This window comes from Carex rostrata, chromosome 18, assembly GCF_964058835.1.
Source record: "Carex rostrata chromosome 18, lpCarRost1.2, whole genome shotgun sequence".
In the NCBI taxonomy this organism is placed as follows: Eukaryota; Viridiplantae; Streptophyta; class Magnoliopsida; order Poales; family Cyperaceae; genus Carex; species Carex rostrata.
This window is the reverse complement of record NC_135935.1, coordinates 1957987-2029517: the sequence shown is the minus strand read 5'-3', so window position 1 is coordinate 2029517 and position 71531 is coordinate 1957987. Positions and strand designations below refer to the sequence as shown.

The window sequence follows — 71531 nt, the reverse complement described above, 5'->3', positions numbered from 1 at the left end:
CTTCAAAATTCTCACACCGCATTTAGATAAATTATGTACTATAGTCCTCACTAATTATATAGTTCTCACTAATTATTATTTTAAAATCCCTGCAACACTCTTTTCTATTATCTTCACTAATTATATGGTTCTCCTTTCTCAGTCTCCATGCTCGTCCCCGCATCAACTTTCATAGATATAAATATTTGGAAGATAAAATATTAACATTTGAAAAATAAGATATTAAAATTTCGATATGTAACTTATTATGATCATCTCGTTTTTAGTCCCTCAATCATCCCCCCATCAACATTCTCTAATGAAGTAGTGGGGACTCCGTATCACTTGATCAATATTCTCCAATCGTCCCTGCATCAACCTTTCTCTAACAAAAATAGTTGACCATATAGTTTAGATACTTTAGTGCATATGTATCAATACTTGCAATACTTGATATTAATACTTTCAGATGTCATCCAGTATCATATGTAAAAAATACTTACAAGTATATGTATAAGTATTTGCACGACAAACTCGAAAGTACGTCATCATGGATCTCATTTGAAAGATAAAATTGCGTAGAAGACATTCCTCGTTTTAGATTCGCAAAATTCTTCATACATCGTCATTAATATAGACAAGATTGTATGGAGAAAAAATACACATCTCTAAAAAGGTATATGGTTCTCCCATGTAGTTTGAGTGGTTCTCCAGAGGTATTTATGATGCGGGGGATTTGGTTAGAGAGACAATTATTTACGTAAAAATGTTCACCTCATAGGCATAAATACTTTCATGCATAGTTATAAATACGTCCTTTCATAGATATTAATATTTTGAAAAGAAAATTCATTGCTGGAATTTTTGCAATTCCCCGGGTAGTTATGATAGCTATGGTGCGGGTACTGTAGTGTGGGTATTGTTATCAGCTTCCTAAATTAAAATCAGATGGCGTAATTATAATTAACAATAAATAATTAGAAAATAAAGTGACATCCTAATTACACACTTTAATCAATAAATTTTAGGGTTAAAATGCACCCTCTTTTTGTGCTCCTAACGTGCACCCTCCTCTTATATCTTCATTTTCAAAGTTCAAATAGTCGATTCGAACCTTCCAACGTAATCTTCATATTAAAATGTGCTTGGAGACCAAATTTTATATTTTTTGGAAATTTTTTACTCTTTTTTCAGAATTTTTGAAAATAATCACTTTGCTGAATTTTTTATTATTGTTTTGTTTAATAAAAATTTCTGAAAAAATAGTAAAAAATTTCCAAAAAATGTAAAATTTGGTCTCCAAGCACATTTTAATATGAAGAACACATTGGAAGGTTCGAATCGACTATTTGAACTTTGAAAATGAAGATATGAGAGGAGGGTGCACGTTAGGAGCACAAAAGGAAGGGTGCATTTTAACCCTCCTCTAGTTTAACAACATATTTTATAAATTACACAAAATTATAAAAAAAGTTAGAGAAAAATACAAAAGACAATAAATTTATAGTTTACAAATTGTAAACATTTGAATAAGCCTCCTTAGTCCTTGCTATATTGATCAAACTAATTAATTCTTAGTCCTTGCTATATTGATCAAACTAATTAATTCAATTCTTTTTTCTTTCTGTTCAAGTCTGACAAAGCATTATGCGGAATTTAAATTAAGTCCTTAATTCTCTACCTATATGCAGAATTGCCTCTGATTTCAAGATCAATACCCAAATATGATTTTTTTTCCAGTGATGCCATACCAGAAAATTGCAAAATCATAAAGATCCACTTCTAATCACAAAGATTGGTACCAGATCCTCGAGATCGTACTGACACAAGAATACTGAGAAATTCAAAAGGGATGCAGCAGTCTTGCGCTACTGGAAACGAGTGCAATCAGTGTGATGCTGATAACCACTACTCCAATTGTTGAATTTACTACTACTTATTATTATATTTTGCAAAATCAGTACCAGATCCATTTGAACAGTTCTGTAAAAACTGAGAAATTTGTAAATTTTACCAATTTTAACTTCTAAAAAAAAAATGAGATGTTTGCCCAAAGCCCCAACCATGCAATATCATCATTAATATAAAGAAAACTGGAACTCTTTGGAACAAATGTATTCTAAATCAAGCCCTACAGAAACATGACAGTTCAACTTATCACAAATTTGTACTGACATAATACGTCAATACATGTGCCGTGCAGTAATGTCCAAAGGAATGTACCGATGCAGACCAGAAAATACTCAAATTTGTAATGCTGGTATGCAGCACCAGTATCCCACTGGAGGGTATCATACTGAGGCAAAACCTTTTCGTGCAAGCATCAACAGATAAATAAAAACCTTGCATATCACACGACCAAACAGAAAAGGAAAGCAGCTGAAACTTACTAAACTCGAATACTATTTGATAGATGCTGCTTTTTAAAAAAATTAACTGAATCTAATAGCCAAAACAGATTACTAGTTCACAAACAGAAAATGATAACAGGCCTATTTTTTTAGCTTCTTTATTTTTTTATCTGAACCAAACTATCAATCATGTCTACATAGAACATACAGTTCTCTTCTCTCAAGGAAAGAGGGTAAGAAATTAACTAGCATCATATTTTTACATTTTAGCTTATCAAAAACCCTCTGAATTTAAACAACCTCACCACTTCTAACACCAAAATTGGATTTTTTTTTTCAAGAATGCACAAAACAACTAAGAATAAAATAATATAAAGCAGAACCAACCGCCTCTTCCAAAATTGGGAAATGCATCTAGTATTGGAGTCTTGGAGAACTTAGAACTTCATTGGAAATGTGCTAGCACCAGTAGGAACCATAAATGGTTGTACAGGCCGAAGAGTTGGTGCAATTGGCATAGGACCAGGTATGACCATTTGGGAGCCCATATTCATTATAGGAGGTGAAGTCATACATACTGGAGATACACCTGGAGTTTAAATAAAATGATCAATTTGCAAATACAACTTTCGATGCTGAAAAAAGACACTGTATGTTGTCTTAATTTAGCAGGGGGGTTTAATCATCTCTGTTGTATAACAAGTTCTGTTCATAGCAATATCTATGTAGGACCAGAAAAAGAAAAAAAGAAAAAGAAGAAGAGAAAAGTCTTCATATAGATATATTTGTTAAATTATTTCCTCTACTTACTACCGTTGCTAGACATGTATTTCTATCTATTGATAATTTGTTTTCCTTGACCTCGTCCCCATATCCCTACTTCCTCTTCCTTATAACTAGGCTTGAGTTAGCTTACTATTTTAGGAGAACATTTGCATTCATAATCTTGACCATACAATACATATAAAACAAGGGCTGATATTAAGAATGCATCTTTAAGGCTTTTTCCCAAATCGAGAAAATTCCAATAATCATTAAGGAACAAATGCAATGTTGTATATATAATCTTCGCAGGTAAGTGAGCACATTAATACCTTGGAATCTTGGGACATTAGGTGGGTATGGGTTGAACATGGTACGGGGCCAAGCTTGAGGAACAACAGGTGCTCCTTGGATTCCAACCTTCATTTTACAGCATATGAATTAACCAAGAGAAAGATGCTAAAAAAAGTTGCTAAAAGGGATGTTAAATTAGAGGATTACCTGTGGAATAGGATGCATACACATAGTTGGACCTGCTCTTGCAGCCATTACCTATGCAAACATAAAGTAGCATTATTTTCCTTGAAAGAATAAATAAGTAAAAAAAAAAAAACACTAAACATAAAGCCCGAATGCAGTTTCAAAAATATTTATTACAACAATACTAATGGTCATGATTTTGCTAATAATTATACTTGTAATCACTGGGTAACAATAGCAAATAAAATATTATACATGAAAATTAGTAGCAAATGTAATACTAATCAGTAAAGATTAAACTAACTTACAGCTGGAGCATTTGGATTCATAAAAGTGGGTGCAAATTGAACAGGACGGTATTGACTTGCAACTCCAACTGGGTAAACATTTGTTGCTTGACAACCCAGAATCTACATTAACGAAGAGAATTTGTCATAGTAACACGGCAAGCTTGGTAAAGTTTATTAAATTTAAAATCAAATAAGTACCTGCTGGGGATATGCAGGTGCAACACCAGCATTGGCAGGAGGGAAGTTATTATACAGAAAAGGTTTATCTGAGACAAAAGGATGGTGTGGAACAATGTTATATGCTCCATTAGGAGGGGTACCAGCAGTTTTTATATTTGGTACAGTGAATGAGTTTGCAATAGGAGGCACGACTGTAGTCATGGGTGTAGGTTTTGCAATTGATGGTGAGAAAGCTCTTGCACTTGGATTGAGCTTTGATTCCTGTAAAAAAGAAAAATCAATAAAAAAATAATAAAATACTTAAATGCCAATAATATGAAGAAAACAGGAAACCAAGCTTTTATTAGCTTTGCTAGTCTTATCAACAATTTTCATTCAGTGCCTTCAGTGCAGAATCGAGATAGTTCAGCAACAGTGGAAATTCAGTTACTGCCGGTCAATGAAATTATTTATTCTGTCCAGTCTTAAAATGCTACTTTACTGTTCTATGGCTTAATTGAATTTTTCTTGAGCCCCGTTGAGTTCCAACAAATTGTGATATGTCAATTAATATATAATTAAAGGATCAACTTACTTTGACAATAGTTTTGTTCTGTGCAGTTCCATTCATCGACGGTGCATCGTTGCATGAAGAGACTTTAACATCTGACCTGGAGACCTTCTCTTTAGAAATTCTAGATTTATTTTCAACTTGATTTGAATTTGCTAAGCTCTTATTTAGAGTTCCTTCTTTCATGTTGGTATTGTTCATTTGTCCTTCCGAAGTAAGTGCAAAATCCTTGAAAATAAACAAAACTGTATCATTAAAACCACAATATATCAAGAGGAATACACATACTTCAATATTGCAATTCGCTGTTTCCTTGGCTCACCAGGTTCTCAATTGCATGACAGCATACATCAAGGAAGCAGAACATCTTGTACCAGTACCATCTGGCTTTATGCCATCAGTCATATCCAAACCATTGTATTCCAGGGTAAAATCTTAGAGAGGAAGTTAAAATAAACCAAGCACTACTAAGCTACTATTCAGGTCCCTGTATATACCACACAATACAAATAAGGTACCATTTAGAAATTGCCAAATCTTGTTTATTCCCATTATTTCTTTTACTTTTGGGATTGATTAATATAAATTTCATTATCTTAAGTCGAAATGAGCCTCTCGAAACAGTTTACAAAAAAAAAAAAAAAAAAAAACACAAGAAGAAGATCTGAATTCAGAACTATAACTACTCATAAGTCATTCTTTATGGCATATAAATTTCAAACAGAAACTCCAAGGTGCGTACCTTTACAATTAGTTGAACAAAATCTTGAGAGAGAATCACAAGCGTATCCAGAAAAGATTCTAAAGGTACATTTGTGCCACGCTTCCCTTCGCCAATCTTCCGTGCTTTTTTCAACACCACACCTATTGATCACATATTCACAACCACACGAACCATCGTTACATTGTTTTTCTTATATTAGAATGGAAAAGAATAAAAAGACTCACACAAGGATAATTATAGCACATCATATATTTAGAGTTGTGCCAGTATAAATTCAAATTCACAAGTCTTTTGTGAATTCACTTTTATTTCGGATTTACAATTCACAGTCCAAATTCCAAATGACAAATTTAAACCACGAATCTTGTTCTATTTTGCAAACCATGGATCCAAATCACGAATCATAGAATTGGATTTTATTTTCATAGAAGAAAAAGATATTGAAAAATCAATGCACTGAACTTGTTGATTAAAATGCTGATCTTTTGGTTGATCTTGTGCAAAACAAGCACTTTTTACTTTTGGCATAGAACATTCCAATTTGTAGTTCGAGAAATTTTAAATTTTTTACACCAAAATAAAAAGTTAGTTCACAAATATCTTATAATCCTAGGTTGATACTACTCAAACTACATTAGCAATACCATAATTAATACATACGATGATTATCTATTTCATGTATTACAGTATTGTTAACAAGATATGCTAATGCTTAACAAATCAAGTTTGCCATTATGGTTAGTTTATTATTTCCCAGCTTGATTTGAAACTAATAATGAAATTGCACTCAGAAGTATTGAGTTTCCTTCAAACAACATCTTAGACCAGAAATGCATGATACCATAGCAGTTTTTACCGAACCAGAAAACATGATCCATGGCATGAATTTGCTATCATTTAAATTAGAACTATTAAGCACCATCGAATTGGTTCAAATCAAATCCCAAAATCTCCGAATTCATATGAAAAGATCAATTTCTCAGAGGCAAACCATCAAATCCATGCATTCCAAAAAAATTTCTCAGAGATTTTATGTCAACCGACCAAGTGAGTAGCTTTCCGGTCGGATCTACGTAAAAATAGTCAAAAACATGAATTAAGAAATAACACAAACCGTGAGAGAAATTAGCGGAGTGGAAGATGCCAGAGTAGACAGATCCATCCTTGACTTGTACTTCCACTTGAAGGCCCACGATACACAGCATCGTGAACACAAGCGCCTCGCCAAGTGTTTCTTGCACTTGTGTTTTAGTATCAGCCATTTGAAATTGGGTCGAGCTCTCTCTCTTAGACATGGCGGCTCGGGTACCCTTTTGTTCTTATTTTTTAGCACTAGTCGTGCGAGCCATTTGCGAGGAGGAAATAGAAGGGAAAAGGTGCCTGCTTTTTTCACAGGGTGGCGCCGTTTACTGTTTCTCCTGCGGTGTCCCAATCCATATCCTCTGAGGTAACAGAATATTGTTGTTTAGATCCATACCGTCTGATCAGAATTCGGGGCAATCCGGCCCTAGGTGAAATGCACAGTTCCTTTAATATTCGTGCGGATTCTGATCGGATGGTCTAGATATAAACAACAATATTCTGTTACCTTAGGTAATATCAATTCGTCCCGGTAAGTAGTAATCCATTAAAATTGATAGGTGCTTGATTGATCTGGATGGTCGCTTTTTCTTTCCAACTGTGTGCATGCTTGGATTGTATGGATCATCCATCAAGAAAGGATCACACAAGGTGGCGATTCATCGTGATAATGTTCTACTTTCGGGTATATTGAAAACTGAAAAAAAAAAAAATCGTCTATCTTGTTTTGCGATTTTATCACAAAATTTAAAAATTTATAGTTGGCTTGATTCAGAGATTAAAAAAGCGACATGCACATTGCAATTGCATTAGTTGCCCACCTATCAATTTTCTATAAAACGAATCTTAAATTTTGGTAGTATTTTTGTCGGAGATTCATGATCCGATTTGTTGTGTCAAACTTTGTTTTCTATAATCCTAATACCATGAGAGAAAAGCTCGTATTTGGTTTTCTTTTTCATTTAAAAAAATCAATTTAATATTCAAACCTCCATTTCATTAAAGAGGAGGGATCCACTTACAACATTTGTAAGTTATAGCATCTTACAACAATTCGTTGCAATTTTAAAAATCTAAACGGTCGGTTCAAATTGTTTAGCAGGATGTCTATATTAAAATGTACTTGAAGATAAAATTTTATATTTTTTTAATTTTTCTAGTATTTATTAAATATTTTACAAAACTATCCTTTTCAGCGGTCCATAATTGTCTAAAAACGATAGTTTTGTAAAATACTTAATAAATATTAAAAAAAATCAAAAAAATGTAAAATTTTATCTCCAAGCACATTTTAGTATAGATATCGTGTTGAACGGTTTGGATCGACTGTTTGGACTTCAAAAATCACAAAACCAAATTGTTGTGAGATGTTGTAACTTACAAATATTGTAAATGGATCCCTCCTCTTCATCAAATTGATTGTTATTTTTTTTTAATAAGTGGGTTTTTAAACTTATGAAAAGGGACTAAATTTATCTTAACATTATTTTGCATAATAATAATATGCATAGATTTTGAATAGAGAAAAATTAAATTTTTATCTTAAACATTTTCTCTTGCACTGCGTTTATTTTTTTGTAATTTTCAAAGAAACAAGTTGGTTTTTTTAATCAGAAAAAAAAATATCATCCCTCAACTTATATTTTCTGAAAATTGGTCATTACACTTTACAAAAAAAAATATCAGTCCGTCAACTTTTAAGGAAAAAGAAGTAAACTAGTTTTTTTATTTTTCTCGACAAAGTACTTAAAATTTACTTCAACTACCAACAAAGCGATGGCACCTCGCAGCGAGACTGCGAGGTCCTCGCTACTTAACGGAGATGGAATAAAATGTAGAAGCTCGTAATTCCGTTTTAAATTCCTCTGCTTTTCAAACACCAACAAAATGACTAATGTTATTATCTCAAATAGAAGTTTTAAGTACCATGGAATAAAATGTGGTTTGATTTAAATTCCATTTTATTACATTTTATTCCGTTTTAAATTACTCTGCTCGTATTTGGTTTGATGTAAATACAAATTCACGGACTAAATTTGTGTTATTCTTTTTCTCAAAGCTCAGCTGTTAAAGATCGACTTAATTAGAAATTCAAAAATTAATTCAGTACAAATATATGTTCAAAAAAGTTTATTTATTTTTGGAAAAATTTCAGTCAAAATGTACCGCGCAATAATTTCTGGGTCTAAGAATAGTCATGAAAATTTTTGTAGAACTTGAAAACAGAGTTGAATTCACTATTCTAATAGAAAACAAAAAAAGAGTTGAATTCACTATTTCAGCTATTTAACTCCATTCAAACAAAAAAACAAGCTGTTTCAAACACCTCATTTAAAAAATAACTTATTCTTACTTCAACCAAACATACTCTCAAGTACATTCTCCATCCAGAGCCATGAGAAATAACGCTGGGTTCATTTCTTAGGACGGTCCAAATTCAAATCTGTTTGCCATACCGGTGGCGTTGTGGATCCTCATCTTTGTTTTTTAGTGACTGTGCTGATGCGAGCATCATGATTATCGGAGGAACAGGAACAACACGTTGATGCTGAGCTGTAACAATGTGGAAATCATCTCAAATCGGCGTGCCTCCAACAAAAGATATTGCTCTTTGTTGAAAATTCGAGAATTCGAATTTAAGAATTTTAGATCGCGTCTTTCCTCACCAGAGCCCTCGATAACCCTTTTCGGGCTTATTTTAGTTGATCTGTAGACTGACTAACGCTTCCGATGGTATTTTCACTATTTTGCAATGTGCTCAAATTTTTGGGGCTTATTACAGTTTCTTCTCATCTGCCTCGTAAAAATAGTCAAAGCAGAGCAATCACGTTCAATCTAGCAACTTTAACCAAGCACATAGGAGTTGCTGCTTTTATTCTCCTTGGATGTTGGCATCTAATTACTCGGAAAAATCAAAATTACTACACAAACAATTGGAAAAAACATGAAGATTATGAAATCTAAATACTTTAAATAGAGTAATTAAAATAAGGACTGGAATTTAGAAATCATAGAAACATAAAACCACCACATCTGCTACACTTCTCACCATAAATGTCACAGAACGCCTAATGAATATCATTCAACTGACAGAACCATAAAAGTACAGGCTCCAGGTAATTGTAATGAACCACACTCAAACGATAACTGAAGTAAAAAAAAAAAAAAATCACTTCGCAAGGTAACCACAGCCCACAACACATCTAATCAATCTATAACAACACACTCTATATAGAGGGCCATGGAAGATTACAAGTGACATAGGATCACATCAATATATTTTGTAGCTCCATCCATACAGCTTCAGAGCAACAGAATAAAATCACTGTTGAAACAAAAACACAAGAATGAGAATGGAATTGTCCAAAAAACAGGTTGAACATGAAAAAATCATCCAGGCCTTGTTTGTAAACCCTGCAAACTATCAAATTTTCAGGCACACCCCGACAAGATAAACCATATACCATATATATGCATTGTACGTTGAAACCAACTTTGCTCTGTGACTTTGTAATAATTTACCCCCATAATTAAATTCTCTATTTGTGCATGCCCAGCACTTCACACTGTGTCACAGTTGGTTTCATTAAATTAAACTATGACCCAGGAAATTGGATTTTAACATCTTTGGATGGCATGGACATGAAATAATCTAACCATTTAAGCTGTACAAAAAAGTGATTACTATATATTAATATCTTATCGAGGATGCATGAATGTTCTTCCATTGGTGCATATTAAGGATTATTAACTATTTTACCTGCTGTGGTTGCTGCTGCTGCTGCTGTTGGCCATAGTTAGCATATCCAGGATATGCACCTCCACCATAAGCAGCATACATGTTTGGATCTTGCGGTGCTTGTGAGTAGCCATAGGCATCATAACCCTGGCCATAGCCTCCATAGTATCCCCCAGCCCATTGACTCGCATCATGTTGTGGCTGTCAGATTTCAAAAACAAATCAGTATACATTTCCCATTCGCTAGCTCACAATTTTTCAAGATAATTTACCAAAGGTAGATGACAGAATTGGCAGAAAATTCATGTTCAAAATGAAATATCCACAAGATAAGAAGATTTTAAGTTTATAAATAAATTATGTTACTTACTAATCGCATACAAATGCATGCATATGCCAAAACCAAATACCCAGATAAATTAACCGGAAAATTTATATCAATGTCATTCATCCAAAGACCGTATTTTTTCCATGGGGGGCATACAAGAATTTATGGTCCAATTTTATTTCCAAATTTATGTCAACTATACATACCTATGTATCAACAAAGTATCATTTTCCATGCACAAGCACACATAATTTTTAGATAATCAAACCCAAGTATCAAAAGATCACATGCATAGAAATACTGTGCATCTTAATAACATCATCAAAACCCAGCTAATTTCAGGATATATACAATACTACTACTGTCCTAGTTTACAAAAACCAGCTATCCCCTTCACTTCCCTCATTAGCAACAGAGGTGATAAATTTGGATGTGAAGCAAATGCAACTTTAATTGGAACCAAGGGACGGAACTAAAGATAGTACTGGGAATATGATGTTTCGTCAACTTTATTGGCATGGTGAAGTCTCTGCAGCAGGACATCGCATTACCCCAATAATACTTAAAAAAAAAATGCAAATACAGACCTGCTTGGTTGTGGGAGAGCGGCCCCAAGAAAGACGAATGCTCTGGCCTCCTATGCTTGTCCCTTGAAGCATCAGAAGGGCTTCCTCTGCACACGCCCTGAACCCAATCACAAAAAAAAAAATTGAGCATTTTTCTGTGAAGTATTACACTATATATTAACTAAGTTATTCAATAAAACAAACCTGTTGGAAAACTGGACGAAGGCGCATTTCTTTCCAGCAGGAATCTTAACACTGACGAGCTCACCATACGTGCTGAATACCTGCCTAAGATGCTCTTCATTTATATTCATGTCTATCCCGCCTACAAATAACTGCAATTACATAATAACATCATTTTCATCAGCAGCTGCATCGTTACCACCACATGGGCATATTAAAAAATTATACAAGGAAGTAATCACACACTGTTGTGTTTGTCGGATCAGTTGGAGTCTGAGGTGTAGCAGTACCATCTGAAAAGGATGATAAAATGCGATGAACAGATCAGCAATTGTCATAGTTGGACAAAAACATTTTTCAGGAATCAAAGCTGTGAAGTTAATAATATTTGTCTTATTTTCCGTGCAATAGTTGCAATGTATATTCCATCAAATAACATGTGTAAATAAGATTCTAGTTATCTCACATCAAACTTAATACCGCCTTACCACGAAACAGCGCATAGCATTCAAACCCTCTTTATGAACAGGTTGAGAATTGTCTTCAAGAGAAAAGGATCTCTGCCTTGTCAACTAACCGGGTAGAAAGGTTTGAATTATATTTATGTATCATTTCAGCAACAGCTTGAAGTATATTCATGCCATATCATTACAGTATAGACAAAGTTCTTTTATTGTAGTACTTACTAGTAATTTACCTGGCACGAAGGAGGGAAAGGACATGCAGTGTGTAATGATAAAGAAAAGTCACCCTATTTGTCAATCTTTTTCCTTATGTAAAGGGTCAAAAATTCAAACTTCCACTTAAATTATATTTATGCCATATCATTGCATCAAAAACAGTTCAAATTATGTATATAGTATATTGCTCCATCAACATCATAGAAGTTCTTTTATAGTAGTACTTACAGGGAAAAGACATGCAGTGTTAATGAAAAATAGAAGTCATTCCCTCGTTTGTGGATCTTGTAACTTGAAGGGTCAAAATTCAAACTTCCACTTAAATTATAGAGACATCTAGAACCTATCTAATTGCAGCGACTTTTAAAATTGGACTGTGGAGCCTAGATGGAATACTCTAAAATGCAGGAATGATAGACTTGCTAGAAAAAAGAAAGGAATATAACACAAACAAGAAAGATAAACTGGCAACTACCGACTAACATTTAGTCTACAAACCAACCCGGTAATAAACAAAAGTAACTCAACAAATAAAGGTTCACTAAAATATATACAACTAGCATTTGCTATGGAAATTTGGACATAACACAAGGAATGAAGAAATGACAATCTGAAAGTTAGGTTCCGGAAAAATAAATGAATGTGAAAGGTAAAGTAAAGAGAAAGGTACTTTTAAAATAAAAGGATACTTAAAAGTAAAAGAAATTAAGTGTGAAAGTACTGGAATCCAAAAGAAACTGAAAGGCCAAATGTTACAAACATAACAACTGACCTAACCGGGCCACGCATTACAAATGGTGATATGCATCTCAGCTGAAGTCAAGTTTCCTTAGAAGGCTCCTCATTCATTAAAAGAGAGCCTCTTGGCCTCCTGCTCCCATACAACATTATAATCCCTTATAAGTTTCACTTATTTCATTTATATATTCAAAACTAATCCAAACGAAGGAAATTGACTTGTACAGGAATTGAATGAATGAATGAATGAATGCCGCATATCTTCATATTGACCCGTAAATAAATGCTAACCAAGCAGAGAATACATTTCATGCTAACAAAATAGATAATCACATCAAAAAGTAAAATCAGTAAAAGAATCACATAACATTAATTTATACATACTAAAGGGTGTACATCATACCTTTAGAAAGGCCCAATGATTTCTTATTTGTGGCAGGCCCTATTCGCATAGGTCTAGTGGATAAGAACATGCCATTCATCTCGGTCATGGCCCGAGTCTGTTCAGTAGCGTCACCAAATCTGACAAACCCATAACCCTTTGACCGATTTGTTAACTTGTCGGTCACAACCTTGGCACCTTTAACAGAGGGATAGTTGTTTTTAAATGCCTCTTGTAGCATGTAATCGGTAACATCAGGTGCCAGATCCCCAACAAATACAGTGTAATCTGGCGAGTCATCCCGCTTTTCTCCAGCCGATGCCCAATTGAGTCTGAAGGGCAACTCAGTGTTGGGCATAATTTGACCATTATAAGATTGTAGGACCCGTTCTGCTGTTGCCTTGGTTGCGAATTCAATGAACCCATAACCCTGAAGCTGGCCAGTTGTCTTGTCACGAATTAGTTTAACAGATTGGAGCTGTAGTTTTATGGTAACAAAGCATTAGAAAGTAAAAAGAAATTCAAGAAATCTATCTTTCTTTCAAGAAATTAAAGTTCAAAATTTCCTCACGCCTCTTCAACAATTCAGTTTATTATGTGCTATTAGATATGATCTAAAGAATTGGAGGTCGGCTCTCAAGAAAATCCATAACACGATATAAGAAACCTTGAAAGAAAGAAAATGAGACACGGAAAAATAATAAATAACCCAACAAAAGTAAGATCGCCTTTCTTACCTCGCCGGTCTGAGCAAAACAGCTGTAGATGTAATTATCGTCCATCCAGTACTGGAGATCTCCAATCCAGAGGGTTCTAACCTCTTCGGGCCCGACAGATGGAGAAGCTGCAGCTTGTGGAGGCACTGCAACACCGTATTGCTGAGGAAGGGAAGGAGGGGGGATCTGAGAAGGTTGTTGGCCCCACATCGCCTGAGGATGTGGTTGTTGGTACTGAGTTGGTATGGGCGGAGGAATCGCGCCCCACTGCGGCGGCGCCACGCCCTGAGGCGGAGCCGAACCGGCGGAGGGCGCCTGTCCTCCAGCTCCTTGTTGCATCATCTTGATCCGAGAGGTGGAGAGGAAAGAGAGATATGGGAAACCCTAACCCTAGAAAACACAGGTAAGAAGTTTTGGAAGAGAGAGAAGAGGCGGCGACAGAATAGAGATATGGGATAGCGTATTTATTGAGGCGAGAAAATGATAAGGTTCAGCAGAGGATAAAAATGTAATTTAAAGTTTTGTCAGGGGGCCCTGCCAAACTTTTTTGAGTATGCCTTTCCTAACTTTAGAAAATAGTTCATGACTATTGACTAATCCAACTTCGATAGATATACTCCTGTGTTTTTTTTTTTTACTTGTAAATATCTCAATCATTCAAATTAGGGTTGAAATTATTTTAATAGAAAAATTGAATAAGGCCACGTATGGTTAATTAAGTAAAAAATAAGACTATAATTCAAAGACTCGTTTGGCAACTGTGAACTGTGAAGGTAGCTGAGAATAGCAGCATATCGCGTCATTCCAACAAAAAATTGTTGCCAAATGCCATATTAGAATGTTCGACAGAGCGTCAGAACAGACTAATCCGCTATTCTAAATAGATTTTTATAACGAGTTAGCGATATACGAAATAACGATTGTTATATTTTATATATTATGCCGTGCTATTATTGTTATTCTTAATACGTGTATTTTATTTTATTGTATTATATAGTAATATTATTAGATTGTGTCGTTCTCAGCTTTTCTTTCAAAAGAAGATATATATCATGCTGTTATAAATATTTATGACAATCATTGTTCAGTCGTAATAGTTATTATTAACATTACTATTAATAATTATCTTGTCATTTTTTTACTTGTTATATCATCGATATTATTATCTTATGTTTCGATTTTCAAGTATTTTATTTTCTACAATTTAGTTGTTTTATGTTTGTACGCGTAAGTAATTATTTGAACATCACATTGTCTGCGGTTTGCGCATATGTCACAAATTATTACTTTTATGGGGATATTATAGTCGAAATTTTTCAGCTACCACTCTCAAATTTCATAATTTTGGTTTTATCGTCATTTTTTGAAAATTTTCAATCTTACCATCCATGCAGATACTGTTGACTTTTGAAAATTTTCGATCTCACCATCCATGTAAACTGCACCACTAACTAAGGAGTTAATTCTAGAATCTTTTTTCCGAAAAATAGTTAATTATATAACAAAGTCGATACATAATATAAAACATCAGGATTGCATTCATATATTGAAACAAAACATCGATGCATCGCTAATTAATTGTACCATGGGTCCATGGCCCATTAATATCAAGTACTAATATTTGAAGAAAAAAAAATATTATTGTCATTGTGTACCATGGTCACTGATACCTCGCATATTTAGCCTATATTTGACTTGATTTCATACCAAATTCATGTTCCAAATTGTCAAAACCATGTGCATTTCATTGATATATTCTTAGAATTTGGTACTGCTGAGAGTTTGTTTGTTTTCTGCAGGATTGGAGCAGAATACACGAAGAAACGGCGTTTTTGGACACCTTGGTACGGCCCTTACCAAACTTGGTACGGCCTGTACCAAACTTAGCCGTTTCAGCCTTCTTCCCACCTTGTACGGCCTGGCCGTACCAAATTGGTACGGGCCGTACATAGGTGCCGCCTGACAGAATTCAAATCTTGGCAGAGGCTATATATAGCGGGGGATCTCTCCATTTTCGGGGATGCCACTTCATTCCAGATTGAGAGCTCAGTGAAAGAGAGAAAGAGAGCAAAGGAGCAAGAAGAGAAGATCAAGGAAGAGGAAGAGGCGAGAATCGACGGATCTACACCTTCTCCATTCCCGATCTTCAATCTAGTTCTTTCATGACTTTCTCTATCTCTTTTCTTGTATATCTGGACAGATCCATGACTTGTGAGTAGTAGACTTTCGTTTCTAGGGTTTGTAGATGGATTTTCTTGATTTGTGTTGCTTTTCTTGATTTGGATCTTGTATGAACTCTTGTGATTGATTTGATTGTGAATTTGCTTGTCTTGATTGCTTTGTGTTGCTGTGATTGCATGTGGTGTGCCTATAGTGGTAGATCAACCCTAACAAGGTCATGTGACCATTGCCTTCTCTCAACCAAACCAATCCCTTTAGGTAGACTTGATCGAATTGAAGCCGAAAGGTTGAATTCTCCTCTAATCGACAGATTAGAGGTTACCTTAGATCTCCAATCAATCAACTAGAGGATCTGGACCAAAACACGAGAGTTGAGGTTTAGAAACCCTAGAAGGTGAAGAATTGAATCCAAAACTTAGATCTTGAACCAACAAACGAGAGTTGAGGTTTAGGAACCTTAGGTATGGTCAATTGAACCTTTATCAAGAGTTTAATACGAGGTACCAGCAAGAAATGCATCAACTCGAACTTGTAAGCTCTGTTCTGGTAAACCAGTACGGCCCTTACAAGAGTGGTGCGGCCTACCCGTACCAAGCCCCATACGGCTTGGTCATACCAGGTTGGTGCGGCCTGGCCGTACCAAGTTTGGTAAGGGCCGTACCACTAGAGGCAAATCAGAGATGAAGTCTGAAACCCTTGAAACACCTTTTATCCCAAATCAAAACACAGTTTATACCTTTTCTTGCACATTTACTATTCTATATCATTGTGTGATTGCTTGAGTTGATTCCTTAGGAAAATTAAACACCAAAATCCCTTTTTCTCACTTCTAGTCTTTAGTCGAGATAAGTAAATATCTAGATAAAGGAACCGTCCCTGTGGATCGATACCCGATTATACTCCTCGATAGGGTTGTACACTTGCAACCCTAATCGGAAGGTGTAACCGCGGTTTTAAAAGGTACGCCCCCAAGCGTACCGAAACTTGCGTTGCGCTTTCACGCGATCAGTCACACATTCATGCATCATGGGGAGGCCACGTGGATGTCCTTGGTTATGCGCATTATGGGGTGATGGGTCAAAATCAAAACTAATAATATTTATAACACTAACTGTCTACTTTACAATCGATTCATAGGTGCATAAACCTATCATTTAGTATAGATCGGGATGTCAATCCACGGGGATAGTGTATTAAGATATCTAATATTAATTGAGTCTAGGCTTTTGGTTCTTTTTGGTTGTTTGATTTGGATTGTTTGGTTGTAGGAACAATTAAAACAGTAGAGTAAATATTTTATGTATAGAAAATGGACTTCTAGGGATAAGGTTATCTATCATTCTTACTCATTTAATATAGTTTTTGGTTGCAAAAGCAAGTATATGCGGTGTGTTAGTGTAATAATCTAAAAGTCAATAATACGATAATTTATCATAAAACTTTGTTTATGAATTGGATGTTTAATTATATATCATTTTGTTGCCTTGAGTATTATTGTATTATGGATCATTTCGAGTTCATGACTGGAATTGTGAAACTCCATAATTAAGATGATATATACTCTTAAGAAGTCACTAACCGAGGTAATTAACAGGAACACTAATTAACCGTTATTAGGTTAGTATGTGGATTAAGTGATGGTCAAGTTTTACAGACCATAAATAAGGAGTTGTCATTTTAATCACATAGATATATGTTCCAGGAACATGATATCTGACAGACCCCGAATGAAACATTATACGGAATTGTGTTCGTGTCATTAATGCTTTCATTCAGTGTTAAGTTCTAAAGTATGAGGTATTCATTTTTCCTACATAAGAGATGTATCTGTAACTGTTACCTGACGCTATCTGTAAAAAGTAGCTATAACGATAGCTCTTCGGCATACATAACTTATGCTGAGGAAGTAATGGTTTACCAAAAGTACTACTGTCCCTCGTATTTTGTACGAGCTATAGCATCACTGGGCCCCTTGGTAGAGTTAGATTATCTACATGCGGTATAATTACAAGAGTAATTATATTTGATAATCTGCTCAAGATCAAGAAAATATTAAGTTAGCAAGGATGACACACATCTACCTTGAAACTGATCTGATAGTTATGTGACAAAAGAACTGACATAAGTAAATTGTTTACTGGATCGTGATATTGTACTGTACATCATCATCTGTGTAATTGGATGGTCGTGATGCATTTTGCCATATGCCTCTCATGATTATAGAAGTTAAAACAGTTTTAATTCTATTTACCAACATAACATAGATCCTATTGGGTCACACCATATATGAGTTAATCGGAGAATCTTATTGTGATTGATTATAAATTGGTTATGATCAATAGTAAGATGGTTATAATTAAATTATAAATGTCATATAAGATGACAAGCAAAAACAACGGTTAATTTATAAACGTACACGGTACATTGTATAAAAGTTACCGAAACAACAACCGCAAGAAATATAATTGTTCAGATTAATTATATGGATATTGATTTCAGCCAAGGGCATTTTTTCTTTTCACATGTCATCCTTATCCGCATGACACGTTATCAGTCTTATCCGCATGACATGTCATCAGTCTTATCCGCATGACATGTCATCAGTCTTATCCAGATGACATGTCATCATCCTTATCCACCCGAGGGTATTTCGGTCTTTTGGCAACTGACCCTAAACCCTATAAATAGGGATGGAGGGGTAGAGAGAGAAACCACTAATTCACTCATATCATTTCGTGTCGAATTGAATCGGTATTTTATCTCTTTCTCGGTTTCTCTCCCAAATAGTGTTTCAGTTGAGAAAAGAAAATTATACGTAGTTGACGTATAATCCCGCGGGTTGTTGTGAAGTATATTTACGGAACGGTGAATAGTGTTTTCTCGAATTTTATGGTATTTCAGTTTTGCTTATTTATGAAACTGAGTAACCGAAAATTCGTGTTTACAGGTTTTCGTCTTTTCCCCATGAATAGTGTTTTTTGCAGAATTCCGCAGTTTATGGTATTTCTGGCAAAAAAAATAAACCGCTCTCCGGTTAGTCCTGATGGATAACCGATAGAGGCATCAGACGTCTGATGCTCCGAGGAGAATCATTCCCGTGATGTAGCTCTACTCGCTCGGTCTGCATTCCAACTGTAATTTGGAAACAAGGTATAAATATGTTATATTAATCTATTTAATTGGTAAGTAGATTAAAGTTTTAGAAATCAATCATGGAGTAGATCTGTAAAAAAGATTAAATTGGGTTTTGATGCCAAAGGAATACTGAAGGTGACCGCCTTGGAAAGTTTTCTGACATACCCCCGTTTAATCATGAGCTTAAGTTGGCCGTAGAAATTTTTGTTCTACGGTAATTCCGCAGCTTAAGCCTAAACGAGTTTTGGTTACCCCTAAACCCAACACGGTGTTGTTACCAATCGCACCAACTGCATGCAAGTGCTTAATTCTAACTCCAATTGGAATCGCATGTGGTTTGGCCTGAACAGTGTGCACCCTGTACTGGTATCAAATGCAAATCTAAGAGTTGCTAATCACTGGTACGCTATAACCCAAATCTCACCCTAATTAACTGCATAAAGATCAATGATAAGTCTCTATTACCAAGACAGGAGAATTTAAGTTCATACTTACGTCCTTCATTTATAGTTTCTGTAGTTGAAATAAAAAATATTATCCCACTATTAGTCTATAGAATGCGATATTCGTCTGCAAATTTATATTCCAATAGATTTCTAACTGAGATCGGATCACAAGGGATTCAACTGTTACGTCTATTTTCCTTATCGAAACTTGGATAATTGTACCAAATTCCTAACCGGCCAACCTTATACGCCTACTATGATATGTACACTACCATGGTCACGAGGATAGCACGCACTGAGTTAAGTAGTAATTGATACCTCGCATATTTAGCCTATATTTGACTTGATTTCATACCAAATTCATGTTCCAAATTGTCAAAACCATGTGCATTTCATTGATATATTCTTAGAATTTGGTACTGCTGAGAGTTTGTTTGTTTTCTGCAGGATTGGAGCAAAATACACGAAGAAACGGCGTTTTTGGACACCTTGGTACGGCCCTTACCAAACTTGGTACGGCCTGTACCAAACTTAGCCGTTTCAGCCTTCTTCCCACCTTGTACGGCCTGGCCGTACCAAATTGGTACGGGCCGTACATAGGTGCCGCCTGACAGAATTCAAATCTTGGCAGAGGCTATATATAGCGAGGGATCTCTCCATTTTCGAGAATTCCACTTCATTCCAGATTGAGAGCTCAGTGAAAGAGAGAAAGAGAGCAAAGGAGCAAGAAGAGAAGATCAAGGAAGAGGAAGAGGCGAGAATCGACGGATCTACACCTTCTCCATTCCCGATCTTCAATCTAGTTCTTTCATGACTTTCTCTATCTCTTTTCTTGTATATCTGGACAGATCCATGACTTGTGAGTAGTAGACTTTCGTTTCTAGGGTTTGTAGATGGATTTTCTTGATTTGTGTTGCTTTTCTTGATTTGGATCTTGTATGAACTCTTGTGATTGATTTGATTGTGAATTTGCTTGTCTTGATTGCTTTGTGTTGCTGTGATTGCATGTGGTGTGCCTATAGTGGTAGATCAACCCTAACAAGGTCATGTGACCATTGCCTTCTCTCAACCAAACCAATCCCTTTAGGTAGACTTGATCGAATTGAAGCCGAAAGGTTGAATTCTCCTCTAATCGACAGATTAGAGGTTACCTTAGATCTCCAATCAATCAACTAGAGGATCTGGACCAAAACACGAGAGTTGAGGTTTAGAAACCCTAGAAGGTGAAGAATTGAATCCAAAACTTAGATCTTGAACCAACAAACGAGAGTTGAGGTTTAGGAACCTTAGGTATGGTCAATTGAACCTTTATCAAGAGTTTAATACGAGGTACCAGCAAGAAATGCATCAACTCGAACTTGTAAGCTCTGTTCTGGTAAACCAGTACGGCCCTTACAAGAGTGGTGCGGCCTACCCGTACCAAGCCCCATACGGCTTGGTCATACCAGGTTGGTGCGGCCTGGCCGTACCAAGTTTGGTAAGGGCCGTACCACTAGAGGCAAATCAGAGATGAAGTCTGAAACCCTTGAAACACCTTTTATCCCAAATCAAAACACAGTTTATACCTTTTCTTGCACATTTACTATTCTATATCATTGTGTGATTGCTTGAGTTGATTCCTTAGGAAAATTAAACACCAAAACCCCTTTTTCTCACTTCTAGTCTTTAGTCGAGATAAGTAAAATTCTAGATAAAGAAACCGTCCCTGTGGATCGATACCCGATTATACTCCTCGATAGGGTTGTGCACTTGCAACCCTAATCGGAAGGTGTAACCGAGGTTTAAAAGGTACGCTCCCAAGCGTACCGAAACTTGTGTTGCGCTTTACGCCGATCAGTAATACAAAGAATAAAGTGCAGTAAGAATTCATATCAAACGCAAATGATAAATATAAATAAAACCTCTAGTTTAAACTTACAAGAATTCAAGATTATATACCTTCACCCTATAAAGGTGTTGCTTAGCAGTTCATGGCAAATTCAACAACAAAAGATACAAGAGACATGATTAAAGCAACAAAAGAAAGAGATAGGAGTACACCTAAAGAATCTCTCTTAATCTCATGCACACCGTCTTCACGTCTTATACTTCTCATTTTCTAATGGGCCTAGATCTATTATACTTCTTCACGTCTCTTGATCTCTTGAAGGTTATCGACAATTAAACTAAAATATCAAAGTTTGTGCAATAGTCAAACTCCGTAATATAAACCATGAATTATACTTCTTTAACAAATAAAATTTGATGAAACAGGAGGTAATCAGGTAGTAAAGTTGGCTAGAAGAAAATTTTGATTATTGATTATTCAAAAATTGAGAGTTCGATTCCCTCTCAAAATTTTGTTCTAAAAAAAAATCCACAACTTACCAAAAAGTTAAAAGTATATATTTTGTTTCAATCCGAAAAAATACTATCAAGACAACAATTTTTGTGAAAATTACAATTTATACGAGTTATTTTTGACAGATTCGTCTATATCATTCATATCATGATCAATATACTTTCTACAAACTTAATTCGCCGTTATTAATATAAACTCACACAATATTTAAAATTATATGGCATCTTTTAATATAAAATTTACTGACTGAAATATCTAATCACGTTAAGAATCAATGCTTAAACAGTTAATCATTCACACGTAATTATGTATAGGAAATTAGTACCAGTGATTATGGTACGTTTGGATGCACTCTAGAATAGCGAGAATAACTACTATTTGAGAATAGCAAATAAGAATAGTATGGTAAGAGAATAGTGCTAACTCAAGCTATTCATAATAGTGAAAAAAGTTGTTTGGATTGCATATTTGGAATAGAGTTTGGAGGAAATGAATAAAGTAATAATTTATGTGTTATTTTTTTCAGCTATATTAATATAGAGTTAGGCTAATATGACACTAGTGTTATATCAAACTAAATAACACCACATCTTAAACCCTTAGATCTGCTTTAAGATTCGTACAAAATGAAGTGCTTGAACAGTAAAAGCGGATAGTACGAATCTTAAAGCATATCTAAGGGTTTAAGATGTGGTGTTATTTAGTTTGATATAACACTAGTGTCATATTAGCCTAACTCATTAATATACATATAACAAGTATAGATGAACAATAGAAACTTGTAAACCAGTAGATTCTTGTACAACATAAATTGCAAACATACATAAATCCAAGCTTAAGCATCGAACTTTGGAGCATAATTAATCAATTCATAATTCTATCTAAAAATGCATCAGCTTATCCCAAAATAAAAAAACAGAAGAATTACAAATACAACCAGCACCCATAACAGACTCATTAATAAACCCGTTAACAATAAGGCTTCGACCTCCACTTGCAGAGGGCATGAAGTTGTTGATGCATGCACTCTCTATGCCAGCAACTCTTCTCCCTTTTGAAAATAAAACCCAACCCACTATCCCAGTTTTGGATCCAAGAAGCATCTGAAAAGCAAACAAAATCAAAATTACCAGGATCTGTTACTGTAGCAACAAAGGCCCTATTGCTTATTTTCTCATTCCTTGCCAACATAGACTCACAATCAATTTGACTGAAATAAGTCCTGAACTGCTCAGTACAGGGTCGCTAGCCCGATAGGTCATGTTGTTTTAAAACTGTTTAAAAACCAATACATGAAACTATTAGATGCCTTTTATATTTGTCATTCTTTAATAATTCCTTAATGAGGGCTCTGATGCAAACTTGCAATACCTTTGCTTGCCTAATCTGTATAAGGGCATAATTTGTGTCAGATGCAATCTAACTAGTTAAAAGCATGCTTACATTAATTAAAACATGAATTAAAAAACAACACCTAATTACTGGTACCTAAAAAATAATTGAAGTTTAATGGAAAATCTAAGATTAACCTACTACAATTCTAAAATTCGTGAGAAAGGTACATGCTAAATTATGTGAAAGTGCTCCGGACTTAGTACTGCTCCTAAATGTATGTTGCCTCTTATAAAAAAAAAAAGAGAAAAGAAAAGAAAAGAAAAAAAAAGAATTGAACTGCATTACCCAAACAAGCATGAAACGGTGCTAGTAAACTGTATATATACTTACCCAAACAAGCATGTATATTTGGCAAGCTCAACAATGAATGAAAATATGAAATTAACAATGAATGATTAAAATTGAAAGCTAATCGACTAATAATTTATGAATGAAAGAGTACTCAAATCATGATCTCCGTATATTACACACTTCCAAACATGAATTTCAAATTCTTACCTGAAATTGCTCAAATTAGCGAGTCGATTGGTACAAATCGCACAACGCCACCTAAAATCACGAACACAGGGAGGAGCGGCCAGAGAGAGGAGAGGAGAGGGGACTTTCGAAATGTCTAACTGTTCGTCGTAACGTGGAGAGATCAAAACCGGCAGCCTTTCTCTCAATCGGTAGCTATATCGACGGAGATCTGGGTTTCAATCTCATCTCCATCTTTCCTTTTCTCTCTCTCTCGTTTCAACGACAGTTAAGTGAAAATAATAAAAAATGGAAAGTATTATTTTCTCTCTCCTCGTGCTATGCTTGTTTTTTTTCCCCTGAAATCTATTCCATCTTTTGTTGGGTTAGCAGAACAGCGCCATTCAACGTTGTTCCGAATAGCACTTGACTTGTTTGATTTGATAAATATTCAGAATAGCGTTACTATTCTGAAAACAACGTTATTCTCAGTGCATCCAAACGTACCATGGGGCTGTTCGGCAACACCCCTTAATCCTAGTTAGGATTAAGTCCTAAGAAAGCTTAAGGAATCGGTGTTCGGTAAGCTAAAGGAAGGGTCAACGGATTAAGGAAGCTAAAGGAGGGGGGAAGGTGCCTTAAGGAATGAGCAACAGATTAAGATCTGGGCAAAAGGAGGCTAAACGAGGTAAGTTTAATCCGTGCTAAGGAACCGGTGTTCGGCATGATTAAGCAGCTAAGAAAGCTAAATGGGGCTCTTTTAGCCTTAAGGAGGCTTAATCCTGTCCAGCCGAACAGCCCCTATAAGATTTGTGGGGTCAAAATTTTAACAGAGAAGTTTTTGCTTCATGCAGCGCAAAAATCATATACAACGCTGTTTTGATTCCATAGTTCACATGCTGTATGAAGTCAAAACTGCTCTGCAAAAATCTTTACCTGATTTGTGCCACAGCCCAGGATGATCTCAAGCCACAGGGTGGTCCGTCTCTCGTATTTGTAGGAGTAGAAATGTAGAACACTTCCGATCGAGTTAATCAATTTAGGTTTCCACGAGTCCACATCTCCTAGAGTAATCTAAATTTTAGGTTTAGCATCTCCACCGTCCCTTTTGTCCGAAAGAGCATCCTCCCGCCAAATAAGTCTGATAGGTTTCTCCACTTAAATTCTCTTTTCAATATCACGATTCTACTTCAGCCGGACAACACGTTCTCCTGAATTGATTCTAAAAGGGGCGTGCTATTCTAAGGGCAGAAATTAAGCTTTTCAGCGCTGAGTTATTAAATTCCAATTTTACCCTTATTCTCTCTACCGTTCAATAGTAATGTTAAGATACAGAGCGCTTCCGTTAGTTCGTTCTCCTCTTTTCCATCGCTTCACCTGTCGCTCACACTCTCCCTTCCAATCTCAATGGTCTCTTTCTCTTTCACGCTCTCTCTTCCAATGATCCAATCCCAATCGTCTCTTCCTCTCTCATGCCCTGCCCCTCCTAATTCCAATCATCTCTTCCTCTCTCACTCCCTGCTCCTTTCAATCACAATTGCTTTACATGCTTGATGCTTTTGACCCTCCACAAGAATTTTGTGTTGCCGCATAATTGGTTTAGGTATTTAATTTGTTTACGTGACCCATTTTAATTAATTTATTGAACAAAATAATTTAATGACTTGTTATGTTTGTTACGATCCAATCTTATGTTTCCTACTGACATTCTATTTGTATTATTGGTAAATTCCCCTTAAATAATTTGATGACTTGTTATGTTTGTTATGATCCAATCTTATGCTCCCTACTGACATTCTAGTAATTATTTATGTTATTTTATGGTCTGAGAGCAACGAGCTCACAAACAATTTTTATTAAGAAAAATTAAAAAAGTTATGTACATCAGGATCCTAGTTTTTCCCCTATTTACACGTACCAGTATCTTATTTTCCCCCCCATTTGCATTTACCAGTAAGCTCCTTGGATTTTGTTTTGGTTCCTAAACACTTTAGCGACGTCTATAGTGATTAATTAGACTCTCCTATTACAATCCATTGTCTAATCATTTGGATTGTTTCCTGTACTAGCTGCTGCTCCAGCTTGCTCTCATTTGCAAAAATTGTCTTGTTCCTTTCAATTTCACCATTCTGTAATCTAGGTAACATTGATAGTATTCTTCATTTTGTTATCCTTTCTTGTTGATTTATTCCACTTCAAAATTATGTTAATTTTGGTTTTGAGTTCATCTAGTGGTAAATATTCTACTACTTCTTTGTAAAAGTTTAACTACTGACTCTTTGGAATTTATGTTGGTGTATCATGCATTATCTGGTACATATACTGTTTGTCGGTTGGAACAACTTTTTGATTGCTTCGCATTTTGAGATCATGCATTAAATTGCTCTTAATGTTGATGCTATGTACATTGTTACATGACGGTATTACCGTTGCTTCAGTGGAGGTGGCATCAGAGGAGCTGGCTGGCTCGCAATTGGCGGAAATGGAGCAGATGGAATTCATGAATATTCTTTGGGGGTGCACTATTTTTATTTTCAGATGCAAGCCAAGGTTGTGGTAATGATAGGAGATGGAATCAATGATTCACCGGCACTTGTTTTAGCTGACGTGGGAATGGCCATTGGTGTAGATTTAACTCTTTGAACATGATTTCTTATAGATAATTTAGGATCTAAAGTCTAAACTGTAAAAGACGTTGGGAGTTATAGATTTAAAGACGTTTAATCAAGCTTTGTTGATGAAATGGGATTGGGGCTCGATAAAATCAGAAATGAACCTTTGGAAGGCAATACTAAGCAGCACATGAGGAATATGATGCTCAACCATATTTTGTAGAACAAATTCTGAGGATGTTCGACACATCCTCGACGAATGCAACTTCACTTTGGTGATCTACAACCTCATCCCATCTTTCACTAGCATCAAACTGGTACTATCGTTGGTACGGCTATCACAAGCAATATTGCACAGTGCATACAAGGATAAGGAGGCAGCAATATTAATAGCGCAATTTGCAGTATGGAAGGAAAGATGCTCCAAGTTTTTTTGAAGAAAAAGCAAAGGAAGAAGAAGACCCAAGAGGTACTGAGATAATTGAAATACTGCTCAGCTTAGCAAAATCCTGAAGAGCAGCAAATGCTTCAATTTTTTACATTTACCAATCTGGATGATTTGTCCAGCCTTATTTTCTTTTATTTCAATTGTGTTTTAATTTCTCATATTTTTTTGGATTTAGCTCAAATGTCTTGAGCTCTGTTTTACTTTGTATTTGAACTGTTACTAAATCTTCTTGTGACTGAATCAATGAAATCAAATGTGGAGAAGACTCAACTTTTTTTCTCGAAACCAATTTAAAAAATATATATATATCATGTTAACATTAAATCAGAGATAATAATAGGTTATTGTCAAAACAAATTTTCAAGAGCTTAATTTTCTGAAGGTTACCATGGAATGATTCATCAATATCAATATCTTAAAACAAAAATGTAACATCTCCAAATTAAAAAAAAATAAAGGATCTAAAATTGAGAACTATTAGATTTAGTGATATCTTTGCTTAACATTAAGCAAGTTATAAATATTTGTTAACATTTGTTATTATCTTTGTTTAAGAGGTAATCTCATTACCAAGTTATATTTTGGATTACAGAAGTTTAATTCATCTAAGAGAGAACTTACTCAGAAGAAATAAGCAACTGAGAGCGGGAGAGAGAGAGCAGGTGGAGCGACGGCAGAGTGGAGAATTGGTTCCCTTCACATGCTGACGGTAAATTAACGGAAGCACTCCGTTAAGTGGTAAAATAGGAGAGCAAAACAAAGAATTCAACAGAAATAAAAAAAAGTAAGGGCAAAATAGGAATTAAAGTAAAAAAGTTTCTCTCAGCGCTGAAAAGCTTGCACCCTGATCGGAACACATCATTAATGGATTTCAAATGATTTCAATTCAATAGAATTCAATAGAGATGAATTGAAATTTAACTTTGCTGATCATAATTAAAATAGAAAAGAATTGAATTCTTCTCTATTTATTAATTGGATAGTATGCATAATAGAAGTGAAATGATTTCATTTAAATAAAATTGACACTTGTGCCCTTAAACTAAATGGATGTGATGATTAGTAACAATATGATTTTTCTCATTTTACCAGCAACGCCTCCTCTTTCTTACTTGATCATTTTTTACCAGTTTATTGCACATATCATTGCATACACCAAGCATTCTCTACCAGCAAAATATGAAGCTGAAATTATTAACAAGCTAAAATTACTACAAAAAAATGCCAAGCTAAAATCATTTTCTGATACTGTTGCTCCATCTCTTCAGCGGCTTTCTTTTTATCAAGGTACCTTTTTTATGAAACAAAAAAAAGAGAAGGCATTAAAAATGAAAAATGAAAATAAGAGATTTAGTAATTCTTTACTTTGTAAATAATTGGTGCTCCGAAGATAACCTAGATTTAGGTGGTTCGAAATCAAATGAAGCTTTTCCAATTATACTCAGGTTACTGAAATCAGCCTGAAGATACAATATAGTCAGGTAACTTGATTAGACACATACACTTGAAAATCAATCTGCCTTACTACGATATAGTCATTAAAGTATTTGATTAGACACACACACTTGAAAAGATCTTAAATTAGGTTTTCTCATTTTTTTATTTTGAAAATCAATTTGAATATAGTCAAGTACCTTTATGCATTTTCCAAGAATATAAACAAGATGTCTTTCCTAAGAACAGAAGCAAGAGAAACAACAGTAAAATAACCAATAAAAACATACTTCATGTGGTGATGAAGAAGAGCTTAATTGGAAGTCACAAAAGGCCTCCCACAAAAATCGATACCAATAAGTGCATGCCTCATTGCTTCTGATGACCACCTCTAATGGAAATAATGAACTCAATCGATCAAATAGAAATAATGGAAATAATGATTGCTAAAAAGTGTTCCTAACCTTGTATTTGCGTGATGAGGGCCAAGGACTGAATCGGAAGCGCATGAATCCTTTCTTTTCATCTTCTTCTCCCCTTTTCTTTGCTTTCGTAGACGGAGAGCAGTGGGGAAGAAAAGAATCAGCGATCGAAGGGGTATCGCTGGGAAAAAAAAATAGCACAGTTTTCTCTGAAATGAACTCTCGCCAAATCTCTTGATTTTTCATCGGAATTCGTCAGAGGAAAATTTTCTCCCCAAATCGCTCCAAACGAAATCATCTCCCACTGTAGTGTGCTATCCGATCAGAGAATTTTAACTTTCGTCAATTCTATTTCTCATTTTAAAGAGGAGGAGGTGGTTCCGATCAGACCCTTAATTCGTGCCCTTAGAATAGCACGCCCCATTCTAAAACCCTAAACCCCTTCTCTTCCGAGCTTCGGACAAAGCCGTAAGAGAGAGAGAGAGAGTGATAGCCAGAGAGCCTCACAAACACTCAGATGGAGGAGGGAGATTTTATTGAAATTGAAGAGAAAGAGGAGGTTCTTGAATTTTGTTCGCCTGATTCAATGGCAGAGGACCCGAACGGTACGTCACCTCTTTCATACAGCAACACTTATTTCTGTCTAGAGAGAAGATCTTGCATCCTATCTTTATTGAAATTTATGATATGGAAGGCCACTAGTGCAACTAAGAAATAAAATTACAAATAGTGGAAAAACACATTGCCCGTTCTTTTCTTTACCATTTTGCATGTTTTAAATAAAGAATAGGAAAAAGAAACATAATAGTTTGACTTGACTGTTGTTTCTCAGATGGCGGCATTTTCGAATTAGATGAAGGCCAAGAAGTGGAGGGAGGAAATGGAGAAGAAGAAAACGAACAATCAAACACACAAATGGAAGAATGGAAACTATCTATTGGCTTCTCAAACCCAGCCAAAATTATCGAAATTTTAAAAAATCTGCAATCTCCAGAAGTAAACATCTACTCTCATGCCTCAAAAGAATTTATCGGGCTTCTGAAGGGTGAAACAGGTAATGAGTTTCTAGTTGAGCTGATCCAACTGTCTCCTAACTGTGCCGAGTTAATGGATGCATGGCGGATACACCAGGGTAAATCTGGTATGTCCCACATTTTGGCTCTTCTATCAACCATCATTGACCACCCAGCTGGAAAATCCAAAAACGTTTCAATCAGAAAAAGAGTGGAAAATTTTGCCCGATTACTTGTTGAATTGAAGCTCGATGACATTTATTCTGAATTAAATGCTCGAGAATTGAGGCGTCAGAGTGCAGCGTTAAACCTATTAGCCTCAGTTGTCAAGCGTGGTGTTGGTTTAGCTTCAGAGGTGGCCAAGAATTTTGATTTTAAATTACCTGCTCTAGGAAAATTATCTGGGGTTGCAAAAAAAGGTTCAAGAGAGTCAAAAGTCCAGGTCCCAAAACAGTCAAGCAGACGTGCATTTGTTACTTTCACCATGTCATTTGTTGAATCGGCTAACCCTAGATTGCTGAGGTGGATTCTGCAACAAAAGGAGCTATTTTCTGGTGTCTTACGGGGTATATCTAACGATGATGCTGATACAGTAGTGCATATATTATCCTTATTTCGAGATAAGGTATTAAATGAAGAGTATTTGATCCCACCTGGATTGAGAAGTGTATTATTTGGCAGTGCAACTCTAGAGCAACTGAGTTATATCTCTGGCAACCCTGAGGGGGGAGTTGCTGCTGATGTGGCGCACCAGGTGTTGATGATGGTCTGTACTGATCATAGAAATGGGTTGATGCCGGGCCCGGGTTTGAGGGGCAATGAGAAGAGATTGTTTGATTTAATGAAGAAGCTTAAGGCAACTGAAATTGCATATCACAAGGAGTTGGTTTTGGGTATTGTTTGCTCGAGGCTTTCTCTTTGTTCGGCTTATTTCGATGAATTCCCATACCACCTCGAGCCCCGGCCTCTGCTTTCATGGTTAGTTATATATCTCACTTTTGGCTACTGGTTTGCAGTCAACTTGTGTCTGCGTGGTTTATGTTTGTGGGTTCTTTTCTCCTGTGTGATTGAATTAGCTTTTCTTGGGCAAAGAAATTTTGTTCATTATCAATGAGTAAAGTCAAAGCACCACAAGTGCCAATCCTTTCCATACCAACACTGGTTAGGAAATTGTACTGTTTTTCCATGAATGCACTCGTTACTTTTGTGGCATTTCTGTATTGTACTGGTGGTTAACCTGTTTTCCTCTTTTTTTGTTAAGTTGGCGCTGATTTACCAATAATCATTGCAGTTTTCACCATTTTCTACATCATGGTTTGCGAAATCAGTACAAGCAGGATATATAATCTAGAATCAACTGCACCTTTATAACTAGCGTTACGAACCTTCGTATGACCTATTAACCTAACTCTTTTTCTTGCCAGGGTTTCTGCCATTTCTCTTGTAGCCGACATAGTTTCATCACTTGATATAAATCTCCTCATTGCATCTCTTTCCTCCACTACTGAGGAAGAAGGGTCAGAACTAGTCTTAAAATGCATCACCCCTCAAGTATGCTCTCGACTGATTTTAAACAAGGGTTTGCTTCACTCTAACAATCTTGTTAGACATGGGTCTCTCAGACTCGTGCTTGAATCTTTGAAGATCCTCTGCAACCTCATCCATGCAATAGATGGTGTTGCATCTCGCGATAATAATAACAAGTGGGCCTCTATGAAGTGTTACATACAAGATGCGGTGAGAGCATCTCTACCCGACTCACAAGTTTTGGTCAAACTTCTTTCCACAAAGTGTCAGAAAGATTCGACAAACTTAAAAAAATCTGGGTTGTCATTGAAAAGGTGTGCAGAGTTGGTGCCACCTACTGAGGTGGCACTGAAGAAAAAGAAAACTGTTATGGGCAGAGATGGTGATGATGATATAATGATTGGAGGAGTAGTTGTTGATCCTGCTGAAAGTGCTAATATTGAAGAAAAGGAGTCTGAAAGCAAAGCTCAAAGTTCGGGGACAGTTAATGAGATATGGGGTATAGATGGAGAGACTTCAGTTTTGGACGAAGTGATAGAAGTAGAAGACATTTTCCGGTCAAAGCTTCTTGACGTTCTAACATTTTATTTGGTAAGGATGTCCAGATTTATAACTTTTTCCCTCTTTGTCTGAGATGCTGCATATCAGTTAGTATATTCTACCAGTTTATAATTTTCTGTGGAGTATCCTCTTTTGCACCATACTCCAGAATTTGTTGAGTGACAACAAAGTTACTGGTACAGGTCCACTTGCTGATTGGTGGAATCAATTTCTTGTAAAAAGATAATCAAGAAAAAAATTAAAGTGAAGGGAAGCACTCATGTTGTAGGACCAGTTCTCTCTATGCAAAATTAAATTATTTAGGCATATCAATGAAATGATGTCTTCCAGTAGGGCCAAATATCTATTTTGTTTCAAAATTTTAGGTGTAGAAAGCTAGAAATTCATTTTACTTGTTTTCAATGCTAAGTTGCTATCTATCTATGCAGAGGGCATTGCCGGCCTCCTTTGATGGAACTTTTGATTTCATAAGAATAATACCTTCCGACCCCTCAACTCTCTCTAATTGTGAAACAGCCTCTCTGTTACCTCTACTTACCGAGTATGTGCTACCTGGTGGCGACTTTGAGAGAGTTCCTGAATCAATGTACAAGCATTTGCAACCACTAATCAGTATCTTCCTATATTCAAAAGGGAAACATATCAGAGACCAAGCTTATCAACTGATACGTGCTGCAATGATCAGTACCGGTGCCTTCGAGGGGAATCTCTGGGAGGTTGATTGTTGGCTTGTTTTTGAACAATTTTTTGAGGTATCTTCAGTTGTGATACCCTTTTTGTGTGATGCAGTATCAACAGTTGGAAATAGCTTATACAAGTACATGGACCAGATGCGCAATTTGATATCAGGTACAATATAGTATAATGGTGGTATTAGACTTTACGGGTCACAGTCAGTTTGGGATTACTGGTGTTTTTCTTGTTCAGAAAGATAAAAGTACAGAAGCACTGGTATAGGACTATGCATCAGGCCGCACCTGTACAGCACCAGTCTGCACTAGATACACATATTTGTTTTGTTCTTTTTGTTGGTTGTAGTGATAAATCCAACTTCAGGGGGCTGGTGTAATTTATTTGCTTGTAGAACTGCCCCTACTATGGCGTTACTAGTAAAGAGTGTTTGGTACAGCAATTGTTGCTATTTATGTTTGTTAGTCTAGCATAAGCTTATGCATTTACTATATTATGCACTGTTCATTTGATTCTTTTGATGTAATTAAATGCAGATAATAAGCCTTGTTATAGCCCTTTGGTATTGTGTATTCTCCAAAAGTGTCTCAGGCTTCTTGATTCAGATTCTGGCAGTTTTAAGTTGCATGAGAGGTCCACTATTTCTTTATACGTCGGCAATACACTAAGCTTAATCTTGCAATCTCAGGTATCATGTATTCTTTTATCTTGTAGAAATTTATTATGGCTTTAATATAGCAGTGTACTTCATTTGATGATGCCATGCGTTTAGTGAAATAAATTGTTGAATTGAAACAAAAATCGAAAGGATAGACACAATTATCTAGTCGCCAATCACCAAACCCAAATGAATATAAATTAATTTTCCAAAAGTAGTGTTTACCACAACACTGGTTTGTGCCACATTGGTGTACTACAAGAAGTACCTTTACATCGTTCCAAAATATGGAGACTTGGTTGGTTTTGAATAAGCTTGTGTCTGATATGGTGAGTATATACCTGTAACAGACGAGTACATTGTTTAATTCAATATAATGGTTTACCAGTTGAGTTCTGATTGCAGGCAGATATGAGTCTGTTACCGGGTCTAATAAGCTCAGTATTGACCGAAAAACTGAAGGACTATTCATCCAAAGAAATAGATATAAAACTCTCTCTCTGTGAATGGAGGCCATTGAGGAATCTTTTTCATCTCTCCCAAAGTGTGAACAACAAACTATACTGCAGCATGTTCTCTTTACATGAGATCTCTTCTAACAAGCCGCCACTTAGCAACTCTTTCTCTCTCGTGCTCTCTAAAGTGGACGAGTTGACAAACTGCAGCCGAGCAAGTGCACTACCCAGTGTTGCAAATTCATTTTTATACTCAGTGATCTGTGCGAAACCTGAGGATCTGGTCAACAATTTTCCTGAAATTCTTAGCCTTGCAAAAGACCATTTCTCATCTCACTTATCATTTTTGGCCTCAGTACTCTTTCTAGAGAGAGATAATCTTGCCAGAATTGTCGACCGTTGGCCTGAATTACTTTCCCTTAGCCTCAAAATGACAAAGGGTGAAATCTTAACTAGTGAGAATGTTGCTGGTGCATTTGCCAAGTACTTACTGGAGGCCTCATTTTACACACTATTTGGTACACTAGTTGGATCTGGATATCATGTGGATTTGATTCAATCAGTTGATCTACTAGAATTGCTTAGAGAAAAATTATCTGACAGACCGGTGCATCAAATGGCATCTTACCTGAAATTTGTTCTGTTTTGGGGTTATCATACCCTCTCAGCCTATATTTCTGAACCTTCAGATCAAATGGGGGAGCTTTCAAACCTGTGCTTTTCTCTTGTTGAATTTATTTTTGACCGACTTACGCTTTCATATCATAGCCTGGAGTCCTATTCTTTTATGAGGTTTATGACTTGGGACTTGGTGGATTTACTCTTTGGGCACCCTTTAATCACTGAATTGTTACCATCCTCTTTGTCAACTGGAGATGTCCTCTCTGATGGTGGCCTGGATCAATTTAGGTATTTTTCGAAGGAAAATCTACCCCTTGTTAGCCGGTGTTTGTTGCGGCTTTTAACTAAGGTGTACATGTCTTTGGAAAAATTGGGAAGTAAACTGGATTTAAAAGCACCAAAACTACTGCTGAAGAAAATACAACTTCTGTTCAGAGAAATGTTCCAATGTTGCAATGAGAAGTCCACTTATGGGCATTTGTTACCTGTTTATTGCGTTTTACGTGAATTGGTGTCATTTATTTCTCCTTCTGAGCTTTTGGACCTTGCAAATTGGATGTTTTCTGTGTTAGAAAACAAATTTGCAGTTTCGGGGTTTGGATCTGAACCTGCTATTACTATGGCGTTTGTGTGCCTACAATTTGCTGATACTGCCATGGAGATGTCGTTTGGTTGTGGCCCAGTACATAATTCAACTCAGGACATGAAGGGGGAGGGCTTTGATGGTGCCGCCCTGCAAAATGTTTATTACCAGATTCTCAATTCAGTTTTGAACATGAATTTAGAATTCAGTGATTTCTTCTTGTATAAGGCAGTTGCACGCATGTATAGGTGCAGATACAGAGAATCCATTACCTCTTCTCACCTTTGTTTGGCTATGTTGTCTTCTAATATCCTCATTAACTCTCCTCTTAAATTGATAAATTACTGTATTCTCCCCTCAAGCAAGGTCAAAACTAAAATTCTTGAGTTAATTATTGAATCAAGCTCCATTCACTTGAAGCTTTTCGGAAAGCTGTTTATGGGATTGATGCTGAGGAACCCATCTATTTTGAATCTTTTCCTGGAGAATAGTGATTTGTCCGATGGTGATTTTGTCAATTTGTTGCCTGCAGCTTTGGTATATGTTAATAAGAGTGGTTTAGAACAGGCTCGAGAGATGCCGGCTTTTTATGCTGGAATATTGTTGAATGGTTTTTCTAATTGGAAAGATTTTGTTACTAGACACAGACTTACTGAAATGTGTGAGCAATTGCATGAACCCGAGATTATGTCACTTGATGATTTCCGGGGGCATTTTGAGAGAACTCTCTTGGGTAAGGCAGTTTCTATGCTAAGCCATTTTCTCTATTTGAATGCTGCTTCAATTACCAAAAAACAGAGGTTGGAAATACTGGATTCCATGTTCCCCAAAGTGGCTGAAGTAATAGTTTTTGATCTGACCAAAATTGACTCACACAGTTCAATTGAGGAAACTACAAGGATTACAGGTGAAATTCATGCCAAGGTTTCTCTTGCTAGGTTACTATTATCTGACAAAGCAGCACCAGAGATGGATTCCAAAAAGGTAAACAGTGTAAAGCAGAGGTTCATTTCAATTTTGGTTAATTCACTAGATTGGATTGTGAGAAACTTCCGACAGAATGAAAATTTGGAGCATTTTATTTTGCATAATATTGTTGAAATGTGTTTGGAAGCTCAGTCTCACCTGATTCAGTTAAAATTGCTGCCTTTCTTGAGTACATTTATCAGATCTTCACTTCTTCATAGATTCGATGACCCTGTTACACTGAAATCGCTTCGGGGCATTTGCATTTGTCTTTCAGAAGGAAGTTTCTCTGCCAATGAAATCCTTGAGCTGTTACTGGGTCATTCTCAGTTCGTAACTGCATTTACATGTGACTCTTTTGTTTCATACCCTTCTACTCTTCTTCAGCCAGTACCAAGTATCTTCAAGTCCCTTAATACTTCTTCTGATAGCAGCTGCAGCAAATTAACTCATGGTAGTTCCATCTCAGAGATGAGAAAACTCGAGCTTGTTAGGCTGTTGAGGGTACTATACCATTTAAAGATTAAACAAAACTGTGAGGGATTGCAAAATGAGTCAAAAGAACTGCTGTTCCTTCTTTTATCGGTGTATGGCGCAACTCTTAGGGGCATAGATCTGGAGATACTTAGCCTCATGCAGGATATCGAGTTGTCAGTGGGGTCAAACTGGGGAGGTATAGCTGAGATGGACTATCTGTGGGGAAGTGCAGTTACAAAAGTGAGGGAGGAGATGAAAATGGAGCTGCATGAATCTGACAATGGAGGGATTGAAGTTAGGAGAAAGTTTCTTTTCAGAGAGAATATTCCGGTTGATTCTAAACTGTGTGTTACAACTGCTTCAAACTTTTGTTATCAGAGAAGTTTGCACTCTGGAGCCTTTTCTATTGAAAAGCTTCTCCGTAACACTATTGAGGATTCTGAGGTAATGTTTAACATGAGCAGTACATAATCAGTTTTCTTTCATGGATATGGCCTTCAAAGTTGCCATTCATATTTAGGCAACTTATCATCTCTTTGTGATAGTGCATTGAGTTTTTAATATTTTTGTCTGTGCTTCCAACTTCTTTTTCTTGTTCATTTTTGTTAGAGATGGGTGCACATGGGGATTTGGGGGATTCTCCTAATCAAAATTGGTTTGGATATTTTTCAAAAAAAAAAAAATGTTGTTAGGATAGCCATTTTGTTTAGACCATCTCTGTGCATTGTATTGTAGCATAAATTGCATGTATCAGCTGATGTCAGTATTAGTAGGTCCAGCTTTCCAGGTAATATTTTACCACTTAAAACAAGAATCTGTATCCTCTCAGCTATTGCAGAGGATCACCTCACTTTACGGTTTGAGATTAAATCTCAACTGGTTTGGGATTCGGGTCACCATAGGGGGCTGTATTTTTGGGCTTTGAGATTCGCGCCAAGTTAAAAAGAACGTTCCAGATCTAGTAATTGTAAAAGATTCCCTTATCAGGTATTGGAGAGGATGTGAATTCTTAAAACAAACCCACAACATCCATGCAAAATTCAAAGCAATCTACATAACATTTTTTAACAGGTCTTCTCAGTAATTTTACTACAGAATTGTTTGTAGAAATGAGTTTTTATTTACTTTAACTGGTTGACTTCAATTTATACTTCATGTTTGTTGGCAGATACCATCTCATTTGGTGCACCAAGTACAGGGGTATGACCCGTCATTTATACTGCAATTTTCTATTCATAGTCTTCTAATGGGTTACATTGAGCCCATTGAGTTTTGCCGATTGGGTCTTCTTGCTATCACCTTGGTCAGCATCTCGTCACCTGATGATGAGCTTCGTAAGCTGGGTTATGAGTCTCTTGCTACATTCAAGACATCTTTGGAGGTAACAAAATTTCTCAAATATTTGTCCCTTATTTGTATTGCGTAATTTCAAGACTTCAGTACCAGTTACAGGTTATGGATGTATTTAACTTTTTGAACTCCTGTTCTTCTTTTTTTTTACTGTTTGCTGTTTATATTGGAGGTTCTTTTTTATTTGTGCAAGTGTCTTTTTTTTTTCTTTTTTTTTTTTTTTTTTTCTTTTAGAGTTTGGTGGTGTGATGTATCTTTTCAAGTTAGCTCAATCTGACCCCAAAACAATGAGAAAGGTGGCACTGCATAAGAGTAGTAACGTAGCTGTTTTATTAAGTCAAAAGGCCATGTTAGATCATAGTCCTCCTTGATCAAAACAAAGAATGTCGGTGCATTTTGATAATGCCTTTTTTGGTTGTGGGAAGAGGATCGTTTCTGTTGCTTTTTTTTTTTTAGTGATTTTCAAAATGTGTTTATGGCTGTAGACTCCTGTTCACTTCTAATACGTACTTGCCAGCACTACTTTCTGCATAAACTAATCAATGACCCTGAATACTATCAACTTAAGAGGACACTGAGTAAGCTTAGTAAGGATGTAGCATGCTTTGTAAGTATTATAATTTATGTTATTTTATAGCAGAATTCTGGAAAAAGCAAGGAAAAGTTGCAGATACAGCTGCTCTTGATGTATTTGCAAAACGGAATATCTGATCCATGGCAGAAGATACCTTCTGTTATAGCTATATTTGCTGCTGAAGCATCTCTCGCACTACTTGATGCATCGCAGCATCTTTTCTTCACAATCAGCAAATATTTAATGCGCACTTCAAGTGTCAACCTAAAGGTACCACATTACCCGTTCTTTTATTATTATTGACTTTCTCTAGGCTTACTGATTAAATATTTCTGATCAGAAGTATCACATCTCCATCTCTATCTAATATAATGTTTAGATTCTAAAGACTATGAATTCTAGCTTTGGAGTTCAATGCCATGAAAATTGTAATATGTCATTTATCTACGAACACGAATGCCTTGAGGTGTAAAACTAGGACCAGTAATATTACAGAGTGATTGGTATTGTAGAAATTTATCTATTTAAGTCTGATGTTTTAATTTTTTCTACAGAGTATACCTCTATTCCATGCCTTATTCCAAAGTAGCTCCATCCATTTTAGGAGTGACCGCCTCTGGATCCTTCAGCTACTTTATGCTGGTTTGAATTTACATGATGATGCCGAGATATACATGAAAAACAGCATCCTGGAGCATTTATTGAACTTTTATTCCTCTTCTGCTTCGGACCATGAATCAAGGTTTCTTATCCTTGAGGTAAATTTTACCAATTGTTGCTTACAATCTAGTTTCAAAATTATCGATACTAAAATGGTAGTTCGTCACTAATGTGTTACAAAAGTCTTTTTTTTTTTTTCCCTTTTATGGTTCATAGTAACTTATAGTACCATAGTACTTAATATAAAATTTGTTCATTTGGGAAGATTATAACATTCTCTTTTTGAATGTTTGGGGGCTATTTGCCCACTAACAATTTGTATTAATTAAAGAAAAGTTTAGAACTTGGGTGTATATTATAAGCTAGTCATAAAGTAAAAAAGTGTGTACTGCTGCTTGAATAAGTTTCGAGACTGAAGGAGTAAGTAGAGAAGTATGTGCAAACTTGTGACAATCATAGAACAGAAGTAACTTGCAATCCTCCCCCCGGACCTAATATTAGGTGTGGTAACTGTCCTTTAACAGTGCCTGTACCACTGGTGTATTGGAGCTGTTTCGTGGATCAGTATTGATGCGGTTCTATTCTTGTGGGAGAATAGTCTAGCATTCCTCTCTCTCCACATTTTTAAGATTATAATATTCTTAAAAACATATTGCAGATTGTGAAGAAATCGGTTAAATTACCAGCTTTATCTTGTCATTTGCTCAAGGAATGTGGTGTGCTGTCATTGCTGTCCACTGTGCTTTCTTTATATGGAGAAGGAATCAATAGTGATACTAAGGGACATGCAATAATAGAGTTGGTTTTGGAGGTAATTTGTAATTAATTTTTTGTTCTGTTATAATTTAAGTTGCTTGGGCCAAATGCCACTCAAATATATATTCTGCATACTTGTTGGCCCTTGCTTTTCTTTCTTCATTGGGCTAATTGCCATTCATATATATATATGTTGCATACTTTTTTTTTTTTCTTTTTGAGACTTTTATTTTGCTTAGTATTCATTTTGTTTCCGGTTTAGCTTTTGATGTAGTACTATCTCTCCTTGTATGCTTTTATGTTTGTTGATGATGACTTGATGTATGACTTTTCATATTTGATTTTGGTACCTATTTTAGGTACCATATCAGGTATGCTTTGATTTCTATGAAATCGGTGGTAATACCACTATTTTTCAAAAAAAAATATGTTGCATACTTTTTGAGTAATTCTAGCATACATCCAATTTTTATGATACATCCATTTGATATCTTGAAAAATATTGTTCAAATGAAAAAATAAAATTTTAGATGTTTCCTCAATTATTTAGATAGCGCATGTATCATACTTGACACAATTAGGAATTTGATTGGTCATCTATCTTAAAGCCATTAAAAGTCGACCGTTAAATTTTTTAAATTGTTTGATGGAAGGCTAAACGCCTTTCAAATCGACCCAAATTTGATGCACTTGCATGCTATATAAGATATGACAAACACATGTACAATTTTAGTTTTCTAATTTGAACAATATTTCTCAAGATATCAAATGAATGTGCATTTAAATTGGATGTATACTGAAACTATCCTTTTTATATTTTACTTTATTTCTTGGGAACGGAAAGTATCAGCCTTTTGGAGTACTTAGTCTTCGTATTTAAACAGGTAAAATGTGAAGTTGGTTGTGTAAGGTAACTTGGGTTAGATCAGTGCATGCTGGCCCAGAACTGATTTCCAGCGAAAATCTAGGCCAGGAACCAACCTGCTATCCTGGTGGGTCTTGTCCCAGTAACCACCTCTCATTTTATCCTGTTTCTTTTATCTTAAATTTATATGTTGGTTGTCCTTTTTTTGCAAAACTTTGTAGGTGGTAAATGACGTGTTATCCTCGAGAACTATTAGAGAATGGCTGCAGGATACTGCCCTAGAACAACTGTCGCAAATTTCATCATATTTATTTAAGCTTCTGACAAGAGACACATATTCACTGACAAAGAACATCCCTCTGGTCAATTCTATGTTACAAGTAATTGTCTCTACCCTGAGGTTGTCACAAAAGAGAAAGATTTATCAGTCACATTTCAGCTTCTCTCTTCATGCGTTAGTTAATTTATGCCGGAGTATAGATGCAGTGTCAAGTGATAGCGAGTCTGATCAGACAGTTTTTCTTGGGTTAGATGTGATTCTCATGAGCACACCTCTGCCAGTTTTCTCTCACGAGGTATTGATAGTCTTTTTTGTGAAAATTCGGCACTCTAATTTTTTTTCTATAGATTGACTCTCTGCATCATTTGCTGTTGTGAAAAGCAAACTTCCAATATGTCCTTTATTTTTTTTCATATTGGTTGCAGTCTTGTCATTTGATCGTATATTCGTAAAAATCTGTTTGCCTGTCAATAATCCTGATCGATTTGTCTAATGGCAGGATAAGTTCAAGTTCACTGAAGTAATCAAGTGGGCAGTTTTGTCTTCTTCAAGGTTAAATTTGTCAAAGAAGCAAGAAGGGAAGGAATGCCTTGTTTCTAAAATATTACGCTGGTTAACTGCTTCAATTATTATTGGAAGAATTTCAAGCCTCTCTCCCAGATCACGAGAAAGCTTCCATGAAAAAAGATTACAAATCAGGACCCTGGATTCCTTAATAAGATGTATGATTCAAGATGGAAGTAGTGGGGTAATAGAAGATTGTGAGGTGAATGAGACATTGGGAGCAATGATTTTGTACCTGCAACAAATTGCCAGAAGAAGTACAGGTTATAGTGCTTCTTCAGTTTTATTGTCTCTTACACTCTTACTCAACTCGGCCAGTGGACCAGGTACTAATGCCCTTTATCTTCCCTAAAAGATTCTTTTTTTTTCCTCTTACATGTTCTTTTTCTAAAGAGGGTAGGGGTACCATATATGATATAGCCAAATAAATTAATACTCCTTGCAGTAGTACATTTGTTTTTCCTGGTGATGTTTGCATCAGTGGTCCACTTAGTTCTTTCCTTTACCATTTAATTTTGCAAAGTGTACATTTGTTTTTCTTGGTGATGTTTGCATCAGTGGTCCAGTTAGTTCTTTCCTTCACCATTTGATTTTGCAAAGTGTACATGTGTTTTTCTTGCTATTTTTCTAGCATTATTTAATGAATCAAATGTTAATTTGAATACTTTTTGTTGCAGCAAGCGACAATCTGGGAAAGAATAGGGATGAAATAGCAGCGCTTGGCTCAAAGATACTTTTTCCAGCCGAGACTAATCCTTCTTGGAGATGGTATTATTTGTTTACTTGTGAATTAAAACTATAATAATATTTATCACTTGTTACTATTCGTCAAATTCTCCATCACTCAGGGCTGTAATTTCTCCTAGCAAACACAATGTCATTAAAAATAATAAGCAAGATGATTGATGTTAGAAAATACTTGTTTTGCTAAAATTTTGCAGCAATGTCAAATTGTTTTAGTATGCTATCATTGCTACAGGCACCCTTTTTATGAGGATAGAGGGCACCCTTTTTATGAGGATAGAGAATGATTAGGCACAAATATGAATCAGTACATTCTACTCATTATGTCAATGGCAATTATATAATCCTGAGATTGTTAGAATATAATAATTTCTTGTAATCTCAATTCTCGTGATTCATGTACTGATTGTGAACATTAGTCAGTCATGGAAGGATTTCCCTTCAAGCAGCTTGTTGATAGTTCTATGTTGGTGTATCTGTTAATAGGTCATATGATCAAGCTTGGAGAGATCTAACACTGGAGCAAACAGAAATGGAGAAACTCGAGGAACAGCAGGCTTGCCAGAGTCTTTTTCTTTTATTTTCAAATGCTTTTGGTCCTGGGCTCTTAGGGTTACCAGTGCTTTCATGCAACGACTTGAATCAGCTCGGTCTTTTTGAATGGGAGAGGTGCTCTCATGCCGGGCCCCGCCAAAGGACATGAACCATATTTGAGTGGACTTCTTTGTGCCTTAGTAAAATGGAACCTGAACTATATAGTGGTCTAGGATAGGCTCTGAATGTAGTTCTTGCCTGGCAACTATGCAGGCATTCGAATGGAAAATTTATTTATTTTTTATTTATGCTGCAAGTAATTGAAGAAATGTACAATGAATTAATGAACACAAGGATAAAAAAGAGAAGATAGATAATCTCTAGATTTTCTCAACAAGCCCCCTTGCCCGCCTCCCCCAACCCAAACCACAAAAAAAAAAAAAAAAAATAGAGGAAACAAACAATCCCATGAATATCATTTTTACACTGTTAGCGGAAGCGAAACACTAATATATATTACAATAAAGCATAACAAGCTATTGAATATGTACATTGAAAAAAAATATGTATAAACATTTCTTTTTACAAATCAGTTTTCTTTGCTACCTCTATTTTGTTCCATCAGAAACCAGTGCCTTCTGAGACTCGGGTAGGTTTTCCTCGTATATATTATGTACCATCTCTACATATTCACTAAGCCTATCTTCTACCCAGTCATCAGTTTTTATAGGTGGTAGAAATTTCACTGTGAGTGGGGCCGGCCTGACACGCAAGCTGTTCTTTCTCCATGCTAGATGAGTTCCAGTTAATACCATTGGTACGATTGGCAATTTCGATTGCAGGGCTATATGCACAAAACCCTGCACATGCATTGTATACTCTTATGTCAAAAGATATTTTAACTAAGAAATGGAAAAGGTGCAGTATAATCAAATAATTTCAAGACCGGTACGTGTATATTTATGTATTTTAACAAAAGTATGGCTTGCTCAAATTAAATGTTTACAACTAAATAAAGGTAAACAAGGTACAATTACAGACAAAAAATGTAAAAATAAATATTGTACTCAACAAAATAATCTGATTGATAATTTAATGCCTTTGGAGCACATCAAATTAAAATTATCATTCTTATTTTTCTTTTATTGCATGTAGTAACTTCTAATGATTATTCAGTTTATCTATTAACTTCTTATTGCTCGTAGAATTTGAAGGATTATTTACCTTTTTAAAAGGAAGTAACCTTCCTGATTTAGATCTGGTGCCTTCCGGAAAGATTATTAACGACAATTCCTTCCTGACTATTACATGAGCAACCTGGAAATCTCGTCGAGCATTTTAATTAGCTACAATTATAAAAATTACAACATACCAAAATTATTAGCTGTTAATATCAGATTACAATTCCTCTTTTATAGACTTGATGGTTTGCCAACACGTAAAGCTGACCGAAAAGCGGGTACCATATAATCTGAAAATTTACTGGTAGATATTTTCAGTTTGCCCAAATCCAAGTTGTTAAGTGTGCCTACTTGAGAAAAAAATGACTACAGTGCAAAAATTAACACTAAAAAGTAAAAACTAAAATCCAGATAAACTGTACCTGTAGTGTACCCAAAATGACTATGTTTGGCCTCATGTTTTTACTCTTCTTTGTTGTACCAGCTCACTGCACTAGTGTACCGGAACAAGTACATACCAGTTGTGAGTTACCGAAGTCGCAACTCCAGAATGGAAAGCAAACAACAAATGGAGATCAGGAGTTGTGGGGAGTTTTTCCAAAGAAGTGATATATACTATTATACTAACCTCCTTTTTAGCTATACCAACGGTACCAGTTGGATTAAATCACATGACAAGAAATATATCAAGGGGTGATGCATGGTTGCATATATAAATTCCTCTTGTTTTTGAAAATTCCATCCCTTCTATTTTTATCGGGTTACCTAGTATCCACATCTGCATCACAAAATAGATAAAAACATATTTCTATTGAGAGGAAATGAGATAGCAAGAATCTACTTGATTACACTAGAAGAGCTAATTTTATATATGCAAGTGTGTATGTGTTTTTGGAAAACAAAATAACTGTTCAAATTTCCAAGTAAAGAACCATGATTTCCAGAATTTACAAGATCATCTCACAACAAACATAAGCACTAGACCGGAGCCTGAAAATAAGGAAAATGACAACATTGCCCTTAATCTACATAAAAAAGTTCTTCCATGCAATTACCTACCTCTTGTCCCTTCTCTTATCTTCCTAAAGTGCTTTCTAAGGTAATTAAGTTGTCCAAGAAAAATGAGCAATTCTAGAATCAATATATAACTCAGGTATAACATCTCATTTAGGAACCGCAGATTTAGTGCATTGACACGATAAGTTGAATTTTTGAAAATAATATTTAAAAGATGTTGGATGTACCGGACCATTTTAATAAAAAAAATAGAACAATTATATTACTCCCCCCCATTCCATCCCCCCACCATCCCCCCACTCTATCTCTCTCCAAATTAGTTTGATCTCATTTCGATCTCGTTCGTATTTCTCACGATTTATGAAAAATTTTGCGAATCTAAAATCACGAACGTTTTCTACGTAATTTTCTCTTTCAAATGAGATCCATGATGACATACTTTCGGACAACTCGTTACAGAAGTATTTATCCCTCATCATACAAGTATTTATATCTATACAGACATATGAAAATATTACTATCAATTATTATAAGTATTTATACTGACATATGAAAGTATTAATATCATGTATTATAAGTATTTATACTGACATATGAAAGTATTAATATCATGTATTATAAGTATTTATACTGACATATGAAAGTATTACTATCAATTATTATAAGTATTTATACTGACATATGAAAGTATTAATATCAATTATTATAAGTATTTATACTGACATATGAAAGTATTAATATCATGTATTATAAGTTTTTATACTGATATATGAAAGTATTAATATCATGTATTATAAGTATTATATGCAAAAAAATACTTTCAAGTATAGATATAAATACTTACACGATGAGGGATAAATACTTCTGTAACGACTTGCTCGAAAGTATGTCATCATGGATCTCATTTGAAAGAGAAAATTACGTAGAAAACGTTCGTGGTTTTAGATTCGCAAAATTTTTCATAGATTGTGAGAAATGTGGACGAGATTGAAATGAGATAAAAAAACCCACCTCTAAAAACGTGCATGGTCCCCCCATGTGATTTGAGATTCCCCCCACCCTCCATGAAAAAAATGTGCATGGTCCCTTAAATACTTTCGTACTTAGAGATAAATACTTTCGTTCTTAGAGATAAATACTTCTGTACGTAAGTATTAATACCTTATGAAAAAAAAAATGACAGCTGGAGTTTTTTGGCATTTTGTGCGGGGTTAATTGCGGGATGGAAGGTGCGGGGTTAATTATCAGCCTCCAAAAAAATAACATCTCTAAATCATTTAGGATAGGAGCTAATTAATGAGTCTGAGTGCGGCCTTGTCGCAAATACAAATAACAGTGTAGGCTTTTGCACCAAAGAAATAAGTTTGTCCACTAAATTAAATTTCCTTCTTTGTTAAATCAAAACTTTTTTTTTTTTTTTTTGAGGAAAGGCCAGTGGGCTTGAATTTCATTACATAAAAGTGTTCCGAATTTTTTATTAATAGAAATAAAATAAAATAAATATCGAAATTTGAGAGCACTGTTGATTATTTTCGAAAAATAGGTAGGACGGATTTTGTTAACCCGTCCCACCGGACGGGTCTAATTAACCCGTCCTGATTCCCTCCTTAATCACTTAACTTAATCAAATTCATTCGCGCAAAAAAAGAAAAAAAAAAAACCCGGACGGTACTACACAACCCGTCCCGGGTAAAAAAAAAGAAAAAAAAAAAAAGAAAGAAAATCCGGACGGGTTAAGTAACCCCGTCCATAATTTCAAAAATTTCAAAGATTATATTATATTATATTATATTATTTTTTATTTTTTATATTAGATTAGATTATATTATGATTTTATATATATTATATTTTTTTGTTTTTTATATTATATTATTATATTAATATACTTATATATATATATATATTATATTATGAATAGAACTAGTTTAGTTGTGCTTAAGTTCACCAAAGTGTTTGGTGAGTTTAACTCCAAAACTTATTAAATCGGTTTCAAATGACGAATCCAAACCGTTAGAACCTGCCTATCTTGCGAGTGATGCGTCTACATGTGAAAATTTTAAACATTTGAATTAATTTAGTATAAAGTCAATCGGTCAAGATTAAAAGATTAATAAATTAATTTTAGTGCATTTATTTTTTGAACGTTTTTTTACCGCTTGACTTTATACTAAATTAATTCGAACGTTTAAAATTTTCACATGTAGATGCATCACTCGCAAGATGGGCAGGTTCTAACAGTTTGGATTCGTCATTTGAAACCGATTTAATAAGTTTTGGAGTTAAACTCACCAAACACTTTGGTAAACTTAAGCACAACTAAACTAGTTCTATTCATAATATAATATATATATATATATAAGTATATTAATATAATAATATATATATATAAGTATATTAATATAATAATATATATATATAAGTATATTAATATAATAATATATATATATAAGTATATTAATATAATAATATAATATAAAAAACAAAAAAATATAATATATATAAAATCATAATATAATCTAATCTAATATAAAAAATAAAAAATAATATAATATAATATAATAATATAATATAATATAATCTTTGAAATTTTTGAAATTCTGGACGGGCTTACTTAACCCGTCCGACAATTTTTTTTTTTTTTGACCCGGGACGGGTTGTGTAGTACCGTCCGGGTTTTTTTCTTTCTTTTTTTGCGCGAATGAATTTGATTAAGTTAAGTGATTAAGGAGGGAATCGGGACGGGTTAATTAGACCCGTCCGGTGGGACGGGTTAATTAGACCCGTCCGGTGGGACGGGTTGACACAACCCATCCTATCTATTTTTCGAAAATAATCAACAGTGCTCTCGAATTTCGATATTTTATTTATTTTATTTCTATTAATAAAAAATTCGGTAAAAGTGTTTGTTACAACAAGGCCTAGACGCCTAGTCATACAAAATTGGCTAAAAAAACTAATAGCATTGACTTGGTGAAAGCGACCAGTCAAGAGTCACGTGTAGAGAAGAGGAGGCACATTCTTTTTTAAATATATCTTTAAATTATACTTCCAAATATAAAAAATTGTAAAATATGTTTGAAGTTGAAAATAATTATGTTATGCTTCATTGCACAGAATTTTCTTTTTATCCCAGTTATGTTAATACACCTCTCTTCTCTCCAACTAACAAACAACTCAGTAGCTTCTCCATTTCTCAATTTCCTCCCACATCTTTCTCTTCTTCATTATTATTATTATTGTTATTGTTATTATTATTGTTATTATTTTTTAATAACAATAGAAAAATCCACCGATTTTTATTAAAAGCAAATATTATTAAATATCCGTACCTGAAAGTAGTACCTACATCTAGTACAGTACTACTATTATTAGTTTATTACTATTACAATTACTAATAAATTTCTTTATTACTTTAGACAGCCAGGTGTCCCAAATGAACCTTCTACTCAATATATGGGGTAGTTAGGTTATGATTGGTGACACGGTCAAATAAGTGATGATACCCTATCAAAATTCATCTTAAAAATAAAAGGATGAAATTCATTGAAAATATATATTAATTTGATAATTTAAAAGTAAAAAAATAATTTGTAATTTTTAAATCCGAATTTTTAAATAAATTTTATATGATGCACATGAAAATTTACAAGTCTTTTGTACAAATTTTTTTGTTCATGACTTGAAACTAACAACAATTTTTGTATAAAGATCTTTGATGAAATATTAATAAGACTCAAATTGTATGAAACTTTATACACAGGTTCTATAAGTAAGAAAATAAAAACACTAGAAACATTTGAGATACGGCTTTGGGAGGTGATGCTGCTCATTCATGACACGAGTCTGATTTTCTATTTGGATTTTTTTTTAATAAAAATTGAAAGTCAAGCTATTCAATTATTTATTATTTATAAAAGATTATTTATTTGAATTTTGAACTTGTAATCTCCAACAGAAAGTATTATTTTTGTCACTAAATTAAATATTAAATATTGATTCTTAACACATAACAAATGGGAATCGAATTCAGGACCTCTAGAATAGAGATCAACATTACAAATTTTGTGTACTAAATAGAAACATATTATATGTAGCAGTTACCTAGAGGCGATGTACAAACTTTTGTAATATACAATATAACCTTTATGCAAATGGTGCGTGAAAAAGTGGTTTAAAACAGAGTGTAGCTAAACTAATAGGTTGAATAGAGTAACACTAAACACCGCTTGTAAACAGAAAGTAAGAACCAAACATAAGCATAGAAAAACGAAGATATACCAGTTACATGGCCATATAAGTTCCCCTGTTTAATTCTCTCGTAAGGCCATGGAAGGAGGCAAGGAGCAAGATCATTATCACAGTCCAGATAAAAGTCGTTACCATCATACACAGGAAACAAACCACGATTCTGACTACACTCACTGCCACTGTGACCCACCTGTCATCACAGTCCTCAGATCCCACTATCTCACGGGATTCTCCACGTGGATAATCCTCATTGGCGCCTGTCCTCCTTTTTTCGTTGATCGGCACCTGAGAGCTGGTTTCTGATTGGTGTGATATAATTCCCCTTAAAAGGAATGTCGTGATAGGTGTAGCGAGCTAGCGGTTAAAAAATAATCTTTTGTATGAAAATGAACCCAAAATTATATTTTTGTGACTTTCGGTTGGATTTCATTTCTAGCCTATTCATATTTCATATTGTTATTGTTGTTGTTGCATGTTTCATATTGTTCAAGGCAAAGAAGATTTTTTTTTTTAGGGTTAGTGGAAAATTCGAAGAAATGGTTGTTGCAGTTATGGTTGTCAATGAAACTCTTTTAACTGTTTATCTGATCTATATTGTATTCAATAAGACAGGTATGAATAAGATTCTTTTTCATTAAGTTAATATATATGTATGAATAAGATTTTTTTTTTTTATTAACTTATCGGATAAGATATGAATAATTGATAAATATTAAAATAGATATGATATTTTTTAAGGTAAATTTTGATAGAGATTACTAAACTTCGTCCGTTGTCACAAATTGGCCATTGAAGTTTGATTTATCCCTCTAAAATCATTCAATATTTTATTTGTTTTAATGAAGTCACTCTATGACTTTTTCATTGAAAAATCAAAATACTAACTGAAATGTGTAGAAAAATAATTATGCTCTTCGGTAAATATTAAACATATCTGGGTCTTTACAACAACTACAATCGACTATACCTGACCATCTTGTGTATAATTTTTTTTTTTTTCTAAGAATGACCCGGGAATCATTTCTTATAAGCTACATTTAATGACACGCAGAGCTGATGATGATTTTGTATATCAATTTCTTTTTTCTAAGAATGAACTGTGCCTGTGAATCATTCCTTGTAAGTTACATTTAGGTTCTGTTCGGCACACTGATGGGAATGAGTATGGACATAGATAAAATGAAAATTTGAACTGTTTTTTACTGTTTACGTAGGAAAAAAAAATTCAATTGAAAATTCCGAAATTCAAGATGATGACGATCTGCTCTTTTCTGTAGAGAATAGCAGTACTTGTTAATTCTAAATCCTTTTTGTAAAACAAATGACCGTCCATTCAGTCTAATAAACCTAGCTGCAAATTTTTCTCTCGAGGGTATTGTTCTAAGATCGTTGCACGAAATCTTACAGAAAAAATCATTGTTTGCACCGTTAGGACAATCAAGTTTTTACTAACAATTCGGCAACCATTTCAAAGAAATGAAAAATAAGGTTTGGAAGGTAACACGAAAATTGAGAATTTAAATTCTAAATTGACCTATGTAACAATGCTTGACACAGTAGCCTACCCATTTCGTTTCTTCATAACTGGCCTCCACCTACGCAAACAAAAATTCAAAACAGAAGTTGGATAGCTTCTTCACCTAAGCAAACATATTTGCAATATATAGTACAACAGTTGCTGAGACCAAAAAAGAAAAAGAAACACACTGGCACGCGGTTCATTGAGAATTGAGCTCATACTTGCACTAGAATAGAGCATATGTTTCCTTTCCTTTTTTTATTACTCATGTAACTTTCTTCTAGTTTGCAATAATGATAGTTTTTTTTTTTTTGAAAGAGAAACATGAGGGTCAAGCCCTCAAATTCCATTAATACTCATACCAGTGGTATGATTAAGAGTTTTGTACACAATAATGATAGTTTTTGTAAAATACAGCACCACATTTAGCTAAGAACACTAGCATGGTAGATTGATTTGCACATGGGTAATTGATATGATGTTCTTAGCATAATACACCATGACATAACAAAAAATACTTTCAAATCAAGATTTTTCCAATTACCATTTTATCAATGACTATTATTGTTTCCCTTTCTTTCTGTTACCAGATCCTCGCTTCTTTGCCTTGCGGTACTTTGCCCCACTCTCCTAAAATAAGCACACCATGAGAATAGATTGAATATTTCACATAGTAGTACATTACTTTTATGTATAAAAATGCTTAAAATTAACATATGGTCTAAATTCATATATTACCCTTCGATATTGTCTATATGCAAGCTGGCCAGTCATCTCTTTCCCATCTTTTGTCACATAAATCTGAAGTAATAATTCAAAACACAAACTATAAGATAAGATATTGGCACAGTTTACCAGATGTTAATTCCAGCATAATTTTAATTAATTTCTGGTCTTTACAGCAAATTTCAGATGTTTGCACAACAATGACCATTTCAAGGGCCTTTTTAAAATAATGTCAATTGTTAAAACCAAGTAAAACGAAAGACAAAGGATTGATGACCCAAATGATTCATAATCAGCTCCTACAAGCATGCAAACCAAAATCTAAACTTATTCTTCTTGACATTAGCTTAATCTCGGCTTTACGGATAAAGAGGCAGGAAATGTATTTACAAACTCACCACAACCATATTTGGAAGTTACTTGGTATATATGAGACATTAAGTGCTATAACAGTACCTGGGCAACTAGCAAAGAATAATGCCATATAGATGCTTTCTTTTATTTACCTTTTTACCATCCTGTGTGACCCATTGACCAGCATTATTACCACAAGCTTGGACTCTTCTTTTACCAACATCTGTCGGAGAATCTTTCTGCCGTGCATTCTTTGACCTTCTGGATTTAGCACTCTCCTTTGGATCAGTTTGTCTCCTATCAAAGTACCAATAATTTCAGATTTTATAGACAAAAGTCACTAAATACTTTCTTCACATAAATTTGCACTCCAAACAGTCATTTTGACAAATTAACAACTAAATTAAATCTAACTTACATTGATCTAAAGCGGTTAGTTAGAAGCGTAAAATTCATTTATTCAAACAAATAACAGGTTATATAGTATTGGAAGGTATTACAAAGCACCCTTTGATAACTACAGATTACGTTATATTGAGGAACAAAAATTAGTAGTGAGTGGAGGAACGCTCACGTGTAATCAAAGTTTCCTCTTCCATTCTGTGCATCAGCCCTGCCATTTACGATTCCAATAGGTGTAAAATGAAGCAACCTTTCTTTCACTAGAGTGCTTATCCTTGCATCATTATGATAAAAGTACTTGTAACAAGGAAGCCCCTTATTAGAAAATTCACTGGATGAGCCCTCTTTAGGCAAAATATCTTCAAAGTCTTTGGTGAATTCAACCGGGTCAAAGACCCTAGAACTGCAAACACTAGTACCAGGCTCATCCATCTTCTGAGGGGCATTGAAGCCATTCTCCGACCTGAAATAGTCTTTGCAAAACTCATCCAAAGCTGGTGTGGTCATGTTTGTTTTTTCCTTCTGCTTCTTACCCATCTTTGCTTCATTTTTCTTTTGGTCAAAACCAAAATCAGAATAGTTATCGGAATCAGAATCAGTATCTAGTACGTGAATTTTTCTAAGCGGGCTGATGGTTAGTTTTGGCAACAGCTTTGTTCTGTCGCTTTTCTCTAGATTTGACAGGGTGGAAGAAACTGAATTCGGTGCCATATTTTTGGTTTTCATTTTGGTTGTTGATTGGCTTGTCAAAACACCTTGATTCCGTAGTGAAACTTTTGAGCTGCTGGAAGCATCTCTGGTTGCACTTCTCCTGTATCCATCTGATAGAAAAATAATTAATGTGATATGTGAACCAAAAAAAGAGCAAAAATTATCCCTTATCTATATACGGTACCCTCTGAGAGAACAATGTGGATGGTTCTATTATAGGACCAAAAAATTCAATATCAGAATCAGGTACCATTTCTTATTTAATGATTTCAGATTGCTTTATTTAAGCAGGGTCATTTTTATACTTTATAGCCTGAATTGGTGTTGGGGAATCAAATACTTCATGATTTTGTCATGAAATCCATATTTTGAAATTTTCTCTCTTTAGTTGTTTCCTTCAATGCTACATCAAAGTCTATTTTAGAGCCTAATTGAAACTAGAATTTCAACCAAGAAAAGACCTCAGAACTCATACAGTACCCCGCTGGTACCCTTTTCCATGACATCAGTGCAGGTAAGAGTCCAAATTGTAACTCATACCAAAAGGCAACGAAATACAATTTGCATTACCTATTTACTAATGCAAGTTCATTATACGGCAAAAGTCTACTCTAACGTTAAGATTTTCTGAAAAAACAAAGCAATTAATCCCAAATGGAAGCTGTAAAACCAGAGCGGACACTAACCTTGAATTTGGGGCTCCTCTTGAGAAGAAAACTCTTCTATCTCATCAACCGGACTAGAGAAAGTCCCTGATCCATCAACCCCTCCACCTGTCTGATTAGATTTGTTCTTCGGCAAATAAAACCTAGGAGGCGTCTCAATGTCAGTGGTAGAAGAAACAGTAGAGCTGCCTCTTCTCAAGCGTTTAAATGGTCGAGGTTCTTCAGGATCGAGATCCGGATCTGGTGCTCTTACCTGATCAAAATCGAGCCCCTCTTCCTCCAGAAACAGATCGAAAGAAGGAAAATTGGATTCTTGCTGTGGCACTGTAGGTAGTCGCTTGTCTATATGATTATCTTCGCGATTTGGTTCTTGTTCCTCATCGGAACTCAAACCGAGGCCCAGAGAGAAGGAAGGAAAATCATCCATTGCAGAGGGATGAGAGGGAAAGCGATTGGGAAGAACCGAAGAAGTGTTGTTTCGAATTGTGTTTTGTACTCACTTGGATCCCGCCATTTTCTTTTTTCGCGATTGCTCCCGCTTCTGTTCTTTTATTTCCGATAATGAGATGAGGGCTGGCCGGATGAGTGCGCATCCCCTGAGATATCTCATAGTCTGCGTGACCTACGTGTCCGGTGCCTATTCGGGGATAGCGCGGGGGCCAGTATTGTTTTAGCTATAAGATTCGTGCAGAACGTATTTGAACCGTTAAGATATTCCAAAAAGTCACGAAAAATATGAGATATCTCAGAGGATGCGAATTCTGGCCGGATGGGGTTGGCGAGTCCGCATTCTCTGAAGTAACTCAAAATTTTGAGTTTGTATCCGGACCGTACGATCAGAAATTCGGGTCAATCCGGCACGTGGTCAAATGCACGGCGGCTTTAATATTCGTATCAAATCAGATTGGACGCTCGAACCGAAACTCAAAATTTGGGTTACTCGAGGGATCCGAATTCGGGTTTTAGCATAGAACTTGCAACGCTCTAGCCTAATTGCAATCCTTTAGGGCGTGTTCGGTTGTCAGGCGGGAACGGAAATGAATTTGAATTCAGGTTCAATTTGAATGGTCAAAACACTATTTGCGTGGGAAAAAAAATTAATTCTGACACAGTAGCACGCAGAACAAATCCTCAGAAAACCGTGGAATGAGCCCAAATTTTATTCACGTTCGCTGCTAATTCAATTGCAGTAACAACGCTACTATAAAGGATAGAGAATCATTAGAGATACATTAGTAATAAAATTTAATTGAATAGGTTTTATAATACAATTAAAAATTAAGTTACAAGATTAAAAATAATAAAATAAATTACATAAAATATTTGAGATGGATTGTATATTGATTTACGTGCAATTAAGGCGGAGCCAGCATAAAACAGGGATACACAGTTGCTTACTTCTTGAAAAAAAAAATCAATAGAACTCAGTAGAAAAACAGACCTTGTGCATACTCCTGAAAACTGAATTTTTCTATTCCTGGCCAACCCATACTTCATTTCTTCTTCGCTTACCTTATTTATTTTTGCGATCCACATCAACTTTTTATCCACTCTTACTCAAAACCCGATCTAGTTCCCACCTTAATATCAATTCATAACCAATTGATTAACTTTTTAGTTTGAAAATGAAAAACCAATTGACAAGTTGAAAATGAGGAGCTTATAGATACGGGAGACCAAAAAAAGGCGAGTGTGTTTCGCAAGAGTTTGTCAATTCTAGCTTTCCCTTTTTATTTATTTAGGGTCGCAGTATTAGTTGCTGACAGTTAACCCTAGATTGATACCCATACAAATATGCTTGCGAGTTGGATATCAATTTATGTAATTGTTTTTTTGTCGTTGCTTCACTTCTTAGTTAAACCTCGACGTGAATTGCAGCTTAAATACACAAAGCTTCAGGATTTGAGTGTTGATAATGTTGGAATCCTGGTACCAGAAATTATGATAATCCTTGTTTATGTCTAGCTTAAATATGTACTTACAATGGTTCAAATTGAAACACAACAGTGGAAATTTACAATGGTTCAAATCGAATCAGGATGTAATGGTGTCATATTCATTCAAATGCAAAAGGCGAAGGGGAGCCCAGGTCCTGGAAAATAGTTCAACATATGATGAATTCGGGCTATACAACAAAAAAATACATGTCAAGGTTATATATCTATATATAGTCTGTCAATAAAGTTTTGGTACTTGAGTTTTTGGTGCTTTACCGAAAGTTCTCCTAAAATTTCAGCAGACTCAAAATAACATTTGTTGATTAGAAAGTTTGATAAATTGAGGTACTTCTCATCTTTTATTTTTGGCGATTTAAAGTTCAAGAAGATATGGAAGTTGCACTCAGAAAATGAGGTATATCACTGGTCAGATTATTTTGTATAATTTTATACCATATCATATGTTAGTAGTCTACTGGTTCAATTTTAATGCCAACTCTGTCTAGGAAGAACATTTTTTAGTGTTATTTTTCATTTTTTATTGGTTTTGGTTTGTGTTTATTTGAGGTTTTTAATTAAATAGACATACTTTTAAGCTCTAATTTTTTATACTATCTGGAGCTAATGTTAGGGCATTGGCATCTGGTACTGTGGTGTTGTTCTATTATAAAGTTGTTTCTTTGTTGTCGTAAATTACATTCATCCTGAGAGTGCTGCTAGTTGAGATTGTTTGTTATGCATCTGAAGAGGAAATTACAAAAGCATTTTTCAGAGGATTCGTTCTCTACCAAGAAGGTAATTCAACTTTTTACTGTTAAAACTTACATACAAAAATTTGTGTGGGGAAAAACGAAAAAGGTTTTGAAGAGCGAACAGAACAAAAATTTGGAAGAGGCGAAGAGACGAGAAGGAAAGAAGGGAAGAATGGAAGTAATATGAGGGAGGGAAAATTTTGATGTGGATGGGTTCTACAAGAACATTTTGTCAAGAAATTTAATGAGAGAGTATTTTATTTGAAATTTTTCAAAAGTGGGGCAATTTGTAAAATTCCCTCCATTTAGGGCATGTTCGGCAGACGGACGGAAATAGGAATAAAAATGAGATTGCAAAATTTTTTAACTAAATTTTATTGTTCACGTGGAAAAAAAAAATTCAGTCTGAATGGATTTTTTTTTTCCCACGTAAACAGTAAAATCCGAACATGACCTTAAAGTCTTTGAGGAATTGAGATACGATTTTTCACTCAAATTCCACCAAAAGAAATCTTGAGTGCTAAAAGTATCGCTTATAACCTTTAAAAAAAAAATCGCTAAAAGGTGCTGATTATTATCGGAGTGAGTCTATGGTACTATGCATATCACGGGTTGTTACCGTGCTACGGCTCTATATTCGAGTTTTCAAATCCTAACGGTCGATCCGAACCGTTCATCTTGTTCTCCATATTAATATGTGATTGGAGACCAAATTTTACATTTTTTGAAATTTTTTACTATTTTTTTAGATATTTAGAAAATCACTTGATCTGAAAATTCTGGACCATCCAAAAACAGTGATTTTCAATAAATCTAAAAAAACAGTAAAAAAATTTCAAAAAATGTAAAATTTGGTCTCCAAACACATATTAATATGGAGAACAAGATGAACGGTTCGGATCGACCGTTAGGATTTGAAAACTCGAATATAGAGCCGTAGCACGGTGCCAAATCGTAATATGCATAGTACCATAGACTCACTCTTATTATCGTTAGGTATCATTCACAAGCAAATATGCCGCATATATAATTTTTCAATTCACACCACACAATTTAAGTAATCAATTCATGGATAATCTAGACAAAATGTAACAAATCGTGTCATAGATTGAAAAATGTTCGGGCAAGATGAAATAAATGAAGTAGGCAAGGCCTGACTTGGTTCGGGCTTAGTTTGCTTAGACATACTGATAGTGTTGCTAGAAAACACTAGCCAGTTCCATACGGCCTAATTCGACCCGAATTTTTTATTAATATCCAAATTTTATATTAAATTTAAAAAAATATCCGAATCGGTTGGGTTTTTCGATATCTACCCATTCCGGAAAAAAAATTTCCGGAATTAAACTCTAAATCCGGAAAAAAAAATTCCGGAAACTCGGTTCTAACTCCGGAAATTTTTTTTCCGGATTTAGGATTTTTTTTTTTTGTGCTAAATCCGGAAAAAAAATTTCCGGATTAAGGATTTATTTTTTTTTTTTTGCTAAATTCATAAAAAATTTTTCCGGATTTAGGATTTCATTTTTTTTTTTTTAGGAAATTTTTTTTCCCGAAATTTTTTTTTTCAGTTTTTATTTATAATTTTTTTATTGAAGTGTTACAAATATTTAATATATTTTTAAAAAATAGATGGAATACTATATGATTTGATTTATTCGAAAGACTGCTACAAATAATCCGGATCAACATTTTTCATGCCGGATTTTTTATGGCCGTAAAAAAAAATAATATAATATAATATATGTATATGTATATGTATATATAATATAATATATATATATATATAATATAATATATGTATATATAATATAATATATATGAAAATGAAGATATAAAATATGAGGTATGATGAGGTATAAAAAATATGAGGTATTGGAACCCTCGTTTAGTGCCTCAAAAATTCAGTTTAAGTTTTCGTTCAACGGTAGGCATTCAACGATCGGTATTTTCAATGTTTTCAAAGTCCAAACATATCATTGAACGATCTGTTATTATTATATTATATAATAATATAATATTTTTTATACCTCATCATACCTCATATTTTATATCTTCATTTTCATATATATTATATTATATATACATATACATATATTATATTATATATACATATACATATATTATATTATATATACATATACATATACATATATTATATATACATATACATATATTATATTATATTATTTTTTTTTACGACCATAAAAAATCCAGCATGAAAAATGTTGATCCGGATTATTTGTAGCAGTCTTTCGAATAAATCAAATTATATAGTATTCCATCTATTTTTTAAAAAATATATTAAATATTTGTAATACTTCAATACAAAAAATTAATAAATTATAAATAAAAACTGAAAAAAAAATTTCCAAAAAAAAAGATTTTCGGAAAAAAAAATTTCCTCAAAAAAAAAAATCCTAAATCCGGAAAAAAATTTCCGGAGTTAGAACCGAGTTTCCGGAAATTTTTTTTCCGGATTTAGAGTTTAATTCCGGAAAATTTTTTTCCGGAATGGGTAGATTTCGAAAAAACCAACCGATTCGGATATTTTTTTAAATTTAATATAAAATTTGGATATTAATAAAAAATTCGGTAATTCGACTGTACTCCAAACTTATCCAGGTTTTTTTTTTTTTTTTGATGAAAAATAGGAATCAAGTCCCTATTTATATATTGATAAGAGCACGGTTACATCGGTTATGTAACTTCAGAAAAAGAAAATAAAACTCAATGAAGACTTATCCAGGTTTTGTACCCTATTGCATAATTCTCAACCCAAAGATGTTTTATTTGGCAAAAAAAAAAAAAAAAAAAATTGGAGATTTGCTCTACTAGTATTTACGAGACAATATTTTTATAATCTTTGAGGCTTCAAGCGGATAAATTAAAATTACGAAGTCACACACTGACGCACATACGATGTTGTACAAAAATAATTACTACCTCCAGTAATACTCCATATGTTATGTACAAGCTAAATTCTCAGAGCGCTACTCAGGAAGGGGAGAAATCCAGAACAAGAAAAAGGTATTAAATAATAAAACAAAATGACAAGTCCACAAAATTATCATTAAATTCATCCCGGCGCACTACTCTGCTGCCTCTGGAATGGTCAGCAAAGCCGGTCGCCAATGCCGATTCCCGTCCCGTGCCGACACGTCACACCCTCTGTTCATGGCATGTTTAAGGAGCAACTCAATTGGCACTTTATGATCCGTATTGAGCCCAGCTTTTCCTAACATCTCTTCCAACTGCTTCTTTGTCATCTTAATCTTTACAATTGTAGAACCGCCATCAACCCTTGGAGGTACCCCTTTCAGATGCGGTGTTGCGTCGCAACTTACTGATTCGACGTGGTCCCATCCATCGTCGACAGCCCATGTTTTTACACCTTGAGCGAGACAGTTCCCCATGTATATCTCTATATCTTATTTCGTGTGATTCTGTGGGCAATTTGTGTGAGTGTGTTGCGGGCTTGGGATGAGTAACTGAGGATGCGCAGTGTTTTATAAAGGACGGAAGGTACAAAGGGAGGGAGAGCCTACTAGGTAGGTTTTTTGTATTCTTTTGTATGTGATATTTCCTGTGGCGAGTCATTTGATTATTGCATGAAATTACAACCAAGTACAACAAATTGATAAATTACTCTATTTAAAGTATTCCTTTGTATATATTTATTTTTCTACGAAAGAAAATCAGAAGGGAAAAATTGAAACTATAAAGATATTATTTCTGAAAACCAAATTAACAGGTTGCATTTTAAAATGGAAAATATTTTCCTAGATAACTCGTTACAACTTATGTTTCGAAATGGGTAAGTGGTCAATATCCGGAGTGAACGCTACGTACGGTTCCGACCAGTCAAGCACGCACTAGAAATTTTGTGGACACTTCGTTTCAAAATAATATTTTCCTCAGCTATGTATTTTAATCCAAATTTTGAGTTTGAATTTCAATCAAAAATCTACACCAATGTTAAAGAGGACTTCCAAATTTCTAACTTGGATCGGATTCTGATCTGACAGTATCAACAGTGAATTTGTGGATACTGTATTTAAAGTAATATTTTTCTCAGCTATGTAATTCAATCCAAATTTTTGTTTGGATTTCAATCAAAAATCTACACTAACGTTAAAGAGGACTTGTAAATTTCTAATTGTATCGGATTCTGATCTGACAGTATCAACTGTGGATTTATGCATTATTTTACTATACATATCCAGAACAAATATTTCTGCATGCATCTTACACCTTCACACCTCGGTATCAACTGTAAATTTGTGACAACAATTTATTTATTTATTTTCTAAATGAATGTTCGGTAAAGTTAAGATGGTTAATACAGAAAAGAACATGCATGATTTCTTTACTCAAATTATTACAATAAATATCCGCATGAAATTATGCAAAGTCTTTAATGTTGCGTGGGATACTGAAAATTTTCAACCAGCATATTCTTACTTTACGAAAAGATAATATAGATATAATCGCAAGGGTAAAATATTTAGACGGTGATATGCCTTAATTAAAAATTATCACTTATCGAACTTTCCAAATTTCCTCGCACGGGATTTAGACGACAATCGCAAGTGACCAATTATTATTATTTTTTTTATTTCGAGATGGACAGCTTAGACGTCCAGGAGTAGAACCATAGTGTTTACAAGTTTAGCAAGTATTTTAGCGAGATTAACTTTAAAATTTATTAGATTTAACGATGAATTCAAATTGTTGAAATTGATGTACTTTAAGAGTGACGCGTTTATATATAAATTTATAAAATTTTGAATTAATTTTAATAGAAGTCAAATGACAAAAAAATGTTTGTTAGTTATTTTATTTTATTAATTTTTGTTATTTTCTGACTGTTTGATTTATTTTTAAATTAAATCAATTTTACATATAAACGTATCAAATTTTCAAGTTAAAAAACAAGAAGGTTAGTATGTAGCAGTGTTGTAAATAACGGTATGTGGTCGTTAGACGGACGGAGTACTGCCAAGCGATTAATCGGTATGCGGCCGATTAATCGAAATTATGCGGACAATTTAACATTTTTATTAAATTTATGTATATATATCATAATCTATTAAAAAAAATTATTTAACTCATTAAACTTATCAAATAAACTTAATTTAACTTAATTTCATTATTATAACATGACACTACACTTATTTTTTCTTAATGCATAAGCACTTTACATGTGTCAGTAACACATTTATTTAATGAAAAAATAAATTCAAGAGTTAAACTTTTTTCAAATACTAATAACATATTATGTGAAAAAAATGAAACATTCCAACATAAAATCACTAAATTTAGTTTATAATAACAACTTAGTTTCATAAATGAATATGTCGTACTAATTAAAAAAATTACATCAGTAATTAGTAAGAAAAATATATGATAAGTAAATAGAAGAATAATTAATCAATTTTAAAGTGAGTAGGAAGAAAAAACATATATAAAAAATATTGAATGTATGTCAAAACACAAATAAAACTGTAATACATGATTTATAAAACTTATTATCACACACTATCACATAAAAAAAGCCAATGTGAAAAAAATATTCACAAAAATAAATTGGAATAAACAGAAATAAACGGACAATTAAACGGTAAAATGGTCGATTAATCGAAAAAATCTGCCAAAAGTCATCCGTTAAATGTATTCGTAACGGTTTGACTGCCGTTAATGATTAAACGGTCGTTAAGACCTTTTTTTACAACACTGGTATGTAGATCGATTTCAACAATTTAGATATGTTGTTTAAAATTAATTTGTAGTGATATTGTAAACATTGAAGGGAACTCATAAAAGAAACTGAATCTTCTGCCCCCCGAGGTGCAGAAAATTCCTGTCTCCAGAGTCACTGCGGGGTGGAACCAGTTACTGTTAAAAGATTTAATTATTGTTATTGTTTTTAAATTTGAGCTCACCCGTAGTGACTCTGGAGGTAGAAATTTTCTGCCCCGGGAGCAGACGATTCGGTCCCCTCGTAAAAACAGGTACGAAGTAAACGACCAAGTCAAAAGTTCTCCTCGGACCAAGTCTTGTGAGTGTGAAATCCGAATCCTCTGTGGCAGAGCAAATTGCGCACCTTGGTGTGTGATATATAATATGCACAATACACTGTCATAGTGTATGATGTATAAAAGAGTTCGGTTAGTATGAAACTAGCATCATATAATACAAAATTTGGAACTTATTAAATAGATTTTAAACGACTAATTTAAACCGATTTATTTTATGAGTGAAATATTTACATTTAATTTCTTTTTCAAATTAGTTTAATACCATATTAAGCGGTCAAATATATTAAAAATGAATGCATTAACATTAACCTAAAAACTCTCACATTTAACCGCTTGACTCAATACTAAATAAATTTGAAAAATTATATATTTTGTATGTAAACGTATAACTAATAAAGTAGATCAATTTGAACGGTATGGATTCACTGTTTAAAGTTGATTCGATAGATTATGAAATTTGTGTTATATAGACTAAAATGATACTTATGTCATAGCTAGATTTGTATAAAAATATACAAGTCTTCGGAATGCCTTTTTTTATTGTTTATCTGTAATAGGAGATGCTCAATTTGCTTTATTTTGTTCTCAAATTTATAATAATCACTGGTGTCTCATCTCGGAGCATAGTTTATCAAAAATAGAGGTTTGTTTGTAGTATGAGATGGTTATGGTTTACAAGCTATGACGAGTAAATTTATGGCTGCAATTTTTTTTTTCTTTTTTTTCTCATTTGAAATTTGGAATTTGAGTTATATCACAAAAGAAGTGCCTGAAAGAACTTTTAGATTTTCGTCTATGAGGCATGGATTTACTACATCCCTGGGCATGGATTTACAGAATAACCACTTTCTAGGCAAAGAACAAGTCTAGTTTGGGATGAGAACGTGACCAGGTCAAAGATACCTTGCCCTTCTATTCATTTTGTGTTTAGATTAGGTTCGATGTCCGTCGGACCTACCTTGGTTCAATGGGTGTATACACCATTCGATTACATCAGGATTCGTGTGCTATGTATTAAAATCCGTGCGTGTCTGTATCAGTTTTCGTGTGCACAGATCATAATGCTAATCGTATGGTGTTAGAGCTAATTGAATCTAAATGTAGGTCCAATGCTTATCGGACCTATTCCTATCTCATTTATTTTATCCATGACTTTAATGAGAGAGAAAGAGAGAGCGCGTGGCGCTTCGGCCTCTGATTTGATTTCAACTTTCAAGTTCTAATTGCAGTCACTGGGATCCAAAAAAATAAAATAGAATGGAACGAGTCAAGAGGGCAAAAAAGCGGTCTCCGTCTCTTTTAATCCGTCCAATGTAACATTTGTTGTGACGTGCATCGGTGCATGACTACATCTACGGAGACTTGAATCCCAAGTCTTCAATCTCATCTTTCAAACATAAAGTTGTCGACCGAAACATAAATAATTATTAAATAAACTAACTTCTGGAAACAATACGTTTCAATCAGTAAATTTTGAACATTTTTTTTAAAGACTAAAAACTTGTACATAAAATATATAATAATTTGTGGAGAGAAATCCAACAGTGGGTCAAATAGTAAACTATCAGATTGATCGCTGTTATGGACTTATGGGTATGCTTCGGAAAGAATACACGAGGATGAATGAAAAGAAAAAGAAAAATGTACTTTATCTGTGGGTAAGAAAGAGTGGTGCCGCTTAAATTTTTTTTTTCTCACGTAAATAATAAATTTTAATTCAAAATTTTGTATTCCTATTTCTATTCTCATTTTCTTTGTTCTATCAAATACGCCCTAAGTCTCTTCTGAGGCGATCTAAAGTTCGTCTATGACAATTTTCTCTATCCATCTCATTCCACCTCTCATCTACACCTCTATCTCTATTTTTTTTCTATAATATGTGCTTCTGTTTAATTAATGAATTTGGCTACTGCTCTCTATGTTTCTATCTAATAAATCTCACTGTCGCTCGTTGTTCTTTCTTCGTTCAAGTCGGTACTTTGGTCTAGCGGATATTGCTATCATTTTTTAGAGCTTTCGTCTAATAGATCTGATCACCGCTCTTCTCTTTGACTTTTGGGGAGGTTTTAATTAACAAGCGGTTTGATTTTTCTTTTCTTCTTTGACAATGGAATAGTGGGTGAAACATGCTGTACATATAGATACTTAGTTTATATGTTGTTGTCTGTTTTGATTTGTATTGATGTTTTTTATGGCTCTCTTTTTTCTCCTCTTTTTCCTTCTTTCTAGCTCCTATATCGGAGGCTATTTATTGGGACCTCCAAGTGGTGACTGTCCTGGTTCGGTTGATTCAGATCCTGGTCCGATCTGATTCAATGTCTTTATTATAATTTCTGAGTGGTGACTGTACCGGTATGGTTGATTCAGTTTATAGTCCAGTTTGATTCAATACCTTCTACGATTAAGTCTACCGGCAGAACAAACTTTGCGTACAAAGAAAACAATCAGTAGGCTCCTATAATTTTCATCAAATAGGGATGACCAAATTTGTGTTCAGATGATGCATATAAAAAACAATTTCCCTTGTTGTGATTGTTTACCGTCATTGAGCTTCGTGTGTAGAGTGTTAACTGTCTTGAAAGTGTCAAAGTGTATTTTTAGTTTGTTTACAGCTATATACTTTCTAAGACACTTGTTGTAACTTTTTAAATAAATAAAATCACCTACAAATTTTACATTAGAAAAAAAAGGGAAGAAGCATCTTTTATTTTGATCTCGAGTTTTAATTTCAGAAGATGAATAAAGGATTAAAGGTGAATGAATAAAAATGAGGAGAACACTTTTATTTATTTCTTTAAAATAAAATTCTTCTAATTTTAAGTGTAATACAATTTAGATCTTCGGTCATTTTATTTCTTTTATAAATTTAGATTAGTCCAACAATTTTATCGATTGAAGGGTGAAGTCAAGACAATAAGATAAATCTAAGTCCAATATCTTTGATACACCTGACTTTCATGATTGAGTAACTACGAATTAGTCTAATATCTTTGATACACCTGACTATAATTAATTATTGCAAGCCTATGGGCTTGTACTAAAAAAAACATCCATACTGTAGAAGATTATAATACCTTATATTTTTCATATTTTATCATAACTTATATTTTATATCTTCAATTTCAAACTATCGATTTGAACTGCTCAACATGATATTCATACTAAAATATGCTGGAGATGATTTTTTTTTTTGAACTTTTTTACTAATTTTTTAGACAGGTAAAAAATCACTGTTTTTTAACAATCAGGAAACAGTCGTTTTGTACCCATCTTCATCCCATGCATATTTTAGTAGATATCATGTTAAGCAATTCGGATCAACAGTTTGAACTTTGAAAAAAATAATATAAAAATATAAAATATGATGAGGTATGAAATGTTTGAGGTATTGGAACCTCTTCCAAAATATATTTCTATTTCAATATTTTTCTTAAAAAATTATAAGAATATACTTAATTTACAAAACAATTATAAAATCGGGTCACCCAAAATATACTATCCCACGAGTAGAACTTGGATGTTTCAAAGTTCACAAAGCTTCTTTGTGAACTCGTCTCCAAAATTTATCTAATTAGCTTCAAATGATGGATTCGAACCGTTGAAAACTGTCTACTTACGAGTGATGCGTCTACACATGAAAATTCAAAATTTTCAAATTAATTATGTATAGAGTCAAATGGTTAATAAACGTTAAAAAAATGAATGCATTAAAAAAAATTGTAAACCTTCTAATTTTCACCACTTTACTTAAATAATAAATTAATTCGAAAGTTTAATTTTTTTTTTTTATATAGACACACCACTCGTAAAATACCTGAATTTGAACGGTTTGGAATCAATTGAAGTCGATCCAATAAATTTTAGAGTTGAATTTACAAAAGAATTCGATAAAATTGAAAAAAAAAACACACATATTCTACTCTTATCCCACATTTAAAGTATGGCTCCGCCCAGCCAGGAGAGAAGTTCAGTTTTAACTTTAACTATTCGTGTGGACTACCAAGGTTTGCATATTTTGGCGTTGGAGCGGAGACTGCATAGAGTGGGAAGAAGCGAGTAGCGAGATGTATTGAGTGAGTCTATGGTACTATGCATATCACGGGTTGTTACCGTGCTACGGCTCTATATTCGAGTTTTCAAATTCTAACGGTCGATTCGAACTGTTCATCTTGTTCTCCATATTAATATGTGTTTGGAGACCAAATTTTACATTTTTTGAAAAAAAAATTACTATTTTTTTAGATATTTAGAAAATCACTTGATCTGAAAATTCTGGACCATCCAAAAACAGTGATTTTCAATAAATCTAAAAAAATAGTAAAAAATTTCAAAAAATGTAAAATTTGGTCTCCAAACACATATTAATATGGAGAACAGGATGAACGGTTCGGATCGACCGTTAGGATTTAAAAACTTGAATATAAAGCCGTAGCACGGTAACAAATCGTAATATGCATAGTACCATAGACTCACTCAGATGGATTTACTTTTTTTCGTGTATGTATGATGTTGGTATTTATAGTTGAAATATATCAGTCGAATTATCGAATCAGCCCTCCAAATGATAAATTACTAATAAAACCTTGCTATCATGCTATTAACAAATGCTTGCTTTCATTTGAGATTACAATGGTCATTTTGATTTTATAAAAAAAAATGTTAGAATTTATAAAAACCCGCATCTGTGACAAATAGGGGTGGCCTACGGGCTGTGAAAGATTAAAATAAATGGGCCTGCACTATGTGTGTGTATGGGTTTGGGCCTTGGGACGGAGAGGTGGCCCAACAGGTCTAGCAGGCTTCTAGAAAGAGGCCAGGGTGGAGAGCGAAGAATGTGTTTTTAGAAGTAATATTTTGAAGAACGGGTTGCGAATAGGAGCGTAAACGGAGCGAATTCGGAGCGGAGCGGAAAATACTAGTATTAAATTCATATTCACATTTATTGAGTGGATACGATTATAATAAACAGATGTCAAAATACAAAAAGAACATGAATACAAAACGGAAATAACAGATAATTCATGAATACGAATACGAAATAAATAATTGAGTCATAGTAAGTTGGGAGTGAAAAATTTGAGACAAGTTCAAAATTAAATTTGTTCTTATTTTATTAACCTCTAAATTAATTTATTTTTAAATTTTTATAGCCAATTTCAATAAAACACGCAATATCTAAATTATATGTCAAAATTAGAAGACATACTTATCAGACTCAAATCTAATTTTCTTTAAGATCAGTATATGTTGCTTTAACACATGTGTGTTCACTTTAAGATTTATGATGATTTTTTTTTTTTTTTTTTGAAAACCGGATAGAAACTATCTGGTGAGGTTTATGCTGATTTAAAGTGCGCTGATCTTATATTTGATTGAATGTTAGAGTAACCTGTTGGATGCAAATTTCTGCCAATATTTTGAACCGTCTAGGTCTAATCGAACTGTTGAGATTCTAAATTACAATCTTTGACTTAAGCGGGACCAATCAATCAATGCCACGTGGCATTTTTTTTTTTTTTTTTTCAAGGTGTGTTGATATTTCTTTTTGTCATGTCAACAATTTGTCAATTTGCTCAAACGAGACGTACCACATACGGTTTAAGACGTACTTTAATTAACATGTGTTGTGGCTGTATGTGTTTCGGCACAATATCTGTCGGTTCCACTTTTAGTACAATATTCACATATCGAATTGGAAAATAAATTTTGCTAACATGAATCTATTTATTACAGTCTCAACTGTTTAAATATTTTGATACGTAAATTTTAACGAATAATTTAAAAAAAAAAATACTTAGTAGAGATTGCTAAGTTTACATTAAGTAAATATGTTTGCAATACTTTCCTACACAAACTTATATATGATGCTATTCTTCTAATTGTCTAGGATCCAAAAATCCTCTATACCTGGTTGGACCATGTTCCTTGCAAAACTGCACCCATAACTTCATCTCCTTGATAATTTTAATTGCTAGTAGTGCTGGTGGCATTGCCAAACCTCCAAAGATGGCTATAATTAATATTTTGCAAGGTGAGGAGGCTTAAATCCTATATCATATAAAGAATGTTGGCATTTCCATCAAAAGTTATTTAAAAAAAAAAAGCAAAAAAGAAATATAGTATCCTCTTGCTAGCAATTTGGTTGTAGGCAATATTTTTGGTGACCAGTCCACCTGGTACTGTACCAATTTCTGAAATTGAAAACTTTTCAATCTCTTTGGCCTAACAGAAATTGTGGAACTAATTTACCTCAAAATTGAGAACATCGTATGAATTATATGCAATTGGTACTGTGAATTGAGCTGGAAATATATTCTTCAAGGAGCGAGACAGCAGTTAAAATTATAATAATAAGTTCCTGTTACTCCTTTAAAATAATAATAGCATATCTTTTTCCACTGAATTGGTCAAAATCTAAGCATCACACGTCTGCGTTACTGCCTGAGATGACACGAGACATTTCATGTGTGCAATGTCCAAATCCGTGACATATCGTGTCTTTTTTTTTTTTTTTTGATTGAAAAGTGACATATCATGTCGATGCAAGTAGAGAAGAAGCTTCCGAGTTTTTTATTAATAGAAAATAAATAAATAAAATATCGAAATATAGCATAGTTTTTTATTTTTTATCGAGAAATAAGTAGAACGGGTTGTGTTATCCCGTTCAGCGGACGGATCTAATTATCCCGTCCAGGTTATATTCCTAATTAACACCCCTTAATCAATTTAGCGGTAAAAAAAAAAAAAAAAAACCTGGATGGTATAATCTAACCCGTCCCGAAAACAAAGAAAAAAGGCGGATCTTTCAGAAAAAAAAAGAAGAAAATTCTCGAACGAGAAAGGAAGACCCGTCCGAGAATTCTAACTATATTATATTTTGTTTTTTATATTATATTATATTATATTATATTGAGGAGGGTTCAAATGCCTCCGTGTTTTTGTGCCTCCATCTCTCTCCATCATTTTCAAAGTTCAATCAGTCGATCCGAACCGCTCAACCTAACCTCCATACTAAAATATGTTTGCAGACCAAATTTTATATTTTTAGGAATTTTTTTACTATTTTTTTAGATAGGTACAAAAATACTGTTTTTAGATGGTTCAGATTTACTGATTTTGTACATAGTAAAATTTTTTCTAAAAATATAAAATTTGGTCTCCAAACATATTTTAGTATGGAGGTTAGGTTGAGCGGTTTGGATCGACTGTTTCAACTTTGAAAATGATGGAGAGAGATGGAGGCACAAAAACATGGAGGCATTTGAACCCTCCTCTATTATATTATATTATATTATTATATTAATATTGTTATATTCCAAAATTTTAAAACAGGATTAATTTGCTAAAATGATCTTTACACTAAATAAAATTTTCTAACTAAATTAAAGATCGATCAGATTGTCTAATTAAGTTTATTCAAATCTAAAATTTCGAAATATAAATGAACTATGAATTATGTACATTCAAATTATAGGAGTTAGAAGTAAAATAATAAAAAAAAAATATATATATTTATATATAAACTAAAATTTTGGAGATAATCGATCATAGGATTAAAAACACTAACTCAAGATTTAGAAATAAAAATTCTAGAACTTATAAAAGAAATTTGAATTATCCGAGAAAGTTTAGGGATTAATAATTGGAGAATGTATATACAAGTCGCGTTGAATTAGTGGAAACAAAATTTATTTAAATTGATTTGTATTAGTAAATAAATAAATTGAGTTCTAAAATTGGAAACGTAAGTATATGAATTATTTACAAGATAAATTATGAAATTTACAAATTTCGTTCATTAGAAAATTATAAAGGTTTAATTATATATATATATATATATATATATATATATATATACACACACACACATATACATATAGATGATATCGAATTATTCGGATCCTAAATTGAAATATAATTATTCGAATAATTCGTAACAAATTTTCCAATCAAATTCGTTGAAATCCAATTAACTAATCGAGTTATAACAATTAAGTACATCCATTCATTTCTAGAATTCTTTCACCCATTGGATCCCATCCAGCACGAATCTTGAAGCAGCCCCATTTAATAAAATCCCTTCTCTTTCTCTCCTCTCCCTCTCTGTCCGTGGAGCCCCATTGCCCCAACCAACGCTCCCCCCTTTCTCTCTTTTCGCCTCCTCCATCCCCTCCCGTTCCCTAGCCCTAGCTCCCCTCTCTTCCTTCACTGACCCGCGACCCCACCCAGGAAATCCCCTCTCTCGTTCCTTCCAGGAGAAGGATCTTGGATTCGATTTTCCCCGCTCTCTCGTGCAGTCCCGTCGGTTGTCAGAAAACCCATCCCCCGTGCTTGACTTGTGCGCGGTTTCACCTGCCCAGTGCGACCTTCGTGCCTTGCGCGTGCCTACCCTCTGACAGGGGCTTGGCCGTACCCCTCTCCGTCCCTGTTGCCGTGTGCCTCCCTTCCTGGTATAAGTATACCTCTATCTCTCTCTCTTGAGCTGGTTTTTGCTTTCCTATTGCTCATGTGTTGAGAATTGCCCTGTTCTCCCTCTATTTTGCTATTTCCTACTGTGATTGTGAGGATCCGAAAACCCTAGACGGTTGGGGGTTTTCTTTGCTTGCTTGGTGCCGCTTTGGTGTTGGTTGTTGCCTTTCTGGTGCTGGCCTTGTGCTGTTCTGGTGCTTGGTTGGTGCTTTACCGTGCTGGTGCTGGTTGCTGTTGCACTGGTGTCGATTCCCCCTTCCCCTTTTGCTGTTCTCCTCGGTGCTAGCTCTAATCGGGTAATTCTTAGCACCTTACCTATTTTTGCGGCTCGTTCGGGTTGTTGATTTTCCCGGCAAGCCGATGCACTTGGCTGTGTTGCCGTGCTTTCTGACCTATGCTTGCTCTGTTTCGGGTTCTGGTTACCTTGACCTGTTGCCTTGCTTGTGTTGTTTGGCTGGGTATTTGCCTCTGACCTATGCTTGCTTGTTGTGTATATTGTGCTGGTTCTGTGTTGATGCTGTGTATATGGATGGTGTGTTGCTGACTTGTGTAGGTGACTGGTACCAGTGTACCAGTCCCATGAATTTCTGGTACGGTGTTGATCGGTGTTTACCAGTACTGAACTGACAGGGACCAAATTGTGAATTTGGGAAAATTTGTGGTTGGATGCGAAAAATGTAGGCCCTTGTGAGATTAATTAAATTCTAAGGGCTAAGGTGCAAAATTATATATTTTATTGGGCTTGGCCTTTTTACTTATTGGGTTCGGCTGAATTTTATTTGGGCTTGGGCCCTTATATGAAAACAGAAAAAAATGAATTGGAAATGGACTTTGATTTCTGTTGGGCCTATATCTAATTTATTAATAAATTAGGACAAGGCTTGGGCCTTAATATAAATGGGCTTGGCAGATTTTAAAGGGGCTAATTAATTATGGTACTTGGGTTTTTCCCAAAGGGCATAATTGTCGGATAAAAACGCGACTTTTAAAGTTTAAGTTTTATAAGGAATCGAATTAAAAATCGGAAGCTTACGTA

The 71531-nt window shown here is 34.4% G+C and overlaps 5 protein-coding genes and 2 long non-coding RNA genes across 11 annotated transcripts in view; 2 read left to right on the top strand and 5 right to left on the bottom strand.

Moving 5' to 3' along the window:
* Positions 1-2452: 2452 nt before the first annotated feature.
* LOC144569339 (uncharacterized) lies at positions 2453-6740 on the bottom strand. 2 transcript variants are annotated; one of them, XM_078319636.1, is made up of 8 exons: positions 6431-6738; positions 5335-5456; positions 4617-4820; positions 4061-4303; positions 3881-3982; positions 3594-3644; positions 3425-3512; positions 2453-2919 (listed from the first exon to the last, which is right to left on the bottom strand). In XM_078319636.1, exons 1-8 carry the CDS (start codon positions 6609-6611, stop codon positions 2768-2770), a joined length of 1143 nt encoding a protein of 380 aa, XP_078175762.1. In that variant the 5' UTR covers positions 6612-6738; the 3' UTR covers positions 2453-2767. The 2 variants fall into 2 exon arrangements, with proteins under 2 accessions (XP_078175762.1, XP_078175763.1); XM_078319637.1 differs by lacking the exon at positions 3881-3982 and having other exon boundaries at positions 6431-6740.
* Positions 6741-9396: 2656 nt separating this feature from the next.
* Positions 9397-14229, bottom strand: RBP45B (RNA-binding (RRM/RBD/RNP motifs) family protein). The gene is made up of 7 exons (XM_078319635.1): positions 13750-14229; positions 13034-13490; positions 11459-11505; positions 11234-11364; positions 11051-11147; positions 10157-10336; positions 9397-9721 (listed from the first exon to the last, which is right to left on the bottom strand). The coding sequence occupies exons 1-7, from the start codon at positions 14068-14070 to the stop codon at positions 9719-9721; spliced, it is 1236 nt and encodes a 411-aa protein (XP_078175761.1). The 5' UTR covers positions 14071-14229; the 3' UTR covers positions 9397-9718.
* A 13612-nt stretch (positions 14230-27841) lies between these two features.
* LOC144569337 (uncharacterized) lies at positions 27842-28729 on the bottom strand. Its single transcript, XR_013516043.1, has 3 exons — positions 28641-28729; positions 28467-28554; positions 27842-28033 (listed from the first exon to the last, which is right to left on the bottom strand). It is a non-coding gene; the product is annotated as an uncharacterized LOC144569337 (long non-coding RNA).
* A 252-nt stretch (positions 28730-28981) lies between these two features.
* On the top strand, positions 28982-42778 carry EMB2788 (ribosome 60S biogenesis amino-terminal protein). Of its 3 annotated transcripts, none has more exons than XM_078319634.1 (14): positions 28982-29203; positions 29452-30589; positions 31036-31729; positions 32128-32548; positions 32926-33077; positions 33453-36593; positions 37318-37530; positions 38137-38343; positions 38628-38831; positions 39392-39544; positions 40576-40929; positions 41134-41524; positions 41876-41966; positions 42429-42778. In XM_078319634.1, exons 1-14 carry the CDS (start codon positions 29116-29118, stop codon positions 42643-42645), a joined length of 7464 nt encoding a protein of 2487 aa, XP_078175760.1. In that variant the 5' UTR covers positions 28982-29115; the 3' UTR covers positions 42646-42778. The 3 variants fall into 3 exon arrangements, with proteins under 3 accessions (XP_078175760.1, XP_078175758.1, XP_078175757.1); XM_078319632.1 differs by having other exon boundaries at positions 29431-30589; positions 38140-38343; XM_078319631.1 differs by having other exon boundaries at positions 29431-30589.
* Positions 42779-43031: 253 nt separating this feature from the next.
* LOC144569773 (1-acyl-sn-glycerol-3-phosphate acyltransferase-like) lies at positions 43032-49897 on the bottom strand. The gene is given in 7 exon segments (XM_078320244.1): positions 43032-43336; positions 43701-43793; positions 43849-43947; positions 44286-44465; positions 48960-49016; positions 49019-49244; positions 49890-49897. Coding segments are annotated over 7 exon segments (915 nt in total). The 3' UTR covers positions 43032-43084.
* A 400-nt stretch (positions 49898-50297) lies between these two features.
* Positions 50298-53853, bottom strand: LOC144569788 (Rho GTPase-activating protein). Of its 2 annotated transcripts, XM_078320263.1 has the most exons (6): positions 53321-53853; positions 52096-52744; positions 51674-51818; positions 51180-51242; positions 50986-51071; positions 50298-50517 (listed from the first exon to the last, which is right to left on the bottom strand). In XM_078320263.1, the coding sequence occupies exons 1-5, from the start codon at positions 53724-53726 to the stop codon at positions 51003-51005; spliced, it is 1332 nt and encodes a 443-aa protein (XP_078176389.1). In that variant the 5' UTR covers positions 53727-53853; the 3' UTR covers positions 50298-50517; positions 50986-51002. The 2 variants fall into 2 exon arrangements, with proteins under 2 accessions (XP_078176389.1, XP_078176388.1); XM_078320262.1 differs by lacking the exon at positions 50298-50517 and having other exon boundaries at positions 50881-51071.
* A 16716-nt stretch (positions 53854-70569) lies between these two features.
* The window catches only part of LOC144569839 (uncharacterized), a 3632-nt gene continuing 2670 nt past the window's right edge, over positions 70570-71531 (top strand). The window contains exon 1 of the long non-coding RNA XR_013516161.1: positions 70570-70791. This is a non-coding gene — a long non-coding RNA (uncharacterized LOC144569839). The remainder of the gene's footprint in view (positions 70792-71531) is intronic.

Coding starts and splice junctions, on each gene's coding strand:
- RBP45B (XM_078319635.1), bottom strand. CDS start 14,070: ATGATGCAACAAGGAGCTGGAGGACAGGCGCCCTCCGCCGGTTCGGCT. Junction 13,491..13,749: donor GTTTTGCTCAGACCGGCGAG/GTAAGAAAGGCG, acceptor ATAAAACTACAG/CTCCAATCTGTTAAACTAAT. Junction 11,506..13,033: donor ATCATTGGGCCTTTCTAAAG/GTATGATGTACA, acceptor CATCCTTTTCAG/ATGGTACTGCTACACCTCAG.
- EMB2788 (XM_078319631.1), top strand. CDS start 29,116: ATGGAGGAGGGAGATTTTATTGAAATTGAAGAGAAAGAGGAGGTTCTT. Junction 29,204..29,430: donor AATGGCAGAGGACCCGAACG/GTACGTCACCTC, acceptor GTTGTTTCTCAG/ATGGCGGCATTTTCGAATTA. Junction 37,531..38,136: donor CATTCAAGACATCTTTGGAG/GTAACAAAATTT, acceptor GTTATTTTATAG/CAGAATTCTGGAAAAAGCAA.
- LOC144569788 (XM_078320263.1), bottom strand. CDS start 53,726: ATGGATGATTTTCCTTCCTTCTCTCTGGGCCTCGGTTTGAGTTCCGAT. Junction 52,745..53,320: donor AGAGGAGCCCCAAATTCAAG/GTTAGTGTCCGC, acceptor TTTTTCTATCAG/ATGGATACAGGAGAAGTGCA. Junction 51,072..51,179: donor CATATAGACAATATCGAAGG/GTAATATATGAA, acceptor TGCTTATTTTAG/GAGAGTGGGGCAAAGTACCG.
- LOC144569339 (XM_078319636.1), bottom strand. CDS start 6,611: ATGTCTAAGAGAGAGAGCTCGACCCAATTTCAAATGGCTGATACTAAA. Junction 4,821..5,334: donor TTGTTCAACTAATTGTAAAG/GTACGCACCTTG, acceptor TTTATTTTCAAG/GATTTTGCACTTACTTCGGA. Junction 3,513..3,593: donor GTATGCATCCTATTCCACAG/GTAATCCTCTAA, acceptor TGTAAAATGAAG/GTTGGAATCCAAGGAGCACC.